Genomic DNA, 71,702 nt, shown 5'->3' on the forward strand with positions numbered 1-71,702 from the left:
GCCTTGTTTTCAACCATTATGCCCAGGGGTACTCAGTGGTGCATGGGCCTAGTCTTTCTGTGGGGTGTATTGAATTTAAACATCATTGAGGGAATGGATGGCATAGGATTGTCGTGATTTCTGAGTGTTTTTCGACTTTTTGGGGTGGTGTTCGGGGCCTGGCCATGTGGGTGGGGGCCATTTTGAGGCCTGGCACAGGCAGGGCCTGGCCATGTGGTGGGGGTCAAGGGGCCATTTTGAAGCCAAGCAGTGTGCTCAGGCCTGCACCCACTTTGTCTTGCTTTCAACCATTATGCCCAGGGGTACTCAGTGGTGCATGGGCCTAGTCTTTCTCTGGGGTGTCTTGAATTTAAACGTCATTGAGGGCATGGATGGCATGGGATTGTGGGGATTTTTGAGTGTTTTTTTACTTTTTGGGGTAGTGTTGGGGCCTGGCCATGTGGGTGGGGGCCATTTTGAGGCCTGGGACAGGCAGGGCCTGGCCATGTGGTGGGGGGTCAAGGGGCCATTTTGAAGCCAGGCAGTGTGCTCAGGCCTGCACCCACTTTGCCTTGCTTTCAACCATTATGCCCAGGGGTACTCAGTGGTGCATGGGCCTAGTCTTTCTCTGGGGTGTCTTGAATTTAAACATCATTGAGGGCATGGATGGCATGGGATTGTGGTGATTTTTGAGTGTTTTTCGACTTTTTGGGTTGGTATTGGGGCCTGGCCATGTAGGTGGGGGCCATTTTGAGGCCTGGGACAGGCAGGGCCTGGCCATGTGGTGGCGGTCAAGGGGCCATTTTGAAGCCAGCCAGTGTTCTCAGGCCTGCACCCACTTTGCCTTGCTTTCAACCATTATGCCCAGGGGTACTCAGTGGTGCATGGGCCTAGTCTTTCTCTGGGGTGTCTTGAATTTAAACATCATTGAGGGCATGGATGGCATGGGATTGTGGTGATTTTTATGTGTTTTTGGACTTTTTGGGGTGGTGTTGGGGCCTGGCCATGTGGGTGGGGGCCATTTTGAGGCCTTTTACAGGCAGGGCCTGGCCATGTGGTGAGGGTCAAGGGGCCATTTTGAAGCCAAGCAGTGTGCTCAGGCCTGCACCCACTTTGCCTTGCTTTCAACCATTATGCCCAGGGGTACTCAGTGGTGCATGCGCCTAGTCTTTCTCTGGGGTCTCTTGAATTTAAACATCATTGAGGGCATGGATGGCATGGGATTGTGGGGATTTTTGAGTGTTTTTCGACTTTTTGGGTTGGTGTTGGGGCCTGGCCGTGTAGGTGGGGGCCATTTTGAGGCCTGGAACAGGCAGGCCTGGCCATGTGGTGGGGGTCAAGGGGCCATTTTGAAGCCAGGCAGTGTGCTCAGGCCTGCACCCACTTTGCCTTGCTTTTAACCATTATGCCCAGGGGTACTCAGTGGTGCATGGGCCTAGTCTTTCTCTGGGGTGTCTTGAATTTAAACATCATTGAGGGCATGGATGGCATGGGATTGTGGTGATTTGTTAGTGTTTTTGGACTTTTTGGGGTGGTGTTGGGGGCCTGGCCATGTGGGTGGGGGCATTTTGAGGCTTGGTACAGGCAGGGCCTGGCCATGTGGTGGGGGTCAAGGGGCCATTTTTAAGCCAAGCAGTGTGCTCAGGCCTGCACCCACTTTGCCTTGCTTTCAACCATTATGCCCTGGGGTACTCAGTGGTGCATGGGCCTAGTCTTTCTCTGGGTTCTCTTGAATTTAAACATCATTGAGGCAATGGATGGCATGGGATTGTGGTGATTTCTGAGTGTTTTTTGACTTTTTGGGGTGGTGTTAGGGCCTGGCCATGTGGGTGGGGGCCATTTAAGGCCTGGTACAGGCAGGGCCTGGTCATGTGGTGGGGGTCAAGGGGCCATTTTGAAGCCAGGCAGTGTGCTCAGGCCTGCACCCACTTTGCCTTGCTTCAACCATTATGCCCAGGGGTACCCAGTTGTGCATGGGCCTAGTCTTTCTCTGGAGTGTCTTGAATTTAAACATCACTGCGGGCATCGATGGCATGGGATTGTGGTGATTTTTGAGTGTTTTTCGACTTTTTGGGGTGTTGTTGGGACCTGGCCATGTGGGTGGGGGCCATTTTGAGGACTGGTACAGGCAGGCCCTGGCCATGTGGTGGGGGTCAAGGGGCCATTTTGAAGCCAGGCATTATGCTAAGGCCTGCACCCAGTTTGCCTTGCTTTCAACCATTATGCCCAGGGGTACTCAGTGGTGCATGGGCCTAGTCTTTCTCTGGGGTGTCTTGAATTTAAACATCATTGAGGGCATGGATGGCATGGGATTGTGGTGATTTTTGAGTGTTTTTTTACTTTTTGGGGTGGTGTTGGGGCCTGGCCATGTGGGTGGGGGCCATTTTGAGGCCTGGTACAGGTAGGGCCTGGCCATGTGGTGGGGGTCAAGGGGCCCTTTTGAAGCCAGGCAGTGTGCTCAGGCCTGCACCCACTTTGCCTTGCTTTCAACCATTATGCCTAGGGGTACTCAGTGGTGCATGGGCCTAGTCTTTCTCTGGGGTGTCTTGAATTTAAACATCATTGAGGGCATGGATGGCATGGGATTGTGGTGATTGTTGAGTGTTTTTTGACTTTTTGGGTTGGTATTGGGGCCTGGCCATGTAGGTGGGGGCCATTATGAGGCCTGGGACAGGCAGGGCCTGGCCATGTGGTGGGGGCCAAGGGGCCATTTTGAAGCCAGCCAGTGTTCTCAGGCCTGCACCCACTTTGCCTTGCTTTCAACCATTATGCCCAGGGGTACTCAGTGGTGCATGGGCCTAGTCTTTCTCTGGGGTGTCTTGAAATTAAACATCATTGAGGGCATGGATGGCATGGGATTGTGGTGATTTTTTAGTGTTTTTGGACTTTTTGGGGTGGTGTTCGGGGCCTGGCCATGTGGGTGGGGGCCATTTTGAGGCCTTGTACAGGCAGGGCCTGGCCATGTGGTGAGGGTCAAGGGGCCATTTTGAAGCCAAGCAGTGTGCTCAGGCCTGCACCCACTTTGCCTTGCTTTCAACCATTATGCCCAGGGGTACTCAGTGGTGCATGCGCCTAGTCTTTCTCTGGGGTCTCTTGAATTTAAACATCATTGAGGGCATGGATGGCATGGGATTGTGGGGTTTTTTGAGTGTTTTTCGACTTTTTGGGTTGGTGTTGGGGCCTGGCCATGTAGGTGGGGCCATTTTGAGGCCTGGAACAGGCAGGCCTGGCCATGTGGTGGGGGTCAAGGGGCCATTTTGAAGCCAGGCAGTGTGCTCAGGCCTGCACCCACTTTGCCTTGCTTTTAACCATTATGCCCAGGGGTACTCAGTGGTGCATGGGCCTAGTCTTTCTCTGGGGTGTCTTGAATTTAAACATCATTGAGGGCATGGATGGCATGGGATTGTGGTGATTTTTTAGTGTTTTTGGACTTTTTGGGGTGGTGTTGGGGGCCTGGCCATGTGGGTGGGGGCATTTTGAGGCTTGGTACAGGCAGGGCCTGGCCATGTGGTGGGGGTCAAGGGGCCATTTTTAAGCCAAGCAGTGTGCTCAGGCCTGCACCCACTTTGCCTTGCTTTCAACCATTATGCCCAGGGGTACTCAGTGGTGCATGGGCCTAGTCTTTCTCTGGGGTCTCTTGAATTTAAACATCATTGAGGCAATGGATGGCATGGGATTGTGGTGTTTTTAGAGTGTTTTTCGACTTTTTGGGGTGGTGTTAGGGCCTGGCCATGTGGGTGGGGGCCATTTAAGGCCTGGTACAGGCAGGGCCTGGTCATGTGGTGGGGGTCAAGGGGCCATTTTGAAGCCAGGTAGTGTGCTCAGGCCTGCACCCACTTTGCCTTGCTTCAACCATTATGCCCAGGGGTACCCAGTTGTGCATGGGCCTAGTCTTTCTCTGGAGTGTCTTGAATTTAAACATCACTGCGGGCATGGATGGTATGGGATTGTGGTGATTTTTGAGTGTTTTTCGACTTTTTGGGGTGTTGTTGGGACCTGGCCATGTGGGTGGGGGCCATTTTGAGGACTGGTACAGGCAGGCCCTGGCCATGTGGTGGGGGTCAAGGGGCCATTTTGAAGCCAGGCATTATGCTCAGGCCTGCACCCAGTTTGCCTTGCTTTCAACCATTATGCCCAGGGGTACTCAGTGGTGCATGGGCCTAGTCTTTCTCTGGGGTGTCTTGAATTTAAACATCATTGAGGGCATGGATGGCATGGGATTGTGGTGATTTTTGAGTGTTTTTTTACTTTTTGGGGTGGTGTTGGGGCCTGGCCATGTGGGTGGGGGCCATTTTGAGGCCTGGTACAGGTAGGGCCTGGCCATGTGGTGGGGGTCAAGGGGCCCTTTTGAAGCCAGGCAGTGTGCTCAGGCCTGCACCCACTTTGCCTTGCTTTCAACCATTATGCCCAGGGGTACTCAGTGGTGCATGGGCCTAGTCTTTCTCTGGGGTGTCTTGAATTTAAACATCATTGAGGGCATGGATGGCATGGGATTGTGGTGATTTTTGAGTGTTTTCTGACTTTTTGGGGTTGGTATTGGGGCCTGGCCATGTAGGTGGGGGCCACTTTGAGGCCTGGGACAGGCAGGGCCTTGCCATGTGGTGGGGGCCAAGGGGCCATTTTGAAGCCAGCCAGTGTTCTCAGGCCTGCACCCACTTTGCCTTGCTTTCAACCATTATGCCCAGGGGTACTCAGTGGTGCATGGGCCTAGTCTTTCTCTGGGGTGTCTTGAAATTAAACATCATTGAGGGCATGGATGGCATGGGATTGTGGTGATTTTTTATTGTTTTTGGACTTTTTGGGGTGGTGTTCGGGGCCTGGCCATGTGGGTGGGGCCATTTTGAGGCCTTGTACAGGCAGGGCCTGGCCATGTGGTGAGGGTCAAGGGGCCATTTTGAAGCCAAGCAGTGTGCTCAGGCCTGCACCCACTTTGCATTGCTTTCAACCATTATGCCCAGGGGTACTCAGTGGTGCATGCGCCTAGTCTTTCTCTGGGGTCTCTTGAATTTAAACATCATTGAGGGCATGGATGGCATGGGATTGTGGGGATTTTTGAGTGTTTTTTGACTTTTTGGGTTGGTGTTGGGGCCTGGCCATGTAGGTGGGGGCCATTTTGAGGCCTGGGACAGGCAGGCTTGGCCATGTGGTGGGGGTCAAGGGGCCATTTTGAAGCCAGGCAGTGTGCTCAGGCCTGCACCCACTTTTCCTTGCTTTCAACCATTATGCCCAGGGGTACTCAGTGGTGCATGGGCCTAGTCTTTCTCTGGGGTGTCTTGAATTTAAACATCATTGAGGGCATGGATGGCATGGGATTGTTCTGATTTTTTAGTGTTTTTGGACTTTTTGGGGTGGTGTTGGGGCCTGGTCATGTGGGTGGGGCCATTTTGAGGCCTGGTACAGGCAGGGCCTGGCCATGTGGTGGGGGTCAAGGGGACCATTTTGAAGCCAAGCAGTGTGCTCAGGCCTGCACCCCTTTGCCTTGCTTTCAACCATTATGCCCAGGGGTACTCAGTGGTGCATGGGCCTAGTCTTTCTCTGGGGTGTCTTGAATTTAAACATCATTGAGGGCATGGATGGCATGGGATTGTGGTGATTTTTGAGTGTTTGTGGACTTTTTGGGGTGGTGTTGGGGCCTGGTGAATGTGGGTGGGGGCCATTTTGAGACCTGGTACAGGCAGGGCCTGGCCATGTGGTGGGGGTCAAGGGGCCATTTTGAAGCCAAGCAGTGTGCTCAGGACTGCACCCACTTTGCCTTGCTTTCAACCATTATGCCCAGGGGTACTCAGTGGTGCATGGGCCTAGTCTTTCTCTGGGGTCTCTTGAATTTAAACATCATTGAGGCAATGGATGGCATGGAATTGTGGTGATTTTTGAGTGTTTTTCGACTTTTTGGGGTGGTGTTAGGGCCTGGCCATGTGGGTGGGGGCCATTTTGAGGCCTGGTACAGGCAGGGCCTGGCCATGTGGTGGGGGTCAAGGGGCCATTTTGAACCCAGGCAGTGTGCTCAGGCCTGTACCCACTTTGCCTTGTTTTCAACCATTATGCCCAGGGGTACTCAGTGGTGCATGGGCCTAGTCTTTCTGTGGGGTGTATTGAATTTAAACATCATTGAGGCAATGGATGGCATAGGATTGTGGTGATTTCTGAGTGTTTTTCGACTTTTTGGGGTTGTGTTGGGGCCTGGCCACGTGGGTGGGGGCCATTTTGAGGCCTGGTACAGGCAGGGCCTGGCCATGTGGTGGGGGTCAAGGGGCCATTTTGAAGCCAGGCAGTGTGCTCAGGCCTGCACCCACTTTGCCTTGCTTTCAACCATTATGCCCAGGGGTACTCAGTGGTGCATGGGCCTAGTCATTCTCTGGGGTGTCTTGAATTTAAACATCATTGAGGGCATGGATAGCATGGGATTGTGGGGATTTTTGAGTGTTTTTTGACCCTTTGGGGTAGTGTTGGGGCCTGGCCATGTGGGTGGGGGCCATTTTGAGGCCTGGAACAGGCAGGGCCTGGCCATGTGGTGGGGGGTCAAGGGGCCATTTTGAAGCCAGGCAGTGTGCTCAGGCCTGTACCCACTTTGCCTTGCTTTCAACCATTATGCCCAGGGGTACTCAGTGGTGCATGGGCCTAGTCTTTCTCTGGGGTGTCTTGAATTAAAACATCATTGAGGGCATGGATGGCATGGGATTGTGGTGATTTTTGAGTGTTTTTTTTACTTTTTGGGGTGGTGTTGGGGCCTGGCCATGTGGGTGGGGGCCATTTTGAGGCCTGGTACAGGCAGGGCCTGGCCATGTGGTTGGGGTCAAGGGGCCCTTTTAAAGCCAGGCAGTGTGCTCATGCCTGCACCCACTTTGCCTTGCTTTCAACCATTATGCCCAGGGGTACTCAGTGGTGCATGGGCCTAGTCTTTCTCTGGGGTGTCTTGAATTTAAACATCATTGAGGGCATGGATGGCATGGGATTGTGGTGATTTTTTTAGTGTTTTTGGACTTTTTGGGGTGGGGTTGGGGCCTGGCCATGTGGGTGGGGGCCATTTTGAGGCCTTGTACAGGCAGGGCCTGGCCATGTGGTGAGGGTCAAGGGGCCATTTTGAAGCCAAGCAGTGTGCTCAGGCCTGCACCCACTTTGCCTTGCTTTCAACCATTATGCCCAGGGGTACTCAGTGGTGCATGGGCCTAGTCTTTCTCTGGGGTGTCTTGAATTTAAACATCATTGAGGGCATGGATGGCATGGGATTGTGGTGATTTTTGAGTGTTTTTTTACTTTTTGGGTTGGTATTGGGGCCTGGCCATGTAGGTGGGGGCCATTTTGAGGCCTGGGACAGGCAGGGCCTGGCCATGTGGTGGGGGCCAAGGGGCCATTTTGAAGCCAGCCAGTGTTCTCAGGCCTGCACCCACTTTGCCTTGCTTTCAACCATTATGCCCAGGGGTACTCAGTGGTGCATGGGCCTAGTCTTTCTCTGGGGTGTCTTGAAATTAAACATCATTGAGGGCATGGATGGCATGGGATTGTGGTGATTTTTTAGTGTTTTTGGACTTTTTGGGGTGGTGTTCGGGGCCTGGCCATGTGGGTGGGGGCCATTTTGAGGCCTTGTACAGGCAGGGCCTGGCCATGTGGTGAGGGTCAAGGGGCCATTTTGAACCCAGGCAGTGTGCTCAGGCCTGTACCCACTTTGCCTTGTTTTCAACCATTGTGCCCAGGGGTACTCAGTGGTGCATGGGCCTAGTCTTTCTGTGGGGTGTATTGAATTTAAACATCATTGAGGCAATGGATGGCATAGGATTGTGGTGATTTCTGAGTGTTTTTCGACTTTTTGGGGTTGTGTTGGGGCCTGGCCATGTGGGTGGGGGCCATTTTGAGGCCTGGTACAGGCAGGGCCTGGCCATGTGGTGGGGGTCAAGGGGCCATTTTGAAGCCAGGCAGTGTGCTCAGGCCTGCACCCACTTTGCCTTGCTTTCAACCATTATGCCCAGGGGTACTCAGTGGTGCATGGGCCTAGTCATTCTCTGGGGTGTCTTGAATTTAAACATCATTGAGGGCATGGATAGCATGGGATTGTGGGGATTTTTGAGTGTTTTTGACCCTTTGGGGTAGTGTTGGGGCCTGGCCATGTGGGTGGGGGCCATTTTGAGGCCTGGAACAGGCAGGGCCTGGCCATGTGGTGGGGGGTCAAGGGGCCATTTTGAAGCCAGGCAGTGTGCTCAGGCCTGTACCCACTTTGCCTTGCTTTCAACCATTATGCCCAGGGGTACTCAGTGGTGCATGGGCCTAGTCTTTCTCTGGGGTGTCTTGAATTAAAACATCATTGAGGGCATGGATGGCATGGGATTGTGGTGATTTTTGAGTGTTTTTTTTACTTTTTGGGGTGGTGTTGGGGCCTGGCCATGTGGGTGGGGGCCATTTTGAGGCCTGGTACAGGCAGGGCCTGGCCATGTGGTTGGGGTCAAGGGGCCCTTTTAAAGCCAGGCAGTGTGCTCAGGCCTGCACCCACTTTGCCTTGCTTTCAACCATTATGCCCAGGGGTACTCAGTGGTGCATGGGCCTAGTCTTTCTCTGGGGTGTCTTGAATTTGAACATCATTGAGGGCATGGATGGCATGGGATTGTGGTGATTTTTTTAGTGTTTTTGGACTTTTTGGGGTGGGGTTGGGGCCTGGCCATGTGGGTGGGGGCCATTTTGAGGCCTTGTACAGGCAGGGCCTGGCCATGTGGTGAGGGTCAAGGGGCCATTTTGAAGCCAAGCAGTGTGCTCAGGCCTGCACCCACTTTGCCTTGCTTTCAACCATTATGCCCAGGGGTACTCAGTGGTGCATGGGCCTAGTCTTTCTCTGGGGTGTCTTGAATTTAAACATCATTGAGGGCATGGATGGCATGGGATTGTGGTGATTTTTGGGTGTTTTTTGACTTTTTGGGTTGGTATTGGGGCCTGGCCATGTAGGTGGGGGCCATTTTGAGGCCTGGGACAGGCAGGGCCTGGCCATGTGGTGGGGGCCAAGGGGCCATTTTGAAGCCAGCCAGTGTTCTCAGGCCTGCACCCACTTTGCCTTGCTTTCAACCATTATGCCCAGGGGTACTCAGTGGTGCATGGGCCTAGTCTTTCTCTGGGGTGTCTTGAAATTAAACATCATTGAGGGCATGGATGGCATGGGATTGTGGTGATTTTTTAGTGTTTTTGGACTTTTTGGGGTGGTGTTCGGGGCCTGGCCATGTGGGTGGGGGCCATTTTGAGGCCTTGTACAGGCAGGGCCTGGCCATGTGGTGAGGGTCAAGGGGCCATTTTGAAGCCAAGCAGTGTGCTCAGGCCTGCACCCACTTTGCCTTGCTTTCAACCATTATGCCCAGGGGTACTCAGTGGTGCATGCGCCTAGTCTTTCTCAGGGGGCTCTTGAATTTAAACATCATTGAGGGCATGGATGGCATGGGATTGTGGGGATTTTTGAGTGTTTTTCGACTTTTTGGGTTGGTGTTGGGGCCTGGCCATGTAGGTGGGGGCCATTTTGAGGCCTGGAACAGGCAGGCCTGGCCATGTGGTGGGGGTCAAGGGGCCATTTTGAAGCCAGGCAGTGTGCTCAGGCCTGCACCCACTTTGCCTTGCTTTTAACCATTATGCCCAGGGGTACTCAGTGGTGCATGGGCCTAGTCTTTCTCTGGGGTCTCTTGAATTTAAACATCATTGAGGCAATGGATGGCATGGGATTGTGGTGATTTTTGAGTGTTTTTCGACTTTTTGGGGTGGTGTTAGGGCCTGGCCATGTGGGTGGGGGCCATTTTGAGGCCTGGTACAGGCAGGGCCTGGCCATGTGGTGGGGGTCAAGGGGCCATTTTGAAGCCAGGCAGTGTGCTCAGGCCTGTACCCACTTTGCCTTGTTTTCAACCATTATGCCCAGGGGTACTCAGTGGTGCATGGGCCTAGTCTTTCTGTGGGGTGTATTGAATTTAAACATCATTGAGGGAATGGATGGCATAGGATTGCCGTGATTTCTGAGTGTTTTTCGACTTTTTGGGGTGGTGTTCGGGGCCTGGCCATGTGGGTGGGGGCCATTTTGAGGCCTGGCACAGGCAGGGCCTGGCCATGTGGTGGGGGTCAAGGGGCCATTTTGAAGCCAAGCAGTGTGCTCAGGCCTGCACCCACTTTGTCTTGCTTTCAACCATTATGCCCAGGGGTACTCAGTGGTGCATGGGCCTAGTCTTTCTCTGGGGTGTCTTGAATTTAAACGTCATTGAGGGCATGGATGGCATGGGATTGTGGGGATTTTTGAGTGTTTTTTTACTTTTTGGGGTAGTGTTGGGGCCTGGCCATGTGGGTGGGGGCCATTTTGAGGCCTGGGACAGGCAGGGCCTGGCCATGTGGTGGGGGGTCAAGGGGCCATTTTGAAGCCAGGCAGTGTGCTCAGGCCTGCACCCACTTTGCCTTGATTTCAACCATTATGCCCAGGGGTACTCAGTGGTGCATGGGCCTAGTCTTTCTCTGGGGTGTTTCGAATTTAAACATCATTGAGGGCATGGATGGCATGGGATTGTGGTGATTTTTGAGTGTTTTTCGACTTTTTGGGTTGGTATTGGGGCCTGGCCATGTAGGTGGGGGCCATTTTGAGGCCTGGGACAGGCAGGGCCTGGCCATGTGGTGGGGGTCAAGGGGCCATTTTGAAGCCAGCCAGTGTTCTCAGGCCTGCACCCACTTTGCCTTGCTTTCAACCATTATGACCAGGGGTACTCAGTGGTGCATGGGCCTAGTCTTTCTCTGGGGTGTCTTGAATTTAAACATCATTGAGGGCATGGATGGCATGGGATTGTGGTGATTTTTATGTGTTTTTGGACTTTTTGGGGTGGTGTTGGGGCCTGGCCATGTGGGTGGGGGCCATTTTGAGGCCTTGTACAGGCAGGGCCTGGCCATGTGGTGAGGGTCAAGGGGCCATTTTGAAGCCAAGCAGTGTGCTCAGGCCTGCACCCACTTTGCCTTGCTTTCAACCATTATGCCCAGGGGTACTCAGTGGTGCATGCGCCTAGTCTTTCTCTGGGGTCTCTTGAATTTAAACATCATTGAGGGCATGGATGGCATGGGATTGTGGGGATTTTTGAGTGTTTTTCGACTTTTTGGGTTGGTGTTGGGGCCTGGCCATGTAGGTGGGGGCCATTTTGAGGCCTGGAACAGGCAGGCCTGGCCATGTGGTGGGGGTCAAGGGGCCATTTTGAAGCCAGGCAGTGTGCTCAGGCCTGCACCCACTTTGCCTTGCTTTTAACCATTATGCCCAGGGGTACTCAGTGGTGCATGGGCCTAGTCTTTCTCTGGGGTGTCTTGAATTTAAACATCATTGAGGGCATGGATGGCATGGGATTGTGGTGATTTGTTAGTGTTTTTGGACTTTTTGGGGTGGTGTTGGGGGCCTGGCCATGTGGGTGGGGGCATTTTGAGGCTTGGTACAGGCAGGGCCTGGCCATGTGGTGGGGGTCAAGGGGCCATTTTTAAGCCAAGCAGTGTGCTCAGGCCTGCACCCACTTTGCCTTGCTTTCAACCATTATGCCCAGGGGTACTCAGTGGTGCATGGGCCTAGTCTTTCTGTGGGGTGTATTGAATTTAAACATCATTGAGGCAATGGATGGCATGGGATTGTGGTGATTTCTGAGTGTTTTTTGACTTTTTGGGGTGGTGTTAGGGCCTGGCCATGTGGGTGGGGGCCATTTAAGGCCTGGTACAGGCAGGGCCTGGTCATGTGGTGGGGGTCAAGGGGCCATTTTGAAGCCAGGCAGTGTGCTCAGGCCTGCACCCACTTTGCCTTGCTTCAACCATTATGCCCAGGGGTACCCAGTTGTGCATGGGCCTAGTCTTTCTCTGGAGTGTCTTGAATTTAAACATTACTGCGGGCATCGATGGCATGGGATTGTGGTGATTTTTTAGTGTTTTTCGACTTTTTGGGGTGTTGTTGGGACCTGGCCATGTGGGTGGGGGCCATTTTGAGGACTGGTACAGGCAGGCCCTGGCCATGTGGTGGGGGTTAAGGGGCCATTTTGAAGCCAGGCATTATGCTAAGGCCTGCACCCAGTTTGCCTTGCTTTCAACCATTATGCCCAGGGGTACTCAGTGGTGCATGGGCCTAGTCTTTCTCTGGGGTGTCTTGAATTTAAACATCTTTGAGGGCATAGATGGCATGGGATTGTGGTGATTTTTGAGTGTTTTTTTACTTTTTGGGATGGTGTTGGGGCCTGGCCATGTGGGTGGGGGCCATTTTGAGGCCTGGTACAGGTAGGGCCTGGCCATGTGGTGGGGGTCAAGGGGCCCTTTTGAAGCCAGGCAGTGTGCTCAGGCCTGCACCCACTTTGCCTTGCTTTCAACCATTATGCCCAGGGGTACTCAGTGGTGCATGGGCCTAGTCTTTCTCTGGGGTGTCTTGAATTTAAACATCATTGAGGGCATGGATGGCATGGGATTGTGGTGATTTTTGAGTGTTTTTTGACTTTTTGGGTTGGTATTGGGGCCTGGCCATGTAGGTGGGGGCCATTTTGAGGCCTGGGACAGGCAGGGCCTGGCCATGTGGTGGGGGCCAAGGGGCCATTTTGAAGCCAGCCAGTGTTCTCAGGCCTGCATCCACTTTGCCTTGCTTTCAACCATTATGCCCAGGGGTACTCAGTGGTGCATGGGCCTAGTCTTTCTCTGGGGTGTCTTGAAATTAAACATCATTGAGGGCATGGATGGCATGGGATTGCGATGATTTTTTAGTGTTTTTGGACTTTTTGGGGTGGTGTTCGGGGCCTGGCCATGTGGTGAGGGTCAAGGGGCCATTTTGAAGCCAAGCAGTGTGCTCAGGCCTGCACCCACTTTGCCTTGCTTTCAACCATTATGCCCAGGGGTACTCAGTGGTGCATGCGCCTAGTCTTTCTCTGGGGTCTCTTGAATTTAAACATCATTGAGGGCATGGATGGCATGGGATTGTGGGGATTTTTGAGTGTTTTTCGACTTTTTGGGTTGGTGTTGGGGCCTGGCCATGTAGGTGGGGGCCATTTTGAGGCCTGGAACAGGCAGGCCTGGCCATGTGGTGGGGGTCAAGGGGCCATTTTGAAGCCAGGCAGTGTGCTCAGGCCTGCACCCACTTTGCCTTGCTTTTAACCATTATGCCCAGGGGTACTCAGTGGTGCATGGGCCTAGTCTTTCTCTGGGGTCTCTTGAATTTAAACATCATTGAGGCAATGGATGGCATGGGATTGTGGTGATTTTTGAGTGTTTTTTGACTTTTTGGGGTGGTGTTAGGGCCTGGCCATGTGGGTGGGGGCCATTTTGAGGCCTGGTACAGGCAGGGCCTGGCCATGTGGTGGGGGTCAAGGGGCCATTTTGAAGCCAGGCAGTGTGCTCAGGCCTGTACCCACTTTGCCTTGTTTTCAACCATTATGCCCAGGGGTACTCAGTGGTGCATGGGCCTAGTCTTTCTGTGGGGTGTATTGAATTTAAACATCATTGAGGGAATGGATGGCATAGGATTGTCGTGATTTCTGAGTGTTTTTCGACTTTTTGGGGTGGTGTTCGGGGCCTGGCCATGTGGGTGGGGGCCATTTTGAGGCCTGGCACAGGCAGGGCCTGGCCATGTGGTGGGGGTCAAGGGGCCATTTTGAAGCCAAGCAGTGTGCTCAGGCCTGCACCCACTTTGTCTTGCTGTCAACCATTATGCCCAGGGGTACTCAGTGGTGCATGGGCCTAGTCTTTCTCTGGGGTGTCTTGAATTTAAACGTCATTGAGGGCATGGATGGCATGGGATTGTGGGGATTTTTGAGTGTTTTTTTACTTTTTGGGGTAGTGTTGGGGCCTGGCCATGTGGGTGGGGGCCATTTTGAGGCCTGGGACAGGCAGGGCCTGGCCATGTGGTGGGGGGTCAAGGGGCCATTTTGAAGCCAGGCAGTGTGCTCAGGCCTGCACCCACTTTGCCTTGCTTTCAACCATTATGCCCAGGGGTACTCAGTGGTGCATGGGCCTAGTCTTTCTCTGGGGTGTCTTGAATTTAAACATCATTGAGGGCATGGATGGCATGGGATTGTGGTGATTTTTGAGTGTTTTTCGACTTTTTGGGTTGGTATTGGGGCCTGGCCATGTAGGTGGGGGCCATTTTGAGGCCTGGGACAGGCAGGGCCTGGCCATGTGGTGGGGGTCAAGGGGCCATTTTGAAGCCAGCCAGTGTTCTCAGGCCTGCACCCACTTTGCCTTGCTTTCAACCATTATGCCCAGGGGTACTCAGTGGTGCATGGGCCTAGTCTTTCTCTGGGGTGTCTTGAATTTAAACATCATTGAGGGCATGGATGGCATGGGATTGTGGTGATTTTTATGTGTTTTTGGACTTTTTGGGGTGGTGTTGGGGCCTGGCCATGTGGGTGGGGGCCATTTTGAGGCCTTTTACAGGCAGGGCCTGGCCATGTGGTGAGGGTCAAGGGGCCATTTTGAAGCCAAGCAGTGTGCCCAGGCCTGCACCCACTTTGACTTGCTTTCAACCATTATGCCCAGGGGTACTCAGTGGTGCATGCGCCTAGTCTTTCTCTGGGGTCTCTTGAATTTAAACATCATTGAGGGCATGGATGGCATGGGATTGTGGGGATTTTTGAGTGTTTTTCGACTTTTTGGGTTGGTGTTGGGGCCTGGCCATGTAGGTGGGGGCCATTTTGAGGCCTGGAACAGGCAGGCCTGGCCATGTGGTGGGGGTCAAGGGGCCATTTTGAAGCCAGGCAGTGTGCTCAGGCCTGCACCCACTTTGCCTTGCTTTTAACCATTATGCCCAGGGGTACTCAGTGGTGCATGGGCCTAGTCTTTCTCTGGGGTGTCTTGAATTTAAACATCATTGAGGGCATGGATGGCATGGGATTGTGGTGATTTGTTAGTGTTTTTGGACTTTTTGGGGTGGTGTTGGGGGCCTGGCCATGTGGGTGGGGGCATTTTGAGGCTTGGTACAGGCAGGGCCTGGCCATGTGGTGGGGGTCAAGGGGCCATTTTTAAGCCAAGCAGTGTGCTCAGGCCTGCACCCACTTTGCCTTGCTTTCAACCATTATGCCCAGGGGTACTCAGTGGTGCATGGGCCTAGTCTTTCTCTGGGTTCTCTTGAATTTAAACATCATTGAGGCAATGGATGGCATGGGATTGTGGTGATTTCTGAGTGTTTTTTGACTTTTTGGGGTGGTGTTAGGGCCTGGCCATGTGGGTGGGGGGCATTTAAGGCCTGGTACAGGCAGGGCCTGGTCATTTGGTGGGGGTCAAGGGGCCATTTTGAAGCCAGGCAGTGTGCTCAGGCCTGCACCCACTTTGCCTTGCTTCAACCATTATGCCCAGGGGTACCCAGTTGTGCATGGGCCTAGTCTTTCTCTGGAGTGTCTTGAATTTAAACATCACTGCGGGCATCGATGGCATGGGATTGTGGTGATTTTTGAGTGTTTTTCGACTTTTTGGGGTGTTGTTGGGACCTGGCCATGTGGGTGGGGGCCATTTTGAGGACTGGTACAGGCAGGCCCTGGCCATGTGGTGGGGGTCAAGGGGCCATTTTGAAGCCAGGCATTATGCTAAGGCCTGCACCCAGTTTGCCTTGCTTTCAACCATTATGCCCAGGGGTACTCAGTGGTGCATGGGCCTAGTCTTTCTCTGGGGTGTCTTGAATTTAAACATCATTGAGGGCATGGATGGCATGGGATTGTGGTGATTTTTGAGTGTTTTTTTACTTTTTGGGGTGGTGTTGGGGCCTGGCCATGTGGGTGGGGGCCATTTTGAGGCCTGGTACAGGTAGGGCCTGGCCATGTGGTGGGGGTCAAGGGGCCCTTTTGAAGCCAGGCAGTGTGCTCAGGCCTGCACCCACTTTGCCTTGCTTTCAACCATTATGCCCAGGGGTACTCAGTGGTGCATGGGCCTAGTCTTTCTCTGGGGTGTCTTGAATTTAAACATCATTGAGGGCATGGATGGCATGGGATTGTGGTGAATTTTGAGTGTTTTTTGACTTTTTGGGTTGGTATTGGGGCCTGGCCATGTAGGTGGGGGCCATTTTGAGGCCTGGGACAGGCAGGGCCTGGCCATGTGGTGGGGGCCAAGGGGCCATTTTGAAGCCAGCCAGTGTTCTCAGGCCTGCACCCACTTTGCCTTGCTTTCAACCATTATGCCCAGGGGTACTCAGTGGTGCATGGGCCTAGTCTTTCTCTGGGGTGTCTTGAAATTAAACATCATTGAGGGCATGGATGGCATGGGATTGTGGTGATTTTTTAGTGTTTTTGGACTTTTTGGGGTGGTGTTCGGGGCCTGGCCATGTGGGTGGGGGCCATTTTGAGGCCTTGTACAGGCAGGGCCTGGCCATGTGGTGAGGGTCAAGGGGCCATTTTGAAGCCAAGCAGTGTGCTCAGGCCTGCACCCACTTTGCCTTGCTTTCAACCATTATGCCCAGGGGTACTCAGTGGTGCATGCGCCTAGTCTTTCTCTGGGGTCTCTTGAATTTAAACATCATTGAGGGCATGGATGGCATGGAATTGTGGGGATTTTTGAGTGTTTTTCGACTTTTTGGGTTGGTGTTGGGGCCTGGCCATGTAGGTGGGGCCATTTCGAGGCCTGGAACAGGCAGGCCTGGCCATGTGGTGGGGGTCAAGGGGCCATTTTGAAGCCAGGCAGTGTGCTCAGGCCTGCACCCACTTTGCCTTGCTTTTAACCATTATGCCCAGGGGTACTCAGTGGTGCATGTGCCTAGTCTTTCTCTGGGGTGTCTTGAATTTAAACATCATTGAGGGCATGGATGGCATGGGATTGTGGTGATTTTTTAGTGTTTTTGGACTTTTTGGGGTGGTGTTGGGGGCCTGGCCATGTGGGTGGGGGCATTTTGAGGCTTGGTACAGGCAGGGCCTGGCCATGTGGTGGGGGTCAAGGGGCCATTTTTAAGCCAGGCAGTGTGCTCAGGCCTGCACCCACTTTGCCTTGCTTTCAACCATTATGCCCAGGGGTACTCAGTGGTGCATGGGCCTAGTCTTTCTCTGGGGTCTCTTGAATTTAAACATCATTGAGGCAATGGATGGCATGGGATTGTGGTGTTTTTAGAGTGTTTTTCGACTTTTTGGGGTGGTGTTAGGGCCTGGCCATGTGGGTGGGGGCCATTTAAGGCCTGGTACAGGCAGGGCCTGGTCATGTGGTGGGGGTCAAGGGGCCATTTTGAAGCCAGGTAGTGTGCTCAGGCCTGCACCCACTTTGCCTTGCTTCAACCATTATGCCCAGGGGTACCCAGTTGTGCATGGGCCTAGTCTTTCTCTGGAGTGTCTTGAATTTAAACATCACTGCGGGCATGGATGGTATGGGATTGTGGTGATTTTTGAGTGTTTTTCGACTTTTTGGGGTGTTGTTGGGACCTGGCCATGTGGGTGGGGGCCATTTTGAGGACTGGTACAGGCAGGCCCTGGCCATGTGGTGGGGGTCAAGGGGCCATTTTGAAGCCAGGCATTATGCTCAGGCCTGCACCCAGTTTGCCTTGCTTTCAACCATTATGCCCAGGGGTACTCAGTGGTGCATGGGCCTAGTCTTTCTCTGGGGTGTCTTGAATTTAAACATCATTGAGGGCATGGATGGCATGGGATTGTGGTGATTTTTGAGTGTTTTTTTACTTTTTGGGGTGGTGTTGGGGCCTGGCCATGTGGGTGGGGGCCATTTTGAGGCCTGGTACAGGTAGGGCCTGGCCATGTGGTGGGGATCAAGGGGCCCTTTTGAAGCCAGGCAGTGTGCTCAGGCCTGCACCCACTTTGCCTTGCTTTCAACCATTATGCCCAGGGGTACTCAGTGGTGCATGGGCCTAGTCTTTCTCTGGGGTGTCTTGAATTTAAACATCATTGAGGGCATGGATGGCATGGGATTGTGGTGATTTTTGAGTGTTTTCTGACTTTTTGGGTTGGTATTGGGGCCTGGCCATGTAGGTGGGGGCCACTTTGAGGCCTGGGACAGGCAGGGCCTGGCCATGTGGTGGGGGCCAAGGGGCCATTTTGAAGCCAGCCAGTGTTCTCAGGCCTGCACCCACTTTGCCTTGCTTTCAACCATTATGCCCAGGGGTACTCAGTGGTGCATGGGCCTAGTCTTTCTCTGGGGTGTCTTGAAATTAAACATCATTGAGGGCATGGATGGCATGGGATTGTGGTGATTTTTTATTGTTTTTGGACTTTTTGGGGTGGTGTTCGGGGCCTGGCCATGTGGGTGGGGCCATTTTGAGGCCTTGTACAGGCAGGGCCTGGCCATGTGGTGAGGGTCAAGGGGCCATTTTGAAGCCAAGCAGTGTGCTCAGGCCTGCACCCACTTTGCATTGCTTTCAACCATTATGCCCAGGGGTACTCAGTGGTGCATGCGCCTAGTCTTTCTCTGGGGTCTCTTGAATTTAAACATCATTGAGGGCATGGATGGCATGGGATTGTGGGGATTTTTGAGTGTTTTTTGACTTTTTGGGTTGGTGTTGGGGCCTGGCCATGTAGGTGGGGGCCATTTTGAGGCCTGGGACAGGCAGGCTTGGCCATGTGGTGGGGGTCAAGGGGCCATTTTGAAGCCAGGCAGTGTGCTCAGGCCTGCACCCACTTTTCCTTGCTTTCAACCATTATGCCCAGGGGTACTCAGTGGTGCATGGGCCTAGTCTTTCTCTGGGGTGTCTTGAATTTAAACATCATTGAGGGCATGGATGGCATGGGATTGTTCTGATTTTTTAGTGTTTTTGGACTTTTTGGGGTGGTGTTGGGGCCTGGTCATGTGGGTGGGGCCATTTTGAGGCCTGGTACAGGCAGGGCCTGGCCATGTGGTGGGGGTCAAGGGGCCATTTTGAAGCCAAGCAGTGTGCTCAGGCCTGCACCCCTTTGCCTTGCTTTCAACCATTATGCCCAGGGGTACTCAGTGGTGCATGGGCCTAGTCTTTCTCTGGGGTGTCTTGAATTTAAACATCATTGAGGGCATGGATGGCATGGGATTGTGGTGATTTTTGAGTGTTTGTGGACTTTTTGGGGTGGTGTTGGGGCCTGGTGAATGTGGGTGGGGGCCATTTTGAGACCTGGTACAGGCAGGGCCTGGCCATGTGGTGGGGGTCAAGGGGCCATTTTGAAGCCAAGCAGTGTGCTCAGGCCTGCACCCACTTTGCCTTGCTTTCAACCATTATGCCCAGGGGTACTCAGTGGTGCATGGGCCTAGTCTTTCTCTGGGGTCTCTTGAATTTAAACATCATTGAGGCAATGGATGGCATGGAATTGTGGTGATTTTTGAGTGTTTTTCGACTTTTTGGGGTGGTGTTAGGGCCTGGCCATGTGGGTGGGGGCCATTTTGAGGCCTGGTACAGGCAGGGCCTGGCCATGTGGTGGGGGTCAAGGGGCCATTTTGAACCCAGGCAGTGTGCTCAGGCCTGTACCCACTTTGCCTTGTTTTCAACCATTATGCCCAGGGGTACTCAGTGGTGCATGGGCCTAGTCTTTCTGTGGGGTGTATTGAATTTAAACATCATTGAGGCAATGGATGGCATAGGATTGTGGTGATTTCTGAGTGTTTTTCGACTTTTTGGGGTTGTGTTGGGGCCTGGCCATGTGGGTGGGGGCCATTTTGAGGCCTGGTACAGGCAGGGCCTGGCCATGTGGTGGGGGTCAAGGGGCCATTTTGAAGCCAGGCAGTGTGCTCAGGCCTGCACCCACTTTGCCTTGCTTTCAACCATTATGCCCAGGGGTACTCAGTGGTGCATGGGCCTAGTCATTCTCTGGGGTGTCTTGAATTTAAACATCATTGAGGGCATGGATAGCATGGGATTGTGGGGATTTTTGAGTGTTTTTTGACCCTTTGGGGTAGTGTTGGGGCCTGGCCATGTGGGTGGGGGCCATTTTGAGGCCTGGAACAGGCAGGGCCTGGCCATGTGGTGGGGGGTCAAGGGGCCATTTTGAAGCCAGGCAGTGTGCTCAGGCCTGTACCCACTTTGCCTTGCTTTCAACCATTATGCCCAGGGGTACTCAGTGGTGCATGGGCCTAGTCTTTCTCTGGGGTGTCTTGAATTAAAACATCATTGAGGGCATGGATGGCATGGGATTGTGGTGATTTTTGAGTGTTTTTTTACTTTTTGGGGTGGTGTTGGGGCCTGGCCATGTGGGTGGGGGCCATTTTGAGGCCTGGTACAGGCAGGGCCTGGCCATGTGGTTGGGGTCAAGGGGCCCTTTTAAAGCCAGGCAGTGTGCTCAGGCCTGCACCCACTTTGCCTTGCTTTCAACCATTATGCCCAGGGGTACTCAGTGGTGCATGGGCCTAGTCTTTCTCTGGGGTGTCTTGAATTTAAACATCATTGAGGGCATGGATGGCATGGGATTGTGGTGATTTTTTTAGTGTTTTTGGACTTTTTGAGGTGGGGTTGGGGCCTGGCCATGTGGGTGGGGGCCATTTTGAGGCCTTGTACAGGCAGGGCCTGGCCATGTGGTGAGGGTCAAGGGGCCATTTTGAAGCCAAGCAGTGTGCTCAGGCCTGCACCCACTTTGCCTTGCTTTCAACCATTATGCCCAGGGGTACTCAGTGGTGCATGCGCCTAGTCTTTCTCTGGGGTCTCTTGAATTTAAACATCATTGAGGGCATGGATGGCATGGGATTGTGGGGATTTTTTAGTGTTTTTCGACTTTTTGGGCTGGTGTTGGGGCCTGGCCATGTAGGTGGGGGCCATTTTGAGGCCTGGGACAGGCAGGCCTGGCCATGTGGTGGGGGTCAAGGGGCCATTTTCAAGCCAGGCAGTGTGCTCAGGCCTGCACCCACTTTGCCTTGCTTTTAACCATTATGCCCAGGGGTACTCAGTGGTGCATGGGCCAAGTCAAGTCAAGTCAAAGAATTTATATAGCGCACTACATACCCAGAGGGTCTCAAGGCGCTTAGGGAGGGGGGAGGATTACTTGTCAAATATCCACGTTTTAAGTTGCTTTCTGAATGCTAGGTGGTTCTGGGTAAGGCGAAGGTAAGTGGGGAGTGAGTTCCATGTTTTAGCAGCCAGGTATGAGAAGGATCTGCCTCCCATGGTGGTCTTGTTGATGCGAGGTACAGTGGCGAGGGCTTGGCTGGAAGAACGTAATTGGCGGGAGGGGGTGTAGAAGGACAGTCGTGAGTTGAGGCATTCTGGTCCGATGTCGTAGAGTGATTTGTGTGCGTGGGTTAGCAGTCGGAAAGTGATCCTCTTGTTGACGGGTAGCCAGTGGAGGTCTTTCAGGTGACCAGAGATGTGTTCGTTGCGCGGGATGTCTAATACGATCCTGGCTGAGGCTTTTGGATTCGTTGGAGTTTCTTCTGGAGTTTAGCGGTAGTGCCTGCGTAGAGGGTGTTTCTGTAGTCCAGTCGGCTCGTGACCAGAGCATGGGTGACTGTTTTTCTGGTTTCGGTGGGGATCCAGCGAAATGTTTTTTTGAGCATGCGAAGAATGTTGAAGCAGGATGAGGATACGGCGCTGACTTGTCTGTTCATTGAGAGTGAAGAATCCAGGATAACGCCTAGGTTCCGTGCGTGGTCTGTCGGGATGGGTGCTTTTCCAAGGGCTTCCGGCCACCAAGAGTCGTCCCATGCAGAGGGGGAAGTACCTAAGATGAGGACTTCTGTTTTATCTGAGTTCAGTTTCAGACGGCTGTGTTTCATCCATTCGGCAACTTCTTTCATTCCTTCGTGTAGGTTAGTTTTGGCGGTGCTGGGGTCATTGGTGAGAGAAAGGATCAGTTGAGTGTCATCCGCGTAAGAGATGATGTTGAGGTTGTGTTGGCGGGCGATGGTCGCGAGGGGGCTCATGTATACGTTGAAGAGGGTGGGACTGAGTGAGGATCCTTGTGGTACGCCACAGATGACTTCAGTGGCCTCGGACTTGAATGGTGGAAGGCGGACTCTCTGGGTTCTTCCGGTGAGGAACGAGGTGATCCATTCAAGTGCTTTTCCTTGTATTCCGATGTTTCTGAGGCGTTGTAAAAGGGTGCTGTGGCAGACTGTGTCGAAGGCTGCAGAGAGGTCGAGGAGGATGAGGGCGACTGTGTCTCCATTGTCCAGTAGAGTTCGAATGTCGTCTGTTGCTGCGATGAGGGCGGTCTCAGTGCTGTGTTTTGCTCGGAAGCCAGATTGTGAGGAGTCGAGGGATTTGTTGGCTTCGAGGAAAGCGGCGAGCTGGTTGTTGACAGCTTTTTCGATTACTTTGGCCGGGAATGGAAGGAGCGAAATGGGGCGGTAATTTTTGAGCTCGGTGGGGTCCGCTGTGGGTTTTTTCAGAAGGGCGGTGAGTTCAGCGTGTTTCCAGCTTTCCGGGAAGGTGGCGGAGTTGAAGGAGCAGTTGATGACGTCTCGGAGGTGCGGTGCTATGACGGAGTCTGCTTTGTTGAAGATGTGGTGAGGACATGGGTCTGTGGGGGATCCTGAGTGGATGGAGTTCATCAGGCGGATGGTGTCCTCAGTGGAGATTGGGTTCCAGTCGTTAAGGGTGTTCAAGGGGGGAGAATGATCAGCATATGGTTGGGTGGGTTGGTCTCCGGGTTGGTTGTCGAAGCTGTTGTGGATGTCTGCGATTTTGTTGTGGAAGAATGAGGCTAGGGAGTCGCAGAGGGCTTGAGAGGGGGTGATGTCGTTGGAGTTGGCCGAGGGATTGGTAAATTCCTTGACGATGTTGAAAAGTTCCTTGCTGTTGTGGGCGTTGTTGTCAAGTCGATCCTTGAATGCTGTTTTCTTGGCCTTACGGATTAGTTGGTGGTGTGTGCGGGTGGCGTTTTTGAACGTGTCCTTGGTGCTAGTGGTTGGGTCTTTTTTCCAGGCCTTTTCAAGGGAGCGGCAGAGTTTCTTGGACTTCTTAAGATCATCGTTGAACCACGAGGCCTTCTTGCTGCCAGGTTTGCTTTGACGTTTTTTCAGTGGTGCTAAGGTGTCGGCGGTGTTGGATAACCATAGGGTGAAGTTGGCGGCGGCTTGGTTTGGGTTAGAAGAGTGGGCTGGGGCGGAAGCCGGGAGACGACCGACTCTTTTTTAAAAAAATTTGCATTTCTGTGTCACTTATTGAATAATCTGCTCTTTTAAACGCGCACTCACCCGTCGGCCACCTCCATAACGGGCCAGAGATACGCTTAAACAGCGACTCCTTCGCTGCAACGATCCACAAACAAAACTAATGTTTTGCCGCCATTGACGGCGAGGAGTAGAGGCCACGCCTACCTCTAGGCCACGCCCACCCGCCACAATATATAAACGCTGCCTCTAGCGCTACCTTGTCAGAACCCTGCAATCTCCTGAGGCGGAAGCCGGGAGACGACGGACTCTTTTTTTTAAAAAATTTGCATTTCTGTGTCACTTATTGAATAATCTGCTCTTTTAAACACGCACTCACCCGTCTGCCACCTCCATAACGGGCCAGAGATACGCTTAAACAGCGACTCCTTCGCTGCAACGATCCACAAACAAAACTAATGTTTTGCCGCCATTGACGGCGAGGAGTAGAGGCCACGCCTACCTCTAGGCCACGCCCACCCGCCACAATATATAAACGCTGCCTCTAGCGCTACCTTGTCAGAACCCTGCAATCTCCTGAGGCGGAAGCCGGGAGACGACGGACTCTTTTTTTTCTTAAAAATTTTGCATTTCTGTGTCACTTATTGAATAATCTGCTCTTTTAAACGCGCACTCACCCGTCTGCCACCTCCATAACGGGCCAGAGATACGCTTAAACAGCGACTCCTTCGCTGCAACGATCCACAAACAAAACTAATGTTTTGCCGCCATTGACGGCGAGGAGTAGAGGCCACGCCTACCTCTAGGCCACGCCCACCCGCCCCCTCCCCCCCATTTCAGTATGTGCAACCACCGGACGCGCAGCGGATGGGCGCAGCGGGCGCGCCGTCAGCGCGCCGAAGGCGCGCCAAAGGCAAGCCCGTCTGGGCCCGTCCGGGCCAAGACGGCCCTAGGCCCAGACACTATGCCCAATTCACAGACCCACATATCCTACACCCCGGATACTCTCCGTCTGTGGAACACAAAGAAACATCCTCAGTGTGAATTCATCCTTAAGGATGATACCCCGTTCACAGGATGCTCCCTCTGCGACCCCCCCGAAGCCACGGAATCCAGCCACACGCTTCGACTTGGCCTCCTGAATTGCAGGTCGCTGGTAAAGCACTCGCACGAGATAAACCTCCTCACTCAAACCCTCTCGCTAGACTCCCTATTTCTGACCGAAACTTGGCTGACCCCCAGCAATGGCCTCGACTTGGTCAATGCAACCCCTCCCGGCTACCAAATCTGCTGCCTCAACAGACCAGTCGGAAGAGGTGGTGGGCTCGCCATCCTCTACAAAGACAATCTCAACTGCAGGATCGACAGCGGCACGGTCAAGGACTGTGAAAACTGTAATTTCACCCTCCAGATCTCCCCCACCACCTCACTATCGGGTCTTCTGGTATACCGACCACCTGGCTCGCTTGGAGACTTCTCAAGCACTTTGATGGATTACATCCTTCTAAAAACAATATCAACGCCTAACTTCCTCCTCCTAGGGGACCTGAATCTACACTTTCTAGACCCGGTAGACAACATTGCCGCCAATCTCCTAGCAGACCTCAGGTCAGCTGACCTCCTGCTTCTGAATTCGAATGCCACTCACGAGAAAGGACAGCTCCTGGACCCAGTCTTCACCAACATTAGGAACCTCCAAACCCAAGACCCCACACCTCTTCCATGGACTGACCACTTTCTGGTTCCTATGCATTGGTCCTTCCAGTCTGCCCCGGTTCCTAAACAGAAAACTAGGATACAAACCAGACGATGGCATAAGTTAAGACCAGAAGAATGGGAAGGGAAGCTCAGGGAATCTGATGGCCCCCTCTCAACTGACCCTAACACCGCCGATAGAGAATTTAACAGCTGGCTCACCAATCCCCTTGACAGTCTCATCCCACTAACATGCTCTCTTAAGCATGTAAAAAGGATAAACCACGCTCCTTGGTACACTCCGCCCCTGAACATTCTTAGGAAGGAGTGCAAAAAGACGGAGCGGACATGGAGAAAAAACAAATCACCGACGGACAAAGCTACTTACCAAACAGCCATGAAGGCTTACAAACAAGCCCTCCACAACGCAAAAAGCTCCTTCTATGAGGAAAGAATAAAGAATTCCTCTTGCTCGGCAAAAGAGACTTTCTCCATCCTCAAAGAGCTCCTCCATGTCCCAGCCCCCCCGCAGATACCCATGGACCCCAAAGCAGCCGAGGAAAAATGTGTCAACCTGGCCAATTTTTTCAACAATAAAATTAAGAAAATCCTTTCCTCCCTACCTGCCACCAACCAAGCCACCTCTGGAATAGCCAAGGATCCATCCCTTACGTCAGGGAACCCCCCTGATAAACCCGATCCACCTCGTCTAGCTTCATTCGGACCAGTCACAGAAGAAGAAGTGGCAACTACTCTAGCAGCTACAAAGAGTGGTGCTCCTAGCGATTCAGTTCCCATACGGTTCACTAAAAACATCGCTCGGACCATTACAGCTAGACTCACGGCCCTCATTAACACCTCGTTTGCCCAAGGAGAAGTCCCACAAAGCTGGAAGGAGGCCGTCGTCAAAGGACTCCTTAAAAAGCCGTCACTAGACCCCTCGGACCTATCCAACTACAGACCCATCTCGCTCCTCCCTTGGATAGGTAAGGTCGCGGAGAAGCTTGCAAACAAAAAGCTGTCTCACTTCCTAGAAGCAAACCATCTCTTGAGAAACTCCCAAACAGGCTTCAGACCAGGTCAGGGCACGGACACCGCCCTCCTGGCGGCCATAGAGAAAGCTAGGGAAATCATTGACACAGGAGGATCAGTGGCAGTGGTCCTCCTAGACCTTAGCGTGGCATTCGACACTGTCAGCCACCAGGTCCTAGCCCAGCGCCTGGATAACACTGGCGTGCAAGGCAGTGCGTTAAAATGGCTCACATCCTTTCTCTCCCGACGTTCCTTCCAAGTCTGGGAAGGAGAAAGCCGCTCTCCCTCGATCCCCCTCCGGTGTGGAGTGCCTCAGGGCTCCTCGTTGAGCCCCACGCTTTTCAACGTGTATATGGCCCCACTGGAGGAGCTGGTCGCCCCATTCGGAGTCACGATCGTCAGCTATGCTGACGACACTCAGCTGGTGGTGACCCTCTCTCACCCCAAGCTAGAGCCCTCCAACCTGCGAGATTGTCTCTCCAACGTCCATCATTGGATGAGCGACTCTGACCTGAAGCTTAACGGGTCAAAAACGGAGATCCTGCTCCTCGGTCACAAAGCCGCGAGCCTCCCCCCCACCCTCTGGCCCGCCTGTATGGGTGAACCCCCCTCTCCTAAGACAGAGGTTAAGAGTCTGGGAGTGTGGCTGGAGACAGATCTCACCTTCAGGACACAGGCCAGGAAAACAGCCGGCATCTGCTATGGTCTACTCAGATCATGCAGAAAGGTGCTCCCCCTACTACCACTCCAGTCCCGCCTCTTACTAATTCAAGGCTTAGTGCTATCCAGGCTAGACTATAGCAACGCCATCTACCTTGGAGCGCCGGAAGCCACCTTCCAAATACTGCAAAAAACTCAAAATGCCGCAGCTCGCCTTCTTACGAACACCCCAGCAAGAACATCAGCCAAACCTGCTCTGAGAAAACTTCATTGGCTCCCCATGAGGGAAAGTGTCGCCTTCAAGGCCCTCTGCCTGGCCCACAAGGTTCTGCACAACGCTGGCCCTCCCATTTTAAGTACTTGGATCACCCCATATAGACCGTCGAGAGCGCTCCGGTCTGAACAGGGAAACCTCATTGTTGTCCCCAGGGTGAAGAAAGCCCGCATCGGCGGCCGCCGATTCTCGGTAAATACGGCCAGAAAATGGAACGCTCTCCCCCCGAGCCTCAGAGCTGAACCAAACCTCCTACGATTTAGGAAGTCCCTCAAAACCCTTCTTTTCCCCTGATGCATCCGCAGCTTCCCTGTGCCCCCCCTTAGGAGTCTGAGGTTCTAGCGCTGGGATACTCGAGGGTGACTACGCGCTCTATAAAAAACCTAAAATAAATAAATAAATACAATTTAGAAGGAGCGATGAGGAGATCTGGTCGATGGTGATTTTGTTCCAGTTTCTTTGCAGAGTTGGTTGGAGGTGGTTGGTGGGTTTCGGCTTGTTGTAGGTGAAGTGAACGCAGCTGTGGTCAGTCCAGAGGAGATCCGTAGTGTGGCTGAAGGAGATATGATTGCTGGAGGTGAAGATGGGGTCGAGTGTGTGACCTGCGATGTGGGTGGGGGCAGTGACCAGTTGTTTAAGTCCGAGATTGGCGAGGTTGTCCAAGAGGGTGGTGGTGTTGCGGTCGTTGATCTTTTCAAGGTGAAAGTTGAGGTCTCCCAGAAGGATGTAGTCTTTGGAGGGGAGCGCGTGTGGAGTGATGAAGTCCGTGATGTCTTCACTGAATTTTGCGCGGGGTCCTGGTGGTCTGTAGAGGAGGGTGCCTCTGAGTGTGGTCTTGGGGTCGATGTGGATCTGGAAGTGAAGGTGTTCGGAGTTGGCGAGGTTGGCGTCAGAGCTTGTTGAGATGCGGATTGATTTTTTATGGACGATAGCGATTCCTCCTCCTGTGTGGCCGGTACGGTCCTTGCGTGTGATCTTATAATCTTCAGGGATGGCAATGGTGATGTCTGGGGCTGAGGAGGCGTTCATCCATGTTTCTGTTAGGAAGGCGACGTCTGGAGAGATGGTGTCTAGTAGATTCCATAGGTCAATGGCGTGCCTGTGGACCGATCGGGTGTTGAGAAGGATGCATTGTAGGTGATTGGGGTCGGGAATCTGTGGTGCGGTCGTAGCGGAGATGTTGTCGGTGCCGATGAATTTGCAGGAGTAGCAAGAGAAAGGTCCATGGGTGTGTCCAGGAGCGGCTTGGACGCAGTTGGGGGCGCGACCGGGGTTAAGGGCTAGGAGGGTGGCGGCATCGTAGGTAATGCGGGAGGGCTGGGCGGCGTGAGGGGCAGGGGGACTGGCGCTGGGCGCGGTCCAGGCGCGGACGGGCGTAGACGGGCTTACCTTTGGCGCACCTTCGGCGTGGCCGTAGCGCGTGGACGCTGCGCGTGGGGACATCTGTCCATAAATGGAGAGGGGATGGGGCGGAGCGTGGGAGGGGCAGCAGCTGGGAGGCGGTAGCAGGGAGGAGGGGCGGGCCAGGGAACACACAACAAGATGGAGGGTCAAAGGGCACCGGGGGCTAAAGGCTAAATTAATTAAATAAACACAGCGCGAGGCTGAATTAATTAAATAAATACAGCGCGAGGCTGAATTAATTAAATAAATGCAGCGCGAGGCTGAATTAATTAAACAAATACAGCGCGAGGCTGAATTAATTAAATAAATGCAGCGCGAGGCTGAATTAATTAAACAAATACAGCGCGAGGCTGAATTAATTAAATAAATGCAGCGCGAGGCTGAATTAATTAAATAAATGCAGCGCGAGGCTGAATTAAATAAATAAACACAGCGCGAGGCTAAGATAACTAAATAAACACAGCGCGTTGGCTAAATTAAATAAATAAACACAGCGCGAGGCTAAATTAATTAAATAAGCAGTTACAGCTCTGTAGTCTCGAAGCGGTACCACCAGCCGGCCAGATCGTCAACAGGAGCTGGGATCAGGGAGCATGGGGGAGCGACCGTGCTGGATGAGGTCCAGGTGATCACAGCGCGTCAGAGGAGGTAGGGAGCACTCTGTTCGTGGGTGGGAGGGGCAGCAGCTGGGAGGCGGTAGCAGGGAGGAGGGGCGGGCCAGGGAACACACAACAAGATGGAGGGTCAAAGGGCACCGGGGGCTAAAGGCTAAATTATTTAAATAAACACAGCGCGAGGCTGAATTAATTAAATAAATACAGCGCGAGGCTGAATTAATTAAATAAATACAGCGCAAGGCTGAATTAATTAAATAAATGCAGCGCGAGGCTGAATTAATTAAATAAATGCAGCGCGAGGCTGAATTAAATAAATAAACACAGCGCGAGGCTAAGATAACTAAATAAACACAGCGCGTTGGCTAAATTAAATAAATAAACACAGCGTGAGGCTAAATTAATTAAATAAGCAGTTACAGCTCTGTAGTCTCGAAGCGGTACCACCAGCCGGCCAGATCGTCAACAGGAGCTGGGATCAGGGAGCATGGGGGGAGCGACCGTGCTGGATGAGGTCCCCATGTGGTGGGGGTCAAGGGGCCATTTTGAAGCCAGCCAGTGTTCTCAGGCCTGCACCCACTTTGCCTTGCTTTCAACTATTATGCCCAGGGGTACTCAGTGGTCCATGGGCCTAGTCTTTCTCTGGGGTGTCTTGAATTTAAACATCATTGAGGGCATGTATGGCATGGGATTGTGGTGATTTTTTAGTGTTTTTGGACTTTTTGGGGTGGTGTTGGGGCCTGGCCATGTGGATGGGGGCCATTTTGAGGCTTGGTACAGGCAGGGCCTGGCCATGTGGTGGGGGTCAAGGGGCCATTTTGAAGCCAAGCAGTGTGCTCAGGCCTGCACCCACTTTGCCTTGCTTTCAACCATTATGCCCAGGGGTACTCAGTGGTGCATGGGCCTAGTCTTTCTTTGGGGTCTCTTGAATTTAAACATCATTGAGGCAATGGATGGCATGGGATTATGGTGATTTTTGAGTTTTTTTGACTTTTTGGGGTGGTGTTAGGGCCTGGACATGTGGGTGGGGGCCATTTAAGGCCTGGTACAGGCAGGGCCTGGTCATGTGGTGGGGGTCAAGGGGCCATTTTGAAGCCAGGCAGTGTGCTCAGGCCTGCACCCACTTTGCCTTGCTTTCAACCATTATGCCCAGGGGTACCCAGTGGTGCATGGGGCTAGTCTTTCTCTGGAGTGTCTTGAATTTAAACATCACTGCGGGCATGGATGGCATGGGATTGTGGTGATTTTTGAGTGTTTTTCGACTTTTTAGGGTGTTGTTGGGACCTGGCCATGTGGGTGGGGGCCATTTTGAGCACTGGTACAGGCAGGGCCTGGCCATGTGGTGGGGTCAAGGGGCCATTTTGAAGCCAGGCATTGTGCTCAGGCCTGAACCCAGTTTGCCTTGCTTTCAACCGTTATGCCCAGGGGTACTCAGTGGTGCATGGGCCTAGTCTTTCTCTGGGGTGTCTTGAATTTAAACATCATTGAGGGCATGGATGGCATGGGATTGTGGTGATTTTTGAGTGTTTTTTTACTTTTTGGGGTGGTGTTGGGGCCTGGCCATGTGGGTGGGAGCCATTTTGAGGCCTGGTAAAGGCAGGGCCTGGCCATGTGGTGGGGGTCAAGGGGCCCTTTTGAAGCCAGGCAGTGTGCTCTGGCCTGCACCCACTTTGCCTTGCTTTCAACCATTATGCCCAGGGGTACTCAGTGGTGCATGGGCCTAGTCTTTCTCTGGGGTGTCTTGAATTTAAACATCATTGAGGGCATGGATGGCATGGGATTGTGGTGATTTTTGAGTGTTTTTCGACTTTTTGGGTTGGTATTGGGGCCTGGCCATGTAGGTGGGGGCCATTTTGAGGCCTGGGACAGGCAGGGCCTGGCCATGTGGTGGGGGTCAAGGGGCCATTTTGAAGCCAGCCAGTGTTCTCAGGCCTGCACCCACTTTGCCTTGCTTTCAACTATTATGCCCAGGGGTACTCAGTGGTCCATGGGCCTAGTCTTTCTCTGGGGTGTCTTGAATTTAAACATCATTGAGGGCATGGATGGCATGGGATTGTGGTGATTTTTGAGTGTTTTTGGACATTTTGGGGTGGTGTTGGGGCCTGGCCATGTGGGTGGGGGCCATTTTGAGGCCTGGTACAGGCAGGGCCTGGCCATGTGGTGGGGGTCAAGGGGCCATTTTGAACCCATGCAGTGTGCTCAGGCCTGTACCCACTTTGCCTTGTTTTCAACCATTATGCCCAGGGGTACTCAGTGGTGCATGGGCCTAGTCTTTCTGTGGGGTGTATTGAATTTAAACATCATTGAGGCAATGGATGGCATAGGATTGTGGTGATTTCTGAGTGTTTTTCGACTTTTTGGGGTGGTGTTGGGGCCTGGCCATGTGGGTGGGGGCCATTTTGAGGCCTGGTACAGGCAGGGCCTGGCCATGTGGTGGGGGTCAAGGGGCCATTTTGAAGCCAGTCAGTGTGCTCAGGCCTGCACCCACTTTGCCTTGATTTCAACCATTATGCCCAGGGGTACTCAGTGGTGCATGGGCCTAGTCTTTCTCTGGGGTGTCTTGAATTTAAACATCATTGAGGGCATGGATGGCATGGGATTGTGGGGATTTTTGAGTGTTTTTTGACTTTTTGGGGTAGTGTTGGGGCCTGGCCATGTGGGTGGGGGCCATTTTGAGGCCTGGTACAGGTAGGGCCTGGCCATGTGGTGGGGGTCAAGGGGCCCTTTTGAAGCCAGGCAGTGTGCTCAGGCCTGCACCCACTTTGCCTTGCTTTCAACCATTATGCCCAGGGGTACTCAGTGGTGCATGGGCCTAGTCTTTCTCTGGGGTGTCTTGAATTTAAACATCATTGAGGGCATGGATGGCATGGGATTGTGGTGATTTTTGAGTGTTTTTTGACTTTTTGGGTTGGTATTGGGGCCTGGCCATGTAGGTGGGGGCCATTTTGAGGCCTGGGACAGGCAGGGTCTGGCCATATGGTGGGGGCCAAGGGGCCATTTTGAAGCCAGCCAGTGTTCTCAGGCCTGCACCCACTTTGCCTTGCTTTCAACCATTATGCCCAGGGGTACTCAGTGGTGCATGGGCCTAGTCTTTCTCTGGGGTGTCTTGAATTTAAACATCATTGAGGGCATGGATGGCATGGGATTGTGGTGATTTTTTAGTGTTTTTGGACTTTTTTGGGTGGTGTTCGTGGCCTGGCCATGTGGGTGGGGGCCATTTTGAGGCCTTGTACAGGCAGGGCCTGGCCATGTGGTGAGGGTCAAGGGGCCATTTTGAAGCCAAGCAGTGTGCTTAGGCCTGCACCCACTTTGCCTTGCTTTCAACCATTATGCCCAGGGGTACTCAGTGGTGCATGCGCCTAGTCTTTCTCTGGGGTCTCTTGAATTTAAACATCATTGAGGGCATGGATGGCATGGGATTGTGGGGATTTTTGAGTGTTTTTTGACTTTTTGGGTTGGTGTTGGGGCCTGGCCATGTAGGTGGGGGCCATTTTGAGGCCTGGGACAGGCAGGCTTGGCCATGTGGTGGGGGTCAAGGGGCCATTTTGAAGCCAGGCAGTGTGCTCAGGCCTGCACCCACTTTGCCTTGCTTTCAACCATTATGCCCAGGGGTACTCAGTGGTGCATGGGCCTAGTCTTTCTCTGGGGTGTCTTGAATTTAAACATCATTGAGGGCATGGATGGCATGGGATTGTTCTGATTTGTTAGTGTTTTTGGACTTTTTGGGGTGGTGTTGGGGCCTGGTCATGTGGGTGGGGCCATTTTGAGGCCTGGTACAGGCAGGGCCTGGCCATGTGGTGGGGGTCAAGGGGCCATTTTGAAGCCAAGCAGTGTGCTCAGGCCTGCACCCCTTTGCCTTGCTTTCAACCATTATGCCCAGGGGTACTCAGTGGTGCATGGGCCTAGTCTTTCACTGGGGTGTCTTGAATTTAAACATCATTGAGGGCATGGATGGCATGGGATTGTGGTGATTTTTGAGTGTTTTTGGACTTTTTGGGGTGGTGTTGGGGCCTGGCCATGTGGGTGGGGGCCATTTTGAGGCCTGGTACAGGCAGGGCCTGGCCATGTGGTGGGGGTCAAGGGGCCATTTTGAAGCCAAGCAGTGTGCTCAGGCCTGCACCCACTTTGCCTTGCTTTCAACCATTATGCCCAGGGGTACTCAGTGGTGCATGGGCCTAGTCTTTCTCTGGGGTCTCTTGAATTTAAACATAATTGAGGCAATGGATGGCATGGAATTGTGGTGATTTTTGAGTGTTTTTCGACTTTTTGGGGTGGTGTTAGGGCCTGGCCATATGGGTGGGGGCCATTTTGAGGCCTGGTACAGGCAGGGCTTGGCCATGTGGTGGGGGTCAAGGGGCCATTTTGAACCCAGGCAGTGTGCTCAGGCCTGTACCCACTTTGCCTTGTTTTCAACCATTATGCCCAGGGGTACTCAGTGGTGCATGGGCCTAGTCTTTCTGTGGGGTGTATTGAATTTAAACATCATTGAGGCAATGGATGGCATAGGATTGTGGTGATTTCTGAGTGTTTTTCGACTTTTTGGGGTGGTGTTGGGGCCTGGCCATGTGGGTGGGGGCCATTTTGAGGCCTGGTACAGGCAGGGCCTGGCCATGTGGTGGGGGTCAAGGGGCCATTTTGAAGCCAGGCAGTGTGCTCAGGCCTGCACCCACTTTGCCTTGCTTTCAACCATTATGCCCAGGGGTACTCAGTGGTGCATGGGCCTATTCTTTCTCTGGGGTGTCTTGAATTTAAACATCATTAAGGGCATGGATGGCATGGAATTGTGGGGATTTTTGAGTGTTTTCTGACCCTTTGGGGTAGTGTTGGGGCCTGGCCATGTGGTTGGGGGCCATTTTGAGGCCTGGGACAGGCAGGGCTTGGCCATGTGGTGGGGGTCAAGGGGCCATTTTGAACCCAGGCAGTGTGCTCAGGCCTGTACCCACTTTGCCTTGTTTTCAACCATTATGCCCAGGGGTACTCAGTGGTGCATGGGCCTAGTCTTTCTGTGGGGTGTATTGAATTTAAACATCATTGAGGCAATGGATGGCATAGGATTGTGGTGATTTCTGAGTGTTTTTCGACTTTTTGGGGTGGTGTTGGGGCCAGGCCATGTAGGTGGGGGCCATTTTGAGGCCTGGGACAGGCAGGCCTGGCCATGTGGTGGGGGTCAAGGGGCCATTTTGAAGCCAGGCAGTGTGCTCAGGCCTGCACCCACTTTGCCTTGCTTTTAACCATTATGCCCAGGGGTACTCAGTGGTGCATGGGCCTAGTCTTTCTCTGGGGTCTCTTGAATTTAAACATCATTGAGGGCATGTATGGCATGGGATTGTGGTGATTTTTTAGTGTTTTTGGACTTTTTGGGGTGGTGTTGGGGCCTGGCCATGTGGGTGGGGGCCATTTTGAGGCTTGGTACAGGCAGGGCCTGGCCATGTGGTGGGGGTCAAGGGGCCATTTTGAAGCCAAGCAGTGTGCTCAGGCCTGCACCCACTTTGCCTTGCTTTCAACCATTATGCCCAGGGGTACTCAGTGGTGCATGGGCCTAGTCTTTCTTTGGGGTCTCTTGAATTTAAACATCATTGAGGCAATGGATGGCATGGGATTGTGGTGATTTTTGAGTTTTTTTGACATTTTGGGGTGGTGTTAGGGCCTGGACATGTCTGTGGGGGCCATTTAAGGCCTGGTACAGGCAGGGCCTGGTCATGTAGTGGGGGTCAAGGGGCCATTTTGAAGCCAGGCAGTGTGCTCAGGCCTGCACCCACTTTGCCTTGCTTTCAACCCTTATGCCCAGGGGTACCCAGTGGTGCATGGGCCTAGTCTTTCTCTGGAGTGTCTTGAATTTAAACATCACTACGGGCATGGATGGCATGGGATTGTGGTGATTTTTGAGTGTTTTTCGACTTTTTGGGGTGTTGTTGGGACCTGGCCATGTGGGTGGGGGCCATTTTGAGGACTGGTACAGGCAGGGCCTGGCCATGTGGTGGGGTCAAGGGGCCATTTTGAAGCCAGGCATTGTGCTCAGGCCTGAACCCAGTTTGCCTTGCTTTCAACCGTTATGCCCAGGGGTACTCAGTGGTGCATGGGCCTAGTCTTTCTCTGGGGTGTCTTGAATTTAAACATCATTGAGGGCATGGATGGCATGGGATTGTGGTGATTTTTGAGTGTTTTTTTACTTTTTGGGGTGGTGTTGGGGCCTGGCCATGTGGGTGAGGGCCATTTTGAGGCCTGGTACAGGCAGGGCCTGGCCATGTGGTGGGGGTCAAGGGGCCCTTTTGAAGCCAGGCAGTGTGCTCAGGCCTGCACCCACTTTGCCTTGCTTTCAACCATTATGCCCAGGGGTACTCAGTGGTGCATGGGCCTAGTCTTTCTCTGGGGTGTCTTGAATTTAAACATCATTGAGGGCATGGATGGCATGGGATTGTGGTGATTTTTGAGTGTTTTTCGACTTTTTGGGTTGGTATTGGGGCCTGGCCATGTAGGTGGGGGCCATTTTGAGGCCTGGGACAGGCAGGGCCTGGCCATGTGGTGGGGGTCAAGGGGCCATTTTGAAGCCAGCCAGTGTTCTCAGGCCTGCACCCACTTTGCCTCGCTTTCAACTATTATGCCCAGGGGTACTCAGTGGTGCATGGGCCTAGTCTTTCTCTGGGGTGTCTTGAATTTAAACATCATTGAGGGCATGGATGGCATGGGATTGTGGTGATTTTTGAGTGTTTTTGGACTTTTTGGGGTGGTGTTGGGGCCTGGCCATGTGGGTGGGGGCCATTTTGAGGCCTGGTACAGGTAGGGCCTGGCCATGTGGTGGGGGTCAAGGGGCCATTTTGAAGCCAAGCAGTGTGCTCAGGCCTGCACCCACTTTGCCTTGCTTTCAACCATTATGCCCAGGGGTACTCAGTGGTGCATGGGCCTAGTCTTTCTCTGGGGTCTCTTGAATTTAAACATCATTGAGGCAATGGATGGCATGGGATTGTGGTGATTTTTGAGTGTTTTTCGACTTTTTGGGGTGGTGTTAGGGCCTGGCCATGTGGGTGGGGGCCATTTTGAGGCCTGGTACAGGCAGGGCCTGGCCATGTGGTGGGGGCCAAGGGGCCATTTTGAACCCAGGCAGTGTGCTCAGGCCTGTACCCACTTTGCCTTGTTTTCAACCATTATGCCCAGGAGTACTCAGTGGTGCATGGGCCTAGTCTTTCTGTGGGGTGTATTGAATTTAAACATCATTGAGGCAATGGAAGGCATAGGATTGTGGTGATTTCTGAGTGTTTTTCGACTTTTTGGGGTGGTGTTGGGGCCTGGCCATGTGGGTGGGGGCCATTTTGAGGCCTGGTACAGGCAGGGCCTGGCCATGTGGTGGGGGTCAAGGGGCCATTTTGAAGCCAGGCAGTGTGCTCAGGCCTGCACCCACTTTGCATTGCTTTCAACCATTATGCCCAGGGGTACTCAGTGGTGCATGGGCCTAGTCTTTCTCTGGGGTGTCTTGAATTTAAACATCATTGAGGGCATGGATGGCATGGGATTGTGGGGATTTTTGAGTGTTTTTCTTTACTTTTTGGGGTAGTGTTGGGGCCTGGCCATGTGGGTGGGGGCCATTTTGAGGCCTGGGACAGGCAGGGCCTGGCCATGTGGTGGGGGGTCAAGGGGCCATTTTGAAGCCAGGCAGTGTGCTCAGGCCTGCACCCACTTTGCCTTGCTTTCAACCATTATGCCCAGGGGTACTCAGTGGTGCATGGGCCTAGTCTTTCTCTGGGGTGTCTTGAATTTAAACATCATTGAGGGCATGGATGGCATGGGATTGTGGTGATTTTTGAGTGTTTTTTACTTTTTGGGGTGGTGTTGGGGCCTGGCCATTTGGGTGGGGGCCATTTTGAGGCCTGGTACAGGCAGGGCCTGGCCATGTGGTTGGGGTCAAGGGGCCCTTTTAAAGCCAGGCAGTGTGCTCAGGCCTGCACCCACTTTGCCTTGCTTTCAACCATTATGCCCAGGGGTACTCAGTGGTGCATGGGCCTAGTCTTTCTCTGGGGTGTCTTGAATTTAAACATCATTGAGGGCATGGATGGCATGGGATTGTGGTGATTTTTGAGTGTTTTTCGACTTTTTGGGTTGGTATTGGGGCCTGGCCATGTAGGTGGGGGCCATTTTGAGGCCTGGGACAGGCAGGGCCTGGCCATGTGGTGGGGGTCAAGGGGCCATTTTGAAGCCAGCCAGAGTTCTCAGCCCTGCACCCACTTTGCCTTGCTTTCAACCATTATGCCCAGGGGTACTCAGTGGTGCATGGGCCTAGTCTTTCTCTGGGGTGTCTTGAATTTAAACATCATTGAGGGCATGGATGGCATGGGATTGTGGTGATTTTTGTAGTGTTTTTGGACTTTTTGGGGTGGTGTTGGGGCCTGGCCATGTGGGTGGGGGCCATTTTGAGGCCTTGTACAGGCAGGGCCTGGCCATGTGGTGAGGGTCAAGGGGCCATTTTAAAGCCAAGCAGTGTGCTCAGGCCTGCACCCACTTTGCCTTGCTTTCAACCATTATGCCCAGGGGTACTCAGTGGTGCATGCGCCTAGTCTTTCTCTGGGGTCTCTTGAATTTAAACATCATTGAGGGCATGGATGGCATGGGATTGTGGGGATTCTTGAGTGTTTTTCGACTTTTTGGGTTGGTGTTGGGGCCAGGCCATGTAGGTGGGGGCCATTTTGAGGCCTGGGACAGGCAGGCCTGGCCATGTGGTGGGGGTCAAGGGGCCATTTTGAAGCCAGGCAGTGTGCTCAGGCCTGCACCCACTTTGCCTTGCTTTTAACCATTATGCCCAGGGGTACTCAGTGGTGCATGGGCCTAGTCTTTCTCTGGGGTGTCTTGAATTTAAACATCATTGAGGGCATGTATGGCATGGGATTGTGGTGATTTTTTAGTGTTTTTGGACTTTTTGGGGTGGTGTTGGGGCCTGGCCATGTGGGTGGGGGCCATTTTGAGGCTTGGTACAGGCAGGGCCTGGCCATGTGGTGGGGGTCAAGGGGCCATTTTGAAGCCAAGCAGTGTGCTCAGGCCAGCACCCACTTTGCCTTGCTTTCAACCATTATGCCCAGGGGTACTCAGTGGTGCATGGGCCTAGTCTTTCTCTGGGGTCTCTTGAATTTAAACATCATTGAGGCAATGGATGGCATGGGATTGTGGTGATTTTTGAGTTTTTTCGACTTTTTGGGGTGGTGTTAGGGCCTGGACATGTGGGTGGGGGCCATTTAAGGCCTGGTACAGGCAGGGCCTGGTCATGTGGTGGGGGTCAAGGGGCCATTTTGAAGCCAGGCAGTGTGCTCAGGCCTGCACCCACTTTGCCTTGCTTTCAACCATTATGCCCAGGGGTACCCAGTGGTGCATGGGCCTAGTCTTTCTCTGGAGTGTCTTGAATTTAAACATCACTGCGGGCATGGATGGCATGGGATTGTGGTGATTTTTGAGTGTTTTTCGACTTTTTGGGGTGTTGTTGGGACCTGGCCATGTGGGTGGGGTCCATTTTGAGGACTGGTACAGGCAGGGCCTGGCCATGTGGTGGGGGTCAAGGGGCCATTTTGAAGCCAGGCATTGTGCTCAGGCCTGAACCCAGTTTGCCTTGCTTTCAACCGTTATGCCCAGGGGTACTCAGTGGTGCATGGGCCTAGTCTTTCTCTGGGGTGTCTTGAATTTAAACATCATTGAGGGCATGGATGGCATGGGATTGTGGTGATTTTTGAGTGTTTTTCGACTTTTTGGGTTGGTATTGGGGCCTGGCCATGTAGGTGGGGGCCATTTTGAGGCCTGGGCCAGGCAGGGCCTGGCCATGTGGTGGGGGTCAAGGGGCCATTTTGAAGCCAGCCAGTGTTCTCAGGCCTGCACCCACTTTGCCTTGCTTTCAACTATTATGCCCAGGGGTACTCAGTGGTGCATGGGCCTAGTCTTTCTCTGGGGTGTCTTGAATTTAAACATCATTGAGGGCATGAATGGCATGGGATTGTGGTAATTTTTTTAGTGTATTTGGACTTTTTGGGGTGGTGGTGGGGCCTGGCCATGTGGGTGTGGGCCATTTGGAGGCCTTGTACAGGCAGGGCCTGGCCATGTGGTGAGGGTCAAGGGGCCATTTTGAAGCCAAGCAGTGTGCTCAGGCCTGCACCCACTTTGCCTTGCTTTCAACCATTATGCCCAGGGGTACTCAGTGGTGCATGCACCTAGTCTTTCTCTGGGGTCTCTTGAATTTAAACATCATTGAGGGCATGGATGGCATGGGATTGTTCTGATTTTTTAGTGTTTTTGAACTTTTTGGGGTGGTGTTGGGGCCTGGTCATGTGGGTGGGGGCCATTTTGAGGCCTTGTACAGGCAGGGCCTGGCCATGTGGTGGGGGTCAAGGGGCCATTTTGAAGCCAAGCAGTGTGCTCAGGCCTGCACCCACTTTGCCTTGTTTTCAACCATTATGCCCAGGGGTACTCAGTGGTGCATGGGCCTAGTATTTCTGTGGGTTGTATTGAATTTAAAAATCATTGCGGCAATTGATGGCATGGGATTGTGGTGATTTTTGAGTGTTTTTCGACTTTTTGGGGTGGTGTTGGGGCCTGGCCATGTGGGTGGGGGCCATTTTGAGGCCGGGTACAGGCAGGGCCTGGCCATGTGGTGGGGGTCAAGGGGCCATTTTGAAGCCAGGCAGTGTGCTCAGGCCTGCACCCACTTTGCCTTGCTTTCAACCATTATGCCCAGGGGTACTCAGTGGTGCATGGGCCTAGTATTTCTGTGGGTTGTATTGAATTTAAACATCATTGAGGCAATTGATGGCATGGGATTGTGGTGATTTTTGATTGTTTTTCGACTTTTTGGGGTTTTGTTGGGGCCTGACCATGTGGGTGGGGGCCATTTTGAGGCCTGGTACAGGCAGGGCCTGGCCATGTGGTGGAGGTCAAGGGGCCATTTTGAAGCCAGGCAGTGTGCTCAGGCCTGCACCCACTTTGCCTTGCTTTCAACCATTATGCCCAGGGGTACTCAGTGGTGCATGGGCCTAGTCTTTCTCTGGGGTGTCTTGAATTTAAACATCATTGAGGGCATGGATGGCATGGGATTGTGGTGATTTTTGAGTGTTTTTCGACTTTTTGGGGTGTTGTTGGGACCTGGCCATGTGGGTGGGGGCCATTTTGAGGACTGGTACAGGCAGGGCCTGGCCATGTGGTGGGGGTCAAGGGGCCATTTTGAAGCCAGGCATTATGCTCAGGCCTGCACCCAATTTGCCTTGCTTTCAACCATTATGCCCAGGGGTACTCAGTGGTGCATGGGCCTAGTCTTTCTCTGGGGTGTCTTGAATTTAAACATCATTGGGGGCATGGATGGCATGGGATTGTGGTGATTTTTGAGTGTTTATTTACTTTTTGGGGTGGTGTTGGGGCCTGGCCATGTGGGTGGGGGCCATTTTGAGGCCTGGTACAGGCAGGGACTGGCCATGTGGTGGGGGTCAAGGGGCCCTTTTGAAGCAAGGCAGTGTGCTCAGGCCTGCACCCACTTTGCCTTGCTTTCAACCATTATGCCCAGGGGTACTCAGTGGTGCAAGGGCCTAGTCTTTCTCTGGGGTGTCTTGAATTTAAACATCATTGAGGGCATGGATGGCATGGGATTGTGGTGATTTTTGAGTGTTTTTCGACTTTTTGGGTTGGTATTGGGGCCTGGCCATGTAGTTGGGGGCCATTTTGAGGCCTGGGACAGGCAGGGCCTGGCCATGTGGTGGGGGTCAAGGGGCCATTTTGAAGCCAGCCAGTGTTCTCAGGCCTGCACCCACTTTGCCTTGCTTTCAACCATTATGCCCAGGGGTACTCAGTGGTGCATGGGCCTAGTCTTTCTCTGGGGTGTCTTGAATTTAAACATCATTGAGGGCATGGATGGCATGGGATTGTGATGATTTTTTAGTGTTTTTGGACTTTTTGGGGTGGTGTTGGGGCCTGGCCATGTGGGTGGGGGCCGTTTTGAGGCCTTGTACAGGCAGGGCCTGGCCATGTGATGAGGGTCAAGGGGCCATTTTGAAGCCAAGCAGTGTGCTCAGGCCTGCACCCACTTTGCCTTTCTTTCAACCATTATGCCCAGGGGTACTCAGTGGTGCATGCGCCTAGTCTTTCTCTGGGGTCTCTTGAATTTAAACATCATTGAGGGCATGGATGGCATGGGATTGTGGGGATTTTTTAGTGTTTTTGGACTTTTTGGGGTGGTGTTGGGGCCTGGCCATGTGGGTGGGGGCCATTTTGAGGCCTTGTACAGGCAGGGCCTGGCCATGTGATGAGGGTCAAGGGGCCATTTTGAAGCCAAGCAGTGTGCTCAGGCCTGCACCCACTTTGCCTTGCTTTCAACCATTATGCCCAGGGGTACTCAGTGGTGCATGCGCCTAGTCTTTCTCTGGGGTCTCTTGAATTTAAACATCATTGAGGGCATGGATGGCATGGGATTGTGGGGATTTTTGAGTGTTTTTCGACTTTTTGGGTTGGTGTTGGGGCCTGGCCATGTAGGTGGGGGCTATTTTGAGGCCTGGAACAGGCAGGCTTGGCCATGTGGTGGGGGTCAAGGGGCCATTTTGAAGCCAGGCAGTGTGCTCAGGCCTGCACCCACTTTGCCTTGCTTTCAACCATTATGCCCAGGGGTACTCAGTGGTGCATGGGCCTAGTCTTTCTCTGGGGTGTCTTGAATTTAAACATCATTGAGGGCATGGATGGCATGGGATTGTTCTGATTTTTTAGTGTTTTTGGACTTTTTGGGGTGGTGTTGGGGCCTGGTCATGTGGGTTGGGGCCATTTTGAGGCCTGGTACAGGCAGGGCCTGGCCATGTGGTGGGGGTCAAGGGGCTATTTTGAAGCCAAGCAGTGTGCTCAGGCCCGCACCCCTTTGCCTTGCTTTCAACCATTATGCCCAGGGGTACTCAGTGGTGCATGGGCCTAGTCTTTCTCTGGGGTCTCTTGAATTTAAACATCATTGAGGCAATGGATGGCATGGGATTGTGGTGATTTTTGAGTGTTTTTCGACTTTTTAGGGTGGTGTTAGGGCCTGGCCATGTGGGTGGGGGCCATTTTGAGGCCTGGTACAGGCAGGGCCTGGCCATGTGGTGGGGGTCAAGGGGCCATTTTGAAGCGAGGCAGTGTGCTCAGGCCTGTACCCACTTTGCCTTGTTTTCAACCATTATGCCCAGGGGTACTCAGTGGTGCATGGGCCTAGTATTTCTGTGGGTTGTATTGAATTTAAACATCATTGAGGCAATTGATGGCATGGGATTGTGGTGATTTTTGATTGTTTTTCGACTTTTTGGGGTTTTGTTGGGGCCTGACCATGTGGGTGGGGGCCATTTTGAGGCCTGGTACAGGCAGGGCCTGGCCATGTGGTGGGGGTCAAGGGGCCATTTTGAAGCCAAGCAGTGTGCTCAGGCCTGCACCCCTTTGCCTTGCTTTCAACCATTATGCCCAGGGGTACTCAGTGGTGCATGGGCCTAGTCTTTCTCTGGGGTGTCTTGAATTTAAACATCATTGAGGGCATGGATGGCATGGGATTGTGGGGATTTTTGAGTGTTTTTTGACATTTTGGGGTAGTGTTGGGGCCTGGCCATGTGGGTGGGGGCCATTTTGAGGCCTGGTACAAGCAGGGCCTGGCCATGTGGTGGGGGTCAAGGGGCCCTTTTGAAGCCAAGCAGTGTGCTCAGGCCTGCACCCCTTTGCCTTGCTTTCAACCATTATGCCCAGGGGTACTCAGTGGTGCATGGGCCTAGTCTTTCCCTGGGGTGTCTTGAATTTAAACATCATTGAGGGCATGGATGGCATGGGATTGTGGTGATTTTTGAGTGTTTTTGGACTTTTTGGGGTGGTGTTGGGGCCTGGCCATGTGGGTGGGGGCCATTTTGAGGCCTGGTACAGGCAGGGCCTGGCCATGTGGTGGGGGTCAAGGGGCCATTTTGAAGCCAAGCAGTGTGCTCAGGCCTGCACCCACTTTTCCTTGCTTTCAACCATTATGCCCAGGGGTACTCAGTGGTGCATGGGCCTAGTCTTTCTCTGGGGTCTCTTGAATTTAAACATCATTGAGGCAATGGATGGCATGGGATTGTGGTGATTTTTGAGTGTTTTTCGACTTTTTTGGGTGGTGTTAGGGCCTGGCCATGTGGGTGGGGGCCATTTTGAGGCCTGGTACAGGCAGGGCCTGGCCATGTGGTGGGGGTCAAGGGGCCATTTTGAACCCAGGCAGTGTGCTCAGGCCTGTACCCACTTTGCCTTGTTTTCAACCATTATGCCCAGGGGTACTCAGTGGTGCATGGGCCTAGTCTTTCTGTGGGGTGTATTGAATTTAAACATCATTGAGGCAATGGATGGCATAGGATTGTGGTGATTTCTGAGTGTTTTTCGACTTTTTGGGGTGGTGTTGGGGCCTGGCCATGTGGGTGGGGGCCATTTTGAGGCCTGGTACAGGCAGGGCCTGGCCATGTGGTGGGGGTCAAGGGGCCATTTTGAAGCCAGGCAGTGTGCTCAGGCCTGCACCCACTTTGCCTTGCTTTCAACCATTATGCCCAGGGGTACTCAGTGGTGCATGGGCCTAGTCTTTCTCTGGGGTGTCTTGAATTTAAACATCATTGAGGGCATGGATGGCATGGGATTGTGGTGATTTTTGAGTGTTTTTCGACTTTTTGGGGTGTTGTTGGGACCTGGCCATGTGGGTGGGGGCCATTTTGAGGACTGGTACAGGCAGGGCCTGGCCATGTGGTGGGGGTCAAGGGGCCATTTTGAAGCCAGACATTATGCTCAGGCCTGCACCCAGTTTGCCTTGCTTTCAACCATTATGCCCAGGGGTACTCAGTGGTGCATGGGCCTAGTCTTTCTCTGGGGTGTCTTGAATTTAAACATCATTGGGGGCATGGATGGCATGGGATTGTGGTGATTTTTGAGTGTCTTTTTTACTTTTTGGGGTGGTGTTGGGGCCTGGCCATGTGGGTGGGGGCCATTTTGAGGCCTGGTACAGGCAGGGCCCGGCCATGTGGGGGGGGGTCAAGGGGCCCTTTTGAAGCCAGGCAGTGTGCTCAGGCCTGCACCCACTTTGCCTTGCTTTCAACCATTATGCCCAGGGGTACTCAGTGGTGCAAGGGCCTAGTCTTTCTCTGGGGTGTGTTGAATTTAAACATCATTGAGGGCATGGATGGCATGGGATTGTGGTGATTTTTGAGTGTTTTTCGACTTTTTGGGGTGTTGTTGGGACCTGGCCATGTGGGTGGGGGCCATTTTGAGGACTGGTACAGGTAGGGCCTGGCCATGTGGTGGGGGTCAAGGGGCCATTTTGAAGCCAGACATTATGCTCAGGCCTGCACCCAGTTTGCCTTGCTTTCAACCATTATGCCCAGGGGTACTCAGTGGTGCATGGGCCTAGTCTTTCTCTGGGGTGTCTTGAATTTAAACATCATTGGGGGCATGGATGGCATGGGATTGTGGTGATTTTTGAGTGTTTTTTTACTTTTTGGGGTGGTGTTGGGGCCTGGCCATGTGGGTGGGGGCCATTTTGAGGCCTGGTACAGGCAGGGCCTGGCCATGTGGTGGGGGTCAAGGGGCCCTTTTGAAGCCAGGCAGTGTGCTCAGGCCTGCAGCCACTTTGCCTTGCTTTCAACCATTATGCCCAGGGGTACTCAGTGGTGCATGGGCCTAGTCTTTCCCTGGGGTGTCTTGAATTTAAACATCATTGAGGGCATGGATGGCATGGGATTGTGGTGATTTTTGAGTGTTTTTGGACTTTTTGGGGTGGTGTTGGGGCCTGGCCATGTGGGTGGGGGCCATTTTGAGGCCTGGTACAGGCAGGGCCTGGCCATGTGGTGGGGGTCAAGGGGCCATTTTGAAGCCAAGCAGTGTGCTCAGGCCTGCACCCACTTTTCCTTGCTTTCAACCCTTATGCCCAGGGGTACTCAGTGGTGCATGGGCCTAGTCTTTCTCTGGGGTCTCTTGAATTTAAACATCATTGAGGCAATGGATGGCATGGGATTGTGGTGATTTTTGAGTGTTTTTCGACTTTTTTGGGTGGTGTTAGGGCCTGGCCATGTGGGTGGGGGCCATTTTGAGGCCTGGTACAGGCAGGGCCTGGCCATGTGGTGGGGGTCAAGGGGCCATTTTGAACCCAGGCAGTGTGCTCAGGCCTGTACCCACTTTGCCTTGTTTTCAACCATTATGCCCAGGGGTACTCAGTGGTGCATGGGCCTAGTCTTTCTGTGGGGTGTATTGAATTTAAACATCATTGAGGCAATGGATGGCATAGGATTGTGGTGATTTCTGAGTGTTTTTCGACTTTTTGGGGTGGTGTTGGGGCCTGGCCATGTGGGTGGGGGCCATTTTGAGGCCTGGTACAGGCAGGGCCTGGCCATGTGGTGGGGGTCAAGGGGCCATTTTGAAGCCAGGCAGTGTGCTCAGGCCTGCACCCACTTTGCCTTGCTTTCAACCATTATGCCCAGGGGTACTCAGTGGTGCATGGGCCTAGTCTTTCTCTGGGGTGTCTTGAATTTAAACATCATTGAGGGCATGGATGGCATGGGATTGTGGTGATTTTTGAGTGTTTTTCGACTTTTTGGGGTGTTGTTGGGACCTGGCCATGTGGGTGGGGGCCATTTTGAGGACTGGTACAGGCAGGGCCTGGCCATGTGGTGGGGGTCAAGGGGCCATTTTGAAGCCAGACATTATGCTCAGGCCTGCACCCAGTTTGCCTTGCTTTCAACCATTATGCCCAGGGGTACTCAGTGGTGCATGGGCCTAGTCTTTCTCTGGGGTGTCTTGAATTTAAACATCATTGGGGGCATGGATGGCATGGGATTGTGGTGATTTTTGAGTGTCTTTTTTACTTTTTGGGGTGGTGTTGGGGCCTGGCCATGTGGGTGGGGGCCATTTTGAGGCCTGGTACAGGCAGGGCCTGGCCATGTGGTGGGGGTCAAGGGGCCCTTTTGAAGCCAGGCAGTGTGCTCAGGCCTGCACCCACTTTGCCTTGCTTTCAACCATTATGCCCAGGGGTACTCAGTGGTGCAAGGGCCTAGTCTTTCTCTGGGGTGTGTTGAATTTAAACATCATTGAGGGCATGGATGGCATGGGATTGTGGTGATTTTTGAGTGTTTTTCGACTTTTTGGGGTGTTGTTGGGACCTGGCCATGTGGGTGGGGGCCATTTTGAGGACTGGTACAGGCAGGGCCTGGCCATGTGGTGGGGGTCAAGGGGCCATTTTGAAGCCAGACATTATGCTCAGGCCTGCACCCAGTTTGCCTTGCTTTCAACCATTATGCCCAGGGGTACTCAGTGGTGCATGGGCCTAGTCTTTCTCTGGGGTGCCTTGAATTTAAACATCATTGGGGGCATGGATGGCATGGGATTGTGGTGATTTTTGAGTGTTTTTTTACTTTTTGGGGTGGTGTTGGGGCCTGGCCATGTGGGTGGGGGCCATTTTGAGGCCTGGTACAGGCAGGGCCTGGCCATGTGGTGGGGGTCAAGGGGCCCTTTTGAAGCCAGGCAGTGTGCTCAGGCCTGCAGCCACTTTGCCTTGCTTTCAACCATTATGCCCAGGGGTACTCAGTGGTGCAAGGGCCTAGTCTTTCTCTGGGGTGTGTTGAATTTAAACATCATTGAGGGCATGGATGGCATGGGATTGTGGTGATTTTTGAGTGTTTTTCGACTTTTTGGGTTGGTATTGGGGCCTGGCCATGTAGGTGGGGGGCATTTTGAGGCCTGGGACAGGCAGGGCCTGGTCATGTGGTGGGGGTCAAGGGGCCATTTTGAAGCCAGCCAGTGTTCTCAGGCCTGCACCCACTTTGCCTTGCTTTCAACCATTATGCCCAGGGGTACTCAGTGGTGCATGGGCCTAGTCTTTCTCTGGGGTGTCTTGAATTTAAACATCATTGAGGGCATGGATGGCATGGGATTGTGATGATTTTTTAGTGTTTTTGGACTTTTTGGGGTGGTGTTGGGGCCTGGCCATGTGGGTGGGGGCCATTTTGAGGCCTTGTACAGGCAGGGCCTGGCCATGTGATGAGGGTCAAGGGGCCATTTTGAAGCCAAGCAGTGTGCTCAGGCCTGCACCCACTTTGCCTTGCTTTCAACCATTATGCCCAGGGGTACTCAGTGGTGCATGCGCCTAGTCTTTCTCTGGGGTCTCTTGAATTTAAACATCATTGAGGGCATGGATGGCATGGGATTGTGGGGATTTTTGAGTGTTTTTCGACTTTTTGGGTTGGTGTTGGGGCCTGGCCATGTAGGTGGGGGCCATTTTGAGGCCTGGAACAGGCAGGCTTGGCCATGTGGTGGGGGTCAAGGGGCCATTTTGAAGCCAGGCAGTGTGCTCAGGCCTGCACCCACTTTGCCTTGCTTTCAACCATTATGCCCAGGGGTACTCAGTGGTGCATGGGCCTAGTCTTTCTCTGGGGTGTCTTGAATTTAAACATCATTGAGGGCATGGATGGCATGGGATTGTTCTGATTTTTTAGTGTTTTTGGACTTTTTGGGGTGGTGTTGGGGCCTGGTCATGTGGGTTGGGGCCATTTTGAGGCCTGGTACAGGCAGGGCCTGGCCATGTGGTGGGGGTCAAGGGGCCATTTTGAAGCCAAGCAGTGTGCTCAGGCCCGCACCCCTTTGCCTTGCTTTCAACCATTATGCCCAGGGGTACTCAGTGGTGCATGGGCCTAGTCTTTCTCTGGGGTCTCTTGAATTTAAACATCATTGAGGCAATGGATGGCATGGGATTGTGGTGATTTTTGAGTGTTTTTCGACTTTTTAGGGTGGTGTTAGGGCCTGGCCATGTGGGTGGGGGCCATTTTGAGGCCTGGTACAGGCAGGGCCTGGCCATGTGGTGGGGGTCAAGGGGCCATTTTGAAGCGAGGCAGTGTGCTCAGGCCTGTACCCACTTTGCCTTGTTTTCAACCATTATGCCCAGGGGTACTCAGTGGTGCATGGGCCTAGTATTTCTGTGGGTTGTATTGAGTTTAAACATCATTGAGGCAATTGATGGCATGGGATTGTGGTGATTTTTGAGTGTTTTTCGACTTTTTGGGGTTTTGTTGGGGCCTGACCATGTGGGGGGGGGGCATTTTGAGGCCTGGTACAGGCAGGGCCTGGCCATGTGGTGGGGGTCAAGGGGCCATTTTGAAGCCAGACAGTGTGCTCAGGCCTGCACCCACTTTGCCTTGCTTTCAACCATTATGCCCAGGGGTACTCAGTGGTGCATGGGCCTAGTCTTTCTCTGGGGTGTCTTGAATTTAAACATCATTGAGGGCATGGATGGCATGGGATTGTGGGGATTTTTGAGTGTTTTCTGACATTTTGGGGTAGTGTTGGGGCCTGGCCATGTGGGTGGGGCCCATTTTGAGGCCTGGGACAGGCAGGGCCTGGCCATGTGGTGGGGGGGTCAAGGGGCCATTTTGAAGCCAGGCAGTGTGCTCAGGCCTGCACCCACTTTGCCTTGCTTTCAACCATTATGCCCAGGGGTACTCAGTGGTGCATGGGCCTAGTCTTTCTCTGGGGTGTCTTGAATTTAAACATCACTGAGGGCATGGATGGCATGTGATTGTGGTGATTTTTGAGTGTTTTTCGACTTTTTGGTGTGTTGTTGGGACCTGGCCACGTGGGTGGGGGCCATTTTGAGGACTGGTACAGGCAGGACAGACAAGACAACTCTGCAACTCATGCAACTGTGGCCTGCTGTTCTGACAGCTCAAGAAGATGGCCCCAAAGAAAGTTGGCCGTAGCGCCTCAGCGAAAAAAGTCGCGAGTGCCACTGCCAGTAAGAAGGAGCAGAAGAAGCAAGTGGCACCACCTACCAAGGAGACTGGTGTGCCCACCGACACCTTTTTTGGGAGAAAAAAAACTACGCCTGCAGCAGCAGCGGTGTCCGCCGGGGACCTAGCTGGTAATAGCACCTCCGCTTCATTGGGCTCAGTGCCACCACGCCAAGTTAGGTCCAAGACCACCATGAGTGCTGCTGCGGCAGCCACTTTGGTTGTTGAATCACCATCTACGAGTGATCTTGGCTCATCACAAGAAAGTACCATCCAATCAACGCCGGGTGTAACTCAACTGACAAGTGTTCAACAACCACAGCCGCAACGACAACCACAGGTGCAACTAGTACAAGCGCAAGTACATGGGCAAGGAGAGGCTCAGGCCTGCACCCACTTTGCCTTGCTTTCAACCATTATGCCCAGGGGTACTCAGTGGTGCATGGGCCTAGTCTTTCTCTGGGGTCTCTTGAATTTAAACATCATTGAGGGCATGGATGGCATGGGATTGTGGGGATTTCTGAGTGTTTTTCAACTTTTTGGGGTGTATAACTGATGTTCCTCTGGCTTCCATTGCTTTTAGGTGCACAAGAGAACCACCAGTGCCAGGAGGAAGTCCTGCAGCGGTGTGTGCAGCACAACATCACGTGACGACACATGTGGCCACAGACAAGACAACTCTGCAACTCATGCAACTTAGGCCTGCTGTTCTGACAGCTCAAGAAGATGGCCCCAAAGAAAGTTGGCCGTAGCGCCTCAGCGAAAAAAGTCGCGAGTGCCACTGCCAGTAAGAAGGAGCAGAAGAAGCAAGTGGCACCACCTACCAAGGAGACTGGTGTGCCCACCGACACCTTTTTTGGGAGAAAAAAAACTACGCCTGCAGCAGCAGCGGTGTCCGCCGGGGACCTAGCTGGTAGCAGCACCTCCGCTTCATTGGGCTCAGTGCCACCACGCCAAGTTAGGTCCAAGACCACCATGAGTGCTGCTGCGGCAGCTACTTTGGTTGTTGAATCACCATCTACCAGTGATCTTGGCTCAGCACAAGAAAGTACCATCCAATCAACGCCGGGTGTAACTCAACTGACGAGTGCTCAACAACCACAGCCGCAACGACAACCACAGGTGCAACTAGTACAAGCGCAAGTACATGGGCAAGGAGAGGCGCAAGGAGAGGCGCAAGGAGAGGCGCATGGAGAGGCGCATGGAGAGGCGCATGGAGAGGCGCAAGGAGAGGCGCAAGGAGAGGCGCAAGTAGAGCCGCAAGTAGAGCCACAAGGAGAGGCGCATGGACAGGTGCATGGAGAGGTGCAACTAGAGGTTCATGGAGCGGCACAACTGCCTACAACACTTGTTCCTCAAGAAGTAGGGGCACATCAGGAAATTGCTATTCAATAGGAGGTATCCGAGGAAGCCACTCCTCCTGATGATGATTGTCCATTGTCTTCCAGATCCCCAGCAAGAAAAAGGTCAAGGAGGGATACTAGAAGTTCTTCTTCAAGCCCCCTTCCGTCTGATGATGCGATGTTGATTGGAACCCACCAATGCAGTCTGAGAGTGAGTCACCCCATGATGAGCCGACAAAGGTAGCTAAGCCTAAAAGGAAGGCTCCCGCAAAGCTTCCACTTATGGGTGATGACAACGAACAAGAAGTGGTATCTTCTGCTGCTGATGAACAGTCTGACAAAGACCCAGTCATTTCAGTCGTCACTCCAGCCCCAGCAGGCATGCAGCAGACAGACATTTTAACCCTAGCTCGAATGGCTGCTGAGCGGGATATGGGCAGCGTCGCACTGGTACCACCAGTGTTAACTACAACACCAACACGACCTAGAGATTCCATCTTTTTTAGTCAGAAGGGCTGGCATGGACCTCCATCCAGCTTGACCTCAAGTAGTGGTGCTGTAAGTGAACAACAGAAAGGAATTCAGCCACGCCCATCCTCCACTTCATCTGGCATTGAAAGTCAAAGTAGCACCTCCACCTTCAGCATACATCACCAGTCCCCAGTTTGGGACTTCTTTACTGTTAGCGCAAAGGCGGAAAACATGGTCGTTTGCTCGATTTGTAAAGCATCCATTAGTCGGGGTAAGCTTGGTACCAATATTGTACCGGAGGCCAGAGAGGTCATCTCAAGCAACACCACACTATCATTTGGGAAACACACATGAGGAAGATCAAGGAAGCCAAAAGAAAAACAAATCCAAATGTATCCATTGATATTTAATCTGATGATGACGAGAATCTGATTGTGCAGGGGGGAAGTGAAGAAGTGATAGACATTTTTTCTGGTACACCCACTAAACCCCTGGCAGCAGCACTGCAGTGGTATCGCCCACACCCTCTACCCCTGCAACATCTATGAGGCACACTAAGAGTGTTGGAGAGACACCAATGCGAAAAACTACATCAATGGGCCTAACTGGTTTGAAGAGGTCATCATCATCATCATCATCACGTAAAATGATCCAGCCCACCATAAGCGGAATGTTCTGGTCGGAGGCGCCATTTGAACGCAACCACCCAATGGTACGTCTGTATAACGCAAAGCTGGCTAAAATGCTAGCGCTGGACCTTCTCCCTTTTTCTTTCGTGGAAGGGGTGGGGTTTCTAGAATTAGTGGCAACAGTCTGCCCTAAATGGAAGGTTCCTAGCCGGTCCTATTTTGCCAGAGTTGCGGTTCCAGCACTACATCAAGATGTGCTGGAGGTGAATGGGGCAGCTTTGCAGTAGAGTGCTGTTCACACTATCCACTTGACAACAGACATGTGGACCAGTTGCCAAGCCCTTAATTACATGTGCATCACTGCACACTGGGTCTCTTTTGCAGGGTCTTTTGCAGGGGTTAGAGACAAGTCAAGTGCAGTTGTTGACCAGGACACAGTTTTTCAAGCTTCTCGGAAACATGCAACATTAGCCATGTTTGCCATGGAGAAAAGTCATACTGCAAAAAACATTTTGGATGAGTTTAATAGTAAGGTCTCTGAATGGCTGCAACCAATAAATCGCATAGTTGGTTATGTTTCCACGGATAATGGCAGTAATATAGTTAGGGCCATGCAGGACGGTGACTATTTCAGAGTGCCGTGTTTGGCACACTGTATAAACCTGGTTGTTCAATATTTCTTGAAAAATAAAACCCAAGTCAAGAAGTTACTGTCTATGTGCCGAAGAATCTGCACACATTTCAGCCATTCTTTTAAGGCCCGGAAGCAGCTGAGGAGCATTCAACATGTACGTAAAGTGCCAGTCAAAGGACTCATCCAGGAGGTGGCAACACGTTGGAACTCAACCTTTTACATGCTTGAGTTTCTGTATGAGCAGTGCATGGTAATCAATGACTATATCTTTACAGTAGGTTCTATTGACCTGAGGCTAGAGTTGGAGGAATGGCAGCTAGTTAAAAGCCTGACAGACATGCTTCGTCCTTTTGAGGTCTTCACGCGTGAAGTCAGCAGGGAGGACTGTTCTTTCAGCAAAGCTATACCATTGTTGCGCATGCTAGAGCACCAACTGAAGGCGGTGTCTTCAACGTTGAGAGATGAAGGTGGAAAGCAAGCTGCATATCTGTTGGCGGAGAACTTATTAAGCCGCCTAGTTGCGAATGAAAGTCTTCAAAATATACATACAGAACAGCATTACATTTGTGCCACTATTCTGGATCCACGGTACAAAAAGGCATTGGCCAGCAAAGCATTCATTCCTTTTGATGAGGCAGATGTTTCAAAGTACAAACATTGGTTAGCTGTGTCAGCCAGACGGTTCAAAAAAGATTGGCAGAGAATTCAAGGAGCCGTCAGAAGTCCAACTGAATCAGCAGGCGATCCAGCGTCAAGTTCCACTTCTGAATCTGTGGGCGAAGGGAGTCACTTTCCCTCACAGCCGTTAACGACACCAGCAGCAACCCTATCATCATCCTCACATGCACCAGGCCCAGTCATAATATTGTCGGAAGCGGATTGGCTAACTCATCAAGGGTTTGTTCGTTCCAGTGCTGAGAAGGCCACAGATGGTACGCAAAGTGGAGCAACCGTGGAGAACCTTGAGTTGATGGTGCAGGCCTATCTGGATGAGCCAACACAGGTCTTTGTTCATACGAACCCATTACTGTATTGGTACAGGAAAATGGCTCTATGGCCACTGATCGCCAACCTGGCTCTAAATTATTTGTCTTGCCCACTCGCAAATGTGTCTTCTGAACATGTTCTCAGTGCTGCTGGTGCCATTGTAACTTCAAAAAGGTCCCGCCTCTCGGCCACAAATGTGGAGAGGTTAACACTGATCAAGATGAATCAGCACTTGATACCACCAGATTAAAAGTATGTGAATGCACGCAGGAAGAAGAGGACACCGACTTAGGTCACTGAAGTTCTTCTCTGTTACCTGACCTACTCCCGTCTCAAATCATGGAGTTGGAGGACGAGCTCTACTTCCCTGACACCGAGCCCTGAAAATGACTTCCTTTTTTTCGTCCTTATTCACTTTTATTCCTGTGTGTCTTTCTTTGTTTTGCAACTTTTACCACAACAAAATCCTAATCACCTAATCACAACAAGTCCATCAGCAGCACTGTCTTCATCTTATATTCCTTATTGATTTGAAGGTGCCTCAGTTTGCATTCCTGAGGTTCACAAGTTCACAACTCAATCATGCTCCTTTATACTCTTCCTCCAGACTCCCCCTATCCATTTCCCTCAGCGTTTAGGCCCTGTTCTGCCACTGTCCTCAGCTGCCCAGCAAGTAGTGGGCAGCTGCTATGTTTAGGTTTCAGTGCAGTGGCGCAACCTGGACTTTGATGTAAGTTCTGTGCTAAGGTAATTTCTGCGAATTCTACTGTGCTGCACCTCTGACTGTGTTTTGATGCATCATGTGCCTTGTTCTTACACCTCTGAATGTGTTCTTTATGCATCATGTGTTCTCCTGTGCTGCACCTCTGAATGTGTTTTATGCATCATGTGCCTTGTTCTTACACCGCTGAATGTATGTTTATACATCATGTGTTTTGTTCCCAGGCGTATACCCCTAAATGTACGGTGAAATTTAGTTGGTTGTTTTCTCCTAGTACAGGTGTTCCCTGTGAGGTCCTGGTTCCCTGCGTAATATTCTCCTAAGGTGGTTAGGGTTGCGTAGGTGGTACTTACCGGTTAACAGTAGTTACTGGTTGTGTGCTAAAGTGATTTATACTCTATGTTCTAAGTGCTAATTCTAACAGTATTTCTAGTTATAAAAGTGCTGATTCCTGACAGTGGTACAGGTGGCCCTGTCTTGCACATATCCCCTGCAAATTCTGCCCGTGCCTGTTGGCACATTGTGAAGTGTGTGTTTTTATCTAATGTGTTTTGGTGTAATACAAAGGCTATTTTTATACATAACCTTGTGTGGAGTTTCCTTTGTGGTGCGCCTTGGGTGTTGTTGCTGTTGGTGCAGGCGCAAACACTTATCTCACATTGCCTCCGAGTTTAGCCTTACTGCTTGTGCTATGTTACCAAGGGGGTGAGCAGGGGTTATCTTGGCGCGTAACTCCCTTGCCCTGACGTGGAAGTGGTGGTCTCTGACTGATTTTGGCGCAAGCCCTGGCCGGCCAGGAATCCCATTTCTAACATTGGCTCGTTCATAATGATGTTGGCAATGTTTTATGGGGGTTTGGTGTTCTTTGGTCCAGAATTGGGAATATTTTGGCCTTTTTGGGTGTTTTGCGGGCGCGTGTGTTTGGGTGAAAACTAAGTGAAAACTAGTCGTAGACCTTCCTTCTTCTTCTTCTTTTTCAAAGAGCGCAGTGGTTCGATTTTGTTCTGCCTTGCTGAGATTCTTGTGAATCGCTGGAACAAGTGACTGTCCATGTGAGTTTCAAGAAGATCGAAGTAGTGGAAGTGCTGAAAACAGCCTTGTTTTGAATATACCAGTATTGCATGCTATTGAGAGGCTGTTTGGGGGGCTTCTAGGTTTTTGTGGGTGGGTTTTGGGGTCTGGGAGCACTGCTGGCGCAGTCTAATGCTGATTGCATTTGTTTTTCAGGAACTCCATGGGGGACAAGGGGAGTTAAGGCCTAGACTGAATTGAAGGTAGGCCCATTTTTGCTTTTTGCCTGTTTGGGGGTGTTCTGCTTTTGGGCGGGTGGTTGCAGGGATCTGGGGGCATCGCTCGGAAGGTCTAATATCGGATAAAAGTGTTTCGGATAAAATCCATGGTGAAAAAGTTTTTCCATTTTCAGGCATTTCGCTCACTTTTGTGTTTTTGGGGGCCTGCTTGGGGGGGTTCCTGGTGTTTGTGGGTGGGTTTTGGGGTCTTGGAGCAACACTGGGTATGGATACTTTTGATTGCAAGAGGTTTGACTAAAATCCATGGTGGCAAAGGGGAGTTAGGGCCTAGCTGCAGAGCGCGCACAGAGTGATCTGGGAAATATGCAGAATAAGTGACCATTTTTCAGTTTTTGCTTTTTGGCTGTTTGGGGGGTTAAACTTGTTTCCGCCTGGTTGACGGGTCTGGGGGCATTGCTGTCAAGGTCTAATACCGGATAAAAGTGGTTTGGATAAAATCGGAGGTGAAAAAGTTTTTCCATTTTCAGGAATTTCGCTGACTTTAGCGTTTTTGGGGGGCTGTTTGGGGGGGTTGCTGGTGTTTGTGGGTCGGTTTTGGGGTCTTGGAGCAACGCTGGGTATGGATACTTTTGATTTCAAGAGGTTTGATGGAAATCCATGGTGGCAAAGGGGAGTGAGGGCCTAGCTGCAGAGCGCGCACGGAGTGATTTTGGAAGTAGGGCAAAATATTTCTAAGTCCCCGTTTTTGTACTTTTGCTTTTTGCCTGTTTGGGGGGTTAAACTTGTTTCCGCCTGGGTTGACGGGTCTGGGGGCATTGCTGTTAAGGTCTAATACCGGATAAAAGTGCTTTGGATAAAATCGGAGGTGAAAATGTTTTAAACTTTTCAGAGTTTTCGCTCACTTTCGTGTTTTTGGGGGCCTGCTTGGGGGGGTTCCTGGTGTTTGTGGGTGGGTTTTGGGGTCTTGGAGCAACGCTGGGTATGGATACTTTTGATTGTAAGAGGTTTGACGGAATTCCATGCTGGCAAAGGGGAGTTAGGGCCTAGCTGCAGAGTGCCCATTTTTCCATTTTTGCTTTATGGCTGTTTGTGGGGGTTAAACTTGTTTTCGCCTGGTTTGACTGGTCTGGGGGCATTGCTGTGAAGGTCTAATACCGGAAAAAAGTGTTTTGGAGAAAACCCATGAGGAAAAAGTGTTTGCATTTTCTGACATTTAGCTCACTCTAGCGTTTTCGGGGTGCTGTTTGGGGGGTTCCTGGTGTTTGCGGGGGGGTTACGAGTCTTGGAGCAATGCTGGCTATTGATACTTTGGATTGCAAGTGGTTTGAAGAAAATCCATGGCGGGGAAGGGTGGTTTCGGCCTACTTGCAGAAAGTCTCTTTTGAAGTATTTTTCACTTAGGGCTCGTTAGGGTTAGCACTTAGCAGCACTGCAGTATTGCATGTGTTTGGGGGTGTTCAACATTTTTTCAACTGATTTCTGGGGTCGTGTGGAGCACTCTTGGAAATGTATAAATTTGGTTGCAAGTGATTTGAAGGGAATCCATGGAGGAGAAGGTGGGATTCATTTGGGCCTACTTTAATTACAAAGTACGTTTTAGAACCATTTTCCACTAGGCCTCAGACAGGGAGCAGTATCGCACGTTTATTGGGATGGGATTGTGGGTCTTCTATATTTTTGAAACTGGGTTTAAAGGGTTTGGATTGGAAGCACTGCTGCGAAGGTCTACTTTTGTTGTAAAATCGCAGTTAACACTACACCTAGCTGGAGGAGAAAGATCCACAAAATTTGCCCATACTTAATTATCCTTCAAAAGGAAACTCAGAGTACGCACTTTCAAGAGTATTGTTCTGTCGATTCTGAAATGGATTGTGTGAATTTTTTTCTCCATGGTGTTAACACTTCCTGTTTTTCAATCAACAATTACAGGCCGCCTTTCAAAATGTGTGATGGAAAAAGGATGAACTCAGGCTCGACTAGAGGCTTCACATTGGCGACCCGCAATTAAGGACCGACAGGCAGGCAGTGGACAAGGTGTCTTGTGGTCACCAACGTTGATTGACGGAGCGTCAGATGGAATGGAGGAGTACCGCAAAGAAGAGGAATGGCTGCATGCATGTAACTTCCAAAATTCAACAGGACAACTTCACCAAAACACAGTATCAGTAACTATATGCATGCTCTTATACTTTTCTTTTAAGTTACGTTATTGCTGTGAACTTTTATGAGTGTAAGTAACTATATCAATTTGTTTGCTCTCTTCTTCAATTCATCCCTCCAGCCATTATATAGTAATGTACTAAGTTGTTCTTCCATCTGAGGGGCAGATAGACTAGTGAAATTGCGTAATTATTGCATGCCCTATACCTTTGACATTATTTCTTCATAGTTACTATTATAAAGTAACACTTACTTTTCTGTACACTATTACCAAAGAACTTCATGCATGCAGTAGTGCATGCAATAATAACTTTATGTCCCTTAAAAGATTTCTAGATAGGTTCGTTTCCAAAGATTTGTTTATCTCCATTGACTTGTTTGTCCATGCTGCATTTTTTTTTCTCTCTCAACAAACCTTTCACCACAAACCCCGTTCCCATCCAATTTTAAAACCCTAACCCTCTTCCCCCGGGCTGTGTGGTATTCATTGAGGTGCTACACTACATCACAACATTTATCCCACACACTTGCTGGGGTGGATAAGGTGCAAGCAACCTCCTCAAATCAATTTTTCAGTCAGCTACATGAAGAATAGGATCTTTCAATTATGGTGAAAAAGAATATTTTTCAATACATTGTGAAAGTCATGCAGCACCACCATCGTCAACAATCAACAAAAACCCAAAAAAATGTCTTACGCACTGTTACGCTGATGTCTTACTCTTCTTACTGTAGCCATAATCATCCATGCACATCTTTTTTCCCCAAACTTATTAGACTACTGTTCATTAAGTTCTTCTAATAATCCGCTCAGGCCAATATATGTCTCATTTCTTTGCTTTGTTTTACATATGCTACTACTGCTGCTAGTGTGTTAACACTCATACACTAACACCACAACAAAGGAAATTCTGTCCTGGATGACGCAATCACCATTTGACATGCAGCCAGCGCTGTGCCAAGCTGTATTCGCAAAAATGAAACACAGGTAAGATAAGCATTTTGGGGAGGTAGAATAATGGATGAGGACTCGGAGGAGAGAATGACAGTAGTACTAATAAAGTACTAGTAGGCCAATTGAATTCACTAAGTCTGTTACTGCCACTTTTGAAAAATGTTGGACGGTTAGATAATTCTTGCTGTTCTCTGGAACGGAACGGGTAAGTTGGAGGAAAGTACCAAACGTGCCGTAACCCCCGCCCAACACCACCCTAAACAAATGACATCAACAAGTACACTAGGTAAGTAAAATAAATAATTATATATTTCCCTAACAACAATACTAGTCCCACCCCTCCCTAACCCAAACAATTGTCCATGAGTCCTTTTTCAAATAAAAGAAACCCAACTTCCGGATCCCAACCCCCGAACAGTCTTTAAAAAGAGGCAAGAGACACAGAGTCACTTCCGGTGGTGTGGGCGGTCCCGTCGGTCCTTGCGGAGGTCCTGGACATCTTTACGGAGCTTTTCAACTGTGCGCTCCAGGAGGTCCACTCGGAGGTGCAGGCGGCGCATGCGTCTCAAATAGGCTCTGAGGGGGCCAGCTGCTCTTGGTCTTGAAGCTGAACGGCAGCGACAGGAGGCTGACTGAGCCCGGCCCCGTGCTGGAGGCTGCTGGCTGGTGGGCACGGGGGCAATGGAAGAGGTTGTGGAGGTAGAGGCCCCTCCTCCGGTTCCCGAGCACACAGCCAGCGATATTCAACAACTATGGCCTCCACCTTGCGGGCCCTGGCCCGGACAGCCATCTCCTTCCTTGTGAGCTTTGGTGGAGCATCTATATGAAGAAGTAAATAAAAATAATGTATCCAAGACTCGGTAACAATAACACAAAAGAAAATTCAACTGAAAGTTGTCTCACACTAATACTAGCAATTTGCAAGCACACTATAACATTTGGCATGTATTGTATCTTTACGCCGTCTTTGTAGGCCAGTAACAGTGGCAGTTTCAGGAATTCTACTACCATCCAGCACTATGGGCTCAATACATAGTCAGAGAGTCAGAGAGTACAGCAGCATGATTGTTTTTTTTCAATACTTTGGGCATAAAAATTACTTATAGCTAAATTTGTGGTAGCGGGCATAATGCCAGCTCAGTCAGCTTGCACCCAAGAAAAAGAAACACAACCCATGATGACGCAGACTTGCATTACTTTAAGCAGTACATACAGTTGGGGATAGGGAAGCTCTTACTTTTGTACTTTTGTATTAGGGTTGGCAGTGGCCATACTCGGTTACTTGGAGGGCTACTGCTCAATTAAATTTATATTTCACTCTGGCCCCACTGGCCCTTCTGTACTACAAGGAACATGACGATTATTGTTTTCTGATTGTATCTAGCCAAGCACATGATGTCTTCAGTGCTTATATGATGGATGAGGATGAGTTTAGGTGGATAGTTGTGATAAATTTAGTAAACAACAGCGATAGTCCACCCATGATTAACAAAGCAGAAAGAAAAAAATAAACATAGGGAGTGAGTGTGGTAACCATAATTGACACTGGAAGGGACTTGACTTGATATAATTGTCAACTACACAAACCATGCACAATATATGCTGTGCTTGTAAAGTACTGTATTGTTACTTTAGGCAAGGGCGAGTTTCAGAACAATCATAAATTGAACTTTTTTGATTTCCTCTGGTTTGCAATTCTGGCATGGACATGCTGTTCGAAAAAAAGTAACACTGTTCATGCACTGAGCGTCTGCTCTACTTACTTACACCTCAGCTATGTCTGTGGAAGTACAAATTAAACGTCTATCATTCTACTTAATGTCTCTACTATAACTATTATTTTTTCTTAAGAAGAAAGTAAGCACCTTTTCAATTTCTTTGGTAAAGCACCCTCTTGAATTGCATTTGAGGCTGACCACAATGATACATATTGTAATGCTCACCACACATGGATTTTCTGATTCACCCACACAGGCAGTCACTTTACCATTTCTCCTCCAACAGTCCTTCCTTTCATTGACCCTAAGTTCTTTCCCTTTTCGATCATCACATCCCTGCAATTTCATCTGAGATTACTTGGCTTCACGATGAAAGTTTCACAGCTGGTTTGAAGTCAAATTGAGGGGGCCATTGCTTACTCGAGAACTTCCACCACTAATGCAATTGATAATTCTACGGTGACTGTCTTATCCGTGATTGCCTAAAATGTAGTTCTAAATCAGTAACTGTTCTTAACAGTATAGTCTTCTTGTTGTACTGAGATGTCTATTGTGCAGTACATCATACACTCCTTTGCGATCATACTCTAAAATGTCAAGATCTAAGGAGTATAATAACTTACCACCGTCCGCCGCTGCTGCGCCACCCCCCTCAGCTCCTCCAGGTGGCACTTGTGACACCGCCGCATCCGCTCCTTGAGCAGACCCCTCCGCGCTGCTGCTGGCCCCGGCACTGGTGGTAGTAGGTGCCGCATCTGATGTTGTGACGCCTATGAAATACAAGTCACATTTTTAGGTGCCATACACCACTACATATTCAGATTCATAATGGAAAAGAAATAGTGAAACAAGAAGCCACAGTTTGTGGGAGGAGGTTGACGCTTCTTTAGCCATATGATACCATGCAACTATTTTTGAAACAACTGATGAACGCTTCATTGTGAACGTGCAACATGATTCTTTGCAGACAGAACCAACTACTCCTCAAAGTCACACCACCACGAGGACTTGAAGTTCCAACAAGGTGATGGCTCCCGAGTCACGCACAGTTACTTAGGAGTTAGGAACGAGGTATGTGGAAAAGATCGAACTGCACATATCTATCATAAACAATGTCCTATTTCTCTTCTCCATACTTCTGTATGTACAGAATAGTCCATGAAACACTAGCGGTATGGACTAAGTGGTATGTACTACTATCATATCGCCAATTAATAGCTTCTTCTTGGTGAACATTGACATTTTGTTGTTATAAATTGTCAAAGCACTAACATTAAAAACACTAGCATATACAACAAGGGCAACACAGAGGACTGCACTGCATTACTCTACAGCTATTGCATGATCAGAGTTTTGTTTAACACCGTTTGCCGAATGGGCAAGCTTAGCTTCCTTCACTGAACCACTCCGAAATTAATAATAATAAATAGTAGTAGCACGTACAGTGATGGTAGAGAGGCAGGATAAGAATGTAGAAACACAGTGTACAAGAAGATAAAAGACTAAGGGGCATATTTACAAGGCCCTTGCACCTCTTTTGCGCCGCCAAATCACTTTTGTGACGCAGCGGCGGCGCAAAAGATGCACCATGGTGCGGGGTATTTACAACGTGAGTCATCTGGGAGATGCGTGACGTTGTAAAGCCCTGCGCCTTAAGGAGGCGTGCCGCCGCAGGGGTGGCCGTTCCTGTGCTGGAACGCATTCTAAAAGTGGCTGAGTGAAATCTTCAAGATTTTAATCAGTCACTTTTAGGCCAATGGTACGTCAAACACCTGCGCCTGCTTGAAGAAGCCGTAAGGCTTGATGCAGCATTAGCAAAATGGGCCCCACCTAGAGCATTGCTGGTGCTGCCTCACGCTTGCGCTGCAACTCCAGCAATGTGACGCCTTTAGGGTACAGAATTCGTCACCCATCTGTGCCATTTTTGAACCATGGTGCATCACATTGTAAATGCAGCGCATCATGGGTGGCGGAGGCGTGGCGCACACTTACTGCTGGCGCATCCCTGGTGATACGCAGGGATGCTCAAGTCATTATAAATATGCCACATAGTATTTTGTAAAATATATTACTGGGAAACAGTTTGGAATGAGTAGAAGCTATAAAAGTAAGGGAAGTATAAGTAAATTAAAAACACAAGAACTTACTGGGGCCAGCAGAGGACCGTTCCTGGACTTCCTGCCCACTCTGTTCCGCCGGAGTCTGGGTGGTCTTCATGCCCCTGGGACGTGCTGATGATCATGAAAAAAAACAAACAAACATGGATGAAGTCCCGTGAAATATTTGATTTCTTTGAACACAGTCTTAAATTATCTTGGGGAAACAAATTAGCAAGAATTGCCCTACATGTATTGACCTATCTGATCTGGTCAACTAGGAGGATAGTAGCACAGTATTGCTTGATTCGCAGACCGTCTACTTGGAAAGTTGGGTACATCACTAGCTAAACCAACAACAAAACGGTTCTAGTATGACTGCCAGCACTCAGCAGCAGGCGGCGCACGTGAAAGACACAGTCCGTCATAATGATTGCAGAGTGCAGACCACTTAAAAAAGTCCTACTACGTACTAATAACAAGTCATACTATACTAAACCTATGAATCCACCCCTATCTCTTCTTCTTAATGGCAGCAGGAGTACAAAGTAACGGCTAGACTTGAGTCTCTAGTCTCACTAGCATTATGCAGTTCTGTAAAGAACTACACTCATACATATTCAGAAAAAATGTGCACAAAGTTGCAAACAAGTAAGCATAGGAGCAACGCCACTGAGCAGCCAAGCAACTGCAAAGCGGCAGCATTCTTCATCTTCGTGAAAAAGACATATTAGCAAAATAACACAGACCAGGATAAAAAAAAGGAGTTCATAAATAGCTACTAGTACTCACCCAGGCCAAGGATCTCCACGCTGAGCACGTGGAGCAGGTCCTGCTCCCGGTCGAGGATGTCAGCCCACCGGTGCGTCACTTGGTCGTAGGTGCGCCGGACCCTCGACTCCCTGTGCATGGCCCGGCACACCTTATCCTAATGCTGGCGACGCTCCCGGAGGCCATACCCTCGACCGGGCCTGCCCCCTGCTGCCACGGTCTTAGGGAGGTGGCGCAGAATAAAGAATATCAATGCCGCCACCTCCACCGCAGAGAAGATCTCCCGGGGCGTCACATCCTCCCCCCTTAAACGACCGCAAGGGAGCCAGCTACGGGGTGCTGGCCCCTTCCCCTTGTCCTTGCCGGCTCCCTTTGCCATGGTCCTGGGCACAAGAGAAGAAGGAAAGAAATAGGTGTGAAAAAATGGAGAAAAAAAGTAAGAGAGAGTTAAACAAATAAAGTAGGTAAAAAAGTAACAAAAAGTTTAAAAAAACACAAAATATAGATGCAGGAAAATAGAAAGATAGCTAAAAAGCAAAAAAGAGCAAAAAAAAGTTCAGAAAAACAAAGGATTGCAAAGATTCAAGACAGATTGAAAGTATAGCATGCCCAAAACCATAGCAATGACTGAAAAACAAGATGGCCGCGCCCATAGAGGACCGCATGGGTAAGTTTGCGCGATATTTTCCCCGCGAGCACGCACAAACGCAAGCGAACACGTAATCGCGGAACGCGCACAAACGCGACCATGCACCTCGCACCCGGAACCGGAAATACGCAACGTGCACAAGTTGGCTGCGCCCATGTACGACCGCATGGGTGACTTCGCGGTCGGTGCGCTGCAAGCGGCTTGCGAAGACGCAGAAAACCCCACGAACACGCAAAAAAAATGCACGAATTCGCGGATTGCGAGTTCGATTTAGCGCGAATTCGCGCCCCGAGAATCTTGCAAAATTGCAGAAAAACGGATTTTGCAAAACTGAAAGCACTTAGCAGGTGCAAAAGTTCAAGCTAATTTGTAACCATTCCCTGTAGTGCTTCATGAGGGGCCCCTCCAAAGTTCAGTTGCCTACTTGCAACTATTCTCTGACCCTGCTCTGACCCCCAAAGCAGGGTCAGAGAATAGTTACAAGTATGGCACAATGCTCGTGTAAAAAAACATTAAACTGCAACATTAAGCACTTACAGCTAAGGAAGCAGGTGCCAGACTTGAAGCGCAAATTCAGTGACACATTAACCAGCCCCAAATGAATTCATCTCAGTTGAGGCTGGGAAGGTGTGCTTTGCTTTCCCCCCATAATCTACAGTGGTGAACAAGAGGGTGGTAGTGGTGAACCTGAGGGTGCTGTGATAAACCAGAGGGGGACAGTGAGGATCCAGAGGGTGGCAGTGGCAAACCAGAGGGTGGCAGTGATGAACCAGAGGGTGGCTGGGATGAACCAGAGGATGGTAGTGATCAACCAGAGGGTGGCAGTGATGAACCAGAGGGTGCTGTGATAAACCAGAGGGGGACAGTGATGATCCAGAGGGTGGCAGTGGCAAACCAGAGGGTGGCAGTGATGATCCAGAGGGTGGCAGTGGCGAACCAGAGGGTGCTGTGTGTGAGAAGTTGGCCTGGTATATGATGATCACTATTCTAGTGAGCACCTTGCACCAGTCCAAACGACCCTTATGGTGATTGGTTGTAAGTCAACCTTATAGACCAGCTATCCTAGTGGTAGCATGGACAAAAGCAGTCTTAGGCTAAACTCAAGAGGGCATGTGAAGCCAGCTGTTTTACCATATGCAATCCTTTAAATACCAAATGAAAGGACACCACACAAGTTATATATTATAAAATATATGTATTTATTTCTAGAATAATCCCCTTGGCTCTTCATGAGCACAGGAGCACAAGCGTTCAACAAAGAACACAGTATAACATACAATAAGATGCACAATTATGGATAGGCCGGGTGCCCACTCAAACCATATATTAAGAAAGTGGTATAAGTACCACATCACGCACAATGAACAGGCCTACGGCCTAGGGAATCACTGGGCCTACACTGGACTAACGAAGGTTAGGACATAGGAGGCCCACAGGATGCGGGTGCAGTGTCTATAGGCAACCGCGTTTACCAAACAAGTCAATGGTGCGTAAAAATCAGAAAGTTATAGGTTTAGGAGTCTTCCGACTGGACTAGAACTTAGCCACTAAAAACTAGGACACTAGAGGTGTAAACCACCATAGGAGCACCGGTGTAATCTCGTTACCTCACCCACAGGAAGCGGGTGCATAGGTGCCAAAGTGCGTTGGGTTTCTTCGTGGAGTTCCATGGAGCCTTGAGGTAAAGATGCTGTAGGCGGCCAGGAGAGAAGAGTCCGGTTGGATCCAAGGGTGGATCGAAGATATAGTGTACCTGAAAACAGAGGGGACAGAGTCTAGGTCACTAGCCAGTGACCAGGATGGAACCAGGACGGAACCAGGCAGTGCCGGGTTGCGATCAGATGCTGTTGAGTAGTTTGTCTCCGCTGCCACGTGGACCAGGAAGGATAAAAGATGACCAGCTGGTGGACACGAGCTGTCCCACAAAGGCTCTTGCTGTCGGCGGTATCGGTTCTCGAATTGAAGTCACCAAACCTTGGCAAATGCAACCCAAGCAGGACTCGAACATGTCTTCTGGATTGGACCGGGAAGGTCAGATCGATGGCTCCTTTTCAGGGAAGCTAGGGCCAGTCTGGAGCAACCAGACCAGCAGTGTAGTTTTGATGGATCGTCGTTACAGAGGCCACTAGCCAATGGGCAAGCGAACTGACAATGCGTACAGCAGGAAAAGTGCAAAAGTGCCCCACGCAGCACTCAATGAGTGTGGAGGGGTGATCTTTGGAGCAGAGGCTGCTCGGGGCTGGAGCTTCCTAAACCCCAAAGCATAGCATGGAGGGTGCCTCGGGAGCTGCACAGGAAGCACTTTATTGACTTTTCAAGATGGCCGGTCCCACGTTTCTCGTCGCCTCCACAGGTTCCAGCTTTGCCAGGACTGTAGATCGGGCTGTTGGATGTTTGGGAGTCTGAGTCTTGTTGATCTCTGTCGTTCGAACTCCGGCAGGAGCAACGGCAAGGAAAGTCTTGATGCGCTGATGGTGCCTGCTTGCACAGGGTGGCCACTCCTTGACCACAAAGGAGATTCTTCAGTCTTCCACGTTGAGTGGGATGTCGAAGGGTCCAGAGTTTTGTTTCAAAGTTTCAGTCAGGATGATCTGCTTTGCATTGGCACAGCTCCTACCTTTATTCCAAATCTAGGGGCTGGATCTCCTGCTAGGTCCCTCCTATGGGTGGGACCCAGGAAGGGGGTGGTTACATCCTTTTCCCTTTGTCCAGTTTCGCGCCAGAGCTGGGGCTGGAGAGCCCCAGCACCGGTTTGAACTGGACTTTGCATGGGACACCTTGTGTGCCCCAGGCAGTGTCTAGTTTCATTCAGCCCTCCCTGCCCCAATCCACTATCTCCTGTCTCGGGAGGTGTAACTCCTCCCTGGGACAGAAAACCTATTGTCCAGGCCTCCCCTGCCGGAGTTTCGGTCAGCAGCAGGAGGCCAGACTTGTGTCTGTGGCAGCAGCATCCATTTTGTGATTCTGAGGCTCTGGTTAGATTTAACCGCGTTTAAAGCAAACCAGCATGTCTTCTCCCTCTAGAAGGGTGGAATGCTACCCCCGTGGCCAGAACTGGCTAGGGGGTAGTATTCCAAAGCATATGATACCTTACACAACATGTTTCGATAAAGCCAAACCAAAGTGAGCAAGTAACCGCAAGGATTATAATGCACTTAAGAGTATATGATATGGCAATATCCCAGAACGGCTAAAGGACATGGTTCCGAAAGCTGCAGACAGGCTCAGCTCATGCTAGAGCACCATCTCACATAAAACCAAGCACTCTGCCTCCAGGATTGTTAAGGCCTGCCATAGGAGTGACTTATAGGTGCATATGTGTCCAGATATAGCTTTAGATATAGGTATACTATACCTAAGCAAGGGGTGATTACACCATCTTGCCCCAGCTGAGTGATCAGCCAGTTGTGTCAGTTTGGATAGACAGCCAGGGGTGGCAAAAGATATGCTTCAGCCCCTGGTAGGCCTTGGATGCACCTATGCCCTGGGTACCTAAAGTACTCTGTACAGGGGCTGATAAGGTGATCCAATCCCAATTGGTAATGTACCTAAAGTACATGGATATGAATTTTACAGAGAGAGCAGATGGCCTGGGGCCCTGATTAGCAGGATCCCAGGCCAACTAAGTCGAAAACCAGCTAAACACTAGGCAAATAAATCTGGGGTAACCATAGTCAGGTATCCACCTTCCTACACTGTGATGAACCAGAGGATGGCAGTGATCAACCAGAGGGTGGCAGGGATGAACTAGAGGATGGCAGTGATCAACCAGAGGGTGGCAGTGATGAACCAGAGGGTGCTGTGATAAACCAGAGGGGGACAGTGATGATCCAGAGGGTGGCAGTGGCAAACCAGAGGATGGCAGTGATGAACCAGAGGGTGGCAGTGATGATCCAGAGGGTGGCAGTGGCGAACCAGAGGGTGGCATTGGTGAACCAGAGGGTGGCAGTGATGAACCGGACGTTGGCCGCGATGAACCACAGGGACGCAAACAGGCTGGACACGTAGAAACAACATGGTCGTGACCGTTGCGACCACACAAGTAAGTTTGCGTTCCCGAACTTGTACAAAACCCTCGCGAACTGGCAAAAACAGCAAATTCGCAAATTCGTACGAATTCGCGAATTTTGCGAATTGCGAGTTCGCTTTCGCACCAATTCGCGGATCGCGAATTCGCAAATTTCGCCCATACTTAGTTATAGGTTTACTACAATGACCAAATTCTTCTTGGTAGTGGTAGTGGAAAAGAACACTGAATAACAGTCTACACTGTGGACAGCAGAGATGGCAATTCGAATTTTTTGATTTATTTATTGCAGAGTTTTTTGTAATTTATGTTGTATTTTGTGAAGAGGAAGTGAAAAAAGTATTCATGGATGTCTGTGCTGACTACTGTCTTCAATTTACACTGCAGACAGCAGTGTACACAATTCAGATCGAGACGCTATTGTAGATGACGATGTCCTGTAGGCAAAAGACATTGCTCCAGTGCGCTCTGTCTGCACCACGCATACGCATTATTGCAGGCTCGGCACACACTTTTTGTTGCTTCGTGTATTACAAACTGGGCAGCTCAAGTCAAACGCCAAGTGGCTGTGGGCCCATGCTGACTGCTCTCTCTGGCCTACACTGCTGACAGGAGTTTTCACAATTTAGATCGAGTCGCTATTGCAGATGATGCAGTCCTGTAGGAAACAGTATGGCCCGCCCGCAGCACGTATCATCGCTGGCTGGGCACATGCTGAATGCTTTTGATGGGGCTATCTGAGTGCACTAGAACTGATGGACCCTTTATGATGCAATCTTTTTGTATATTATTTCAGATCTACTGCCTGTATCTCAGTATACCACAAGTTATGGTTCTTTTACGATAGAATCTTTTGTGAATTATTTAACATCTACTGTCCCTATCTTACTGCAGCACAAACTATTGATACTTTTATCATTGAATCTCTGTGTGTGATCCAATGATTACTGATGTAGTTGATGCTAGCAGCAACCATTCCCTTAGGGCTGGTTTACACTCACCCCACACACATCCAGCACAGACGTCACTGGATAGGTGACCCTGGTAATAAAAGGAGTTGAGCGCACATGCCCGCACCCACTTCCACTATCTATCTGTGTCCGTGTGTTCATTATCTATGAATGATACTGCCCTGGGCCGTACCACATTACATTGTGCTGTGGACAGCGTATGCAACCATGTTACCTTTGGCAGTGGGGAAAACTTTGGTTATGTAACTTTTAGGTGCATGGCTATCACAGGTGGAAGGCTACTTTACAGACCATGAATTTTGATGGTTGCATGTTGTGTGTAGTGTAAGATATGTGTACATAGCAAAAAAGTTTTCAAAAAAGCTCTCTAAGCAGAATAGGTGTGTCTCATCAAAAGCTGTAGAGAGAATGACTAAAATGGGTGGCGTTCTTTCTTGGCGTTCTCCAACTGCCACAATGGGAAATGTTATGAACGAATCAAATGCCTTTTTTAAGTTCACATGGCAATAGCGCACCTAGCGCGCAAGGAGACCGCACCCGACACGATTTTGAGAAAATATATTTACCATAATATTAGTTTATTACAGTTAGAAATATATAAATGTTTAACATTTTCTGGATTTAGTTAAAACCTTAGAAATTCACAAAAAAACATAGGTTTCAGGGACGTTATAGTTAGTTGGACATTTGACTCATACAAAACCAGAGAAATTCGCCCGTTATAGTTATTTGAGCTAACTATAACTCGCGCGCCCGCTATGCACTGCTGATGACGTCATGTATTACATCACTTATGACATGGTCAGTGACATCACTGATGACATCTCAAATGACATCCCTGATGACATCATCCGCATGATAATTTGATGCACATACTGATGCCCTAATATAAACTTTGATACACCCACTCTAAAATACAGACTACTATTTTTGAAACCATACACCCAACAATGCCAGATACTACATACCACCCACTATTTCCTAGGTCTACACACACACATCCAGTCACTTATACATGCAGTTACTCATCAATACAGTACTATAATATGCACTCATACACCTATACAACAGTCACACTCCGCCACTCATCCATAGAGTTACTCAAACACCTATTCAGTCATGCAAAGAATCAATCACATGCCCATTTACTCATATATACAGTTATACACACCAACTCAGGTATTTATACACACACCACATCACTTATTTATGCAGAGACTAACACATACTTACATGTCTTATACAATCACTGATACAAGCAGACACTCATTTATACACCCACTCTTCAAATAACTTACTCTCACGTATAGTCATTTATATACTCCAACACTCACATATACTGCCTTAAAACATATGTAGTTACTCACACATATACCACTGAGACATTATTCACTCACCAACACACCCATATAGAGACTAACTCACCCATGCAGCCCTTCCCAGATGCACTTTTGAATCTATACAACCAGTAAATCACCCACTCAGACATCTATGCACAGAGTCACACCCCCCCCCCACCCACCCACACAGACACTCAGGCACCCATAAAGAGACTCAGACAACAAATCAATAACCCATATAGATACTCATGTAGCTACTCGCCAATCCATGCAGCCTCTTACACACCAACTGAGAGACTAATACAGACTTTCACACAGTTTAGTCACTAACCCATGCATTCAGTAAGACACGCTCAATCACTCACTTACACAGTCAGTCATGCACCTACTAAATAATCCATTCAGGCACTTGTAAATCCACTCATTCTTCAATACACCTTGGCATAGATATATATGAAAAATATTTAAACTTTACAGAAACACACATTCACTGGATGATTTTATCAGTGATTTCATTTGAGATGTCACCAGTGATGTCATCAGTGATGTCACTGACCATGTCATGAGTTATGTAATATGTGGCGTCATCAGCAGTGCATTGCAGGCACTCGAGTTATAGTTAGCTCAATTAACTATAACAGGTGAATTTCTCTGGTTTTATATGGGTGAAATGTCCAACTAACTATAACATCCCTGAAACCTATGTTTTTTTGTGAATTTCAAAGGTTTTTTAAATGCTAATTTCTTTCTATGCCATCTGTAAAACCTATGTTTACTCACATATGGTCAAAAGGTCCCTGTTTTTAAGATGATCTCAGTATCTAGGATGTGTATATATCTTGATGTATATTGTTGTTTTTTATGGCTTTTTACCTCTATTACGGCGTACGCTTGCTGTTGTTTGTAGCACTGGTATGGATTCACCTTTCATGACACTGTTTTGTTTTATATGTGTTTTTTTACAGATCTCCAGCACTGAGAATGGTTGGTTAACGAGTTAGGAAGCAATACCAAGGCGTAATTAGTCGCGGAACGATGAGAGTAGTCATTTGGAACTGATATCCCCCACTATGTACTTGAGAAGCTGACAGAAAGTTTATTTTAAGTTTATTGTGCACTTACTGTACACAATTAGCTTAGCCCACTGGGGCTGCAGTAGCATGTACTAATGGGCCTAGTAATGTGGTATGACACTTTTGCGCACTGGCGCTAAAGCGGCGCTTAGTTTAGCAAAGACATGGCTATGCGAGGATTACAATGTGAATTCTATCACTAGTTGTATTAGGGACTCTATTAAATTAGCAAAGCAAAGGACTAGGCTCCGCTCATTTGCTTACCTTTTAGAGCACTTTAACAGTAAATATGGTAACTTGCACGAATGTAGACATACGCAGGGGCGGCTCTAGGCTCATGGTGGCCCTGGGCAGGGAACGTTGGTAGGGGGCCCTGGAAGAGGGGGTTTGGGTGGCGCGGAGACCCCCTGCAGCTTAGGAGGGGGGGGTCAGGGTGTTAGGAAGTGAAACAGAGCCAAAGGCCGCCAAATCCCTGCCAGAGGCCGCCACGCAAATATGTATCCATCCTCAGAGGATTATTATATTAAAGATATATATTGGCGTGGAGGCCCCTGGGGTTTGGTGGCCCTGTGCAGGTGAACAGCTTGCACATGCCTAAGGCCGCACCTGACATACGGAATACTAAGGAACACTGTGCATTTGGGCAGAAAGTCAGGCACAGACTAGCCAATAACAACTCTGTCAACACAGAGCTATAGGGAAACAATAAAGTTTCAATAACGTGAAAACAAGCACAGTCTGTTCCAATAACGCAGCGGCACCGCATGTTTATCTAATCATATTTTCCCATACTCGTTTTTCCACCACTGCATTGAGACAAAGTTTAATTTCACTTTTATTTTATTTAAAACCAATATGAGGTAATATTGTGTTTGTATTTAGAATGGTGCATGACTTTGCAAGTATGATAAAGTCTGTTTACACTTTCATTGATTGTCACTAGTCATGTGATGTTTATTTAAAGTATTGCGAAACACGATCTCAACACTCGTGAACAAGAGAACTTGCGTTCAAGAAACGCGTTTGAGTGGAGCATTTGCTGAATAAATCAGCTTGAAGCAATTGGGTGCCGTGGACTGTTGTTTTTTTGTACATGGAAATAGTAGCCCTCGGATATATGTGTATATATATATATATATATATATATATATATATATATATATATATATATATATATATATATATATATATATATATATATATATATATATATATATATATATTCACTGAAAAAACCATAGGTTATAGACCATATATAGTTAGGGATTTGCATTTTCAAAACCTTATTTTACTCGCACAAAACCATTGAAATTCGCATATATAGTTAGATGCACTAACTATATATCGCGCACCCGCAATCCACTGCTGATGATGTCACATATTACACAATTCATGACATGGTCAGTGACATCACTGATGACATCACTGATGACAACTCAAATGACATCACTGACAACATCACTGATGACGTCATTCATGTGATAATACGATGAATCTGTTCAGACTCTAATATAACCTTAGATACACTCAGTGTAAACAGACACTCACAGATTGTCACTTATCCATAGAGTTACTCATACACCTAGTCAGTCATGCAAAGAA

The sequence above is a fragment of the Lissotriton vulgaris genome, chromosome 2_1 (assembly GCF_964263255.1).
Source record: "Lissotriton vulgaris chromosome 2_1, aLisVul1.2, whole genome shotgun sequence".
Taxonomy (NCBI): domain Eukaryota; kingdom Metazoa; phylum Chordata; class Amphibia; order Caudata; family Salamandridae; genus Lissotriton; species Lissotriton vulgaris.